Source organism: Taudactylus pleione, unplaced genomic scaffold (genome assembly GCF_031769625.1).
Source record: "Taudactylus pleione unplaced genomic scaffold, aTauple2 ptg000504l, whole genome shotgun sequence".
NCBI classification, from domain to species: domain Eukaryota; kingdom Metazoa; phylum Chordata; class Amphibia; order Anura; family Myobatrachidae; genus Taudactylus; species Taudactylus pleione.
The window spans coordinates 355229-418345 of NW_028284906.1; the positions used below are offsets into that span (position 1 = coordinate 355229).

General features: G+C 44.8%; 1 protein-coding gene across 1 annotated transcript; it reads left to right on the top strand.

Annotated features, from left to right (window-relative positions):
• The first annotated feature begins 45993 nt into the window (after nt 1-45993).
• Nucleotides 45994-60630, top strand: LOC148501724 (uncharacterized). The gene is made up of 4 exons (XM_088450046.1): nt 45994-46080; nt 49441-49482; nt 49663-50491; nt 59013-60630. The coding sequence occupies exons 3-4, from the start codon at nt 49729-49731 to the stop codon at nt 59921-59923; spliced, it is 1674 nt and encodes a 557-aa protein (XP_088306172.1). The 5' UTR covers nt 45994-46080; nt 49441-49482; nt 49663-49728; the 3' UTR covers nt 59924-60630.
• The last annotated feature ends 2487 nt before the right edge of the window (nt 60631-63117 follow it).

Below are 63117 nucleotides of genomic sequence, written 5' to 3' on the forward strand. Positions count from 1 at the left end.
TAGGCTGTGGGAGGGTTGGGTTAGGGTTGGGCTGCAGGACAGTTAGTGTTAGGCTGTGGGAGGGGTGGGTTAGGCTGCTGGATGGTTAGGGTTAGACTGCAGAAAGGGTGGGTTAGGCTGCGGGAAGGGTGTGTTAGACTACAGGACAGTTAAGGTTAGGCTGCGGGATGGTTAGTCTGATGGAGGGGTGGGTGGGCTGCAGCATGGTTAGGGTTCGGCTGTGGGAAGGCTGGGTAAGGGTTAGGCTGTGGAAGGGGTGGGTTAGGCTGTGGGAGGGTTAGAGTTAGGTTGCAGGGAGGTTAAGGTTAGGCTGCAAGAGGGGTGGGTTATGGTTAGGCAGCAGGATGGTTAGGGTTAGGCTGCTTGAGGGTTAGGCTGCAGAAGGGTTGGGTTATGGTTGGGCTGCAGGACAGTTAGTATTAGGTTGTGGGAGTGGTGGGTTAGGCTGCAGGATGGTTCGGGTTAAACTGCGAGAGGGCTGGGTTAGGCTATGGGAAGGGTGGGTTAGACTGCAGGACAGTTAAGGTTAGACTGCTGGAGGGTTAGGCTGCAGGAGGGGTGGACTGCAGGATGTTTAGGTTTAGGCTGTGGGAGGTGTAGGTTGGGCTTCAGGATGTTTGGATTTAGGCTTAGGGAGGGGTGGGTTAGGGTTAAGATTTGAGTTTGAATACTTACCAAAATCCAATGCGATTCTGACCATTGCCACTGTCAGTATACTGACCATCAGGATCTATTCCATCCAACTATTCCACATTGTCATGTACTGTATACCGGCTATGTAATGTGTGATGTTATTAGTCTATGTACATGGTCTCATTGCCCTCACTATCCAAGTTTCTGACCTTAGTTTCTTCTTATTCCCATATAGAAATGATGAGAATTAATAAGCTTTTACCATGATGCTTTGGGAGAGGACTATACCAAGACCCAGAGTTTGGGTGAGGAGGCAGATTTATCCTCACTGGGTGCATGTTAGAGACTAGGGGGGAACCTGCTGGGTAACCTATGATTATGGAATGAAAGCTGACACTGATGAATAATAAGCCATAGTTATTACACCCTACCCAGAGCTAAATATAGATTACAGTAACAGTGTGTCTGTGTATATATACCAAATTCATGTACACCACTCTTGATGATGTAGTATAACTCCTAAGGCTAAAGGTTGAACCTAATTATTAAATAACACACAGATGAATCCGTTCTCATTGGGAGAAGAACCCACTAAAGTACAATTTGTTTTCTTTATCCTTCTGCGACCAAACTGCCCCAACACCAACCGTGGAGACATCCACCAGCAAGAAAAAGAGCTGATCACAACTTGTTTGCCTCAGAATGGGTGCTGAAAGCAAGGCTGTAACTAGGGTAGCATGGCCGGTGTGCCCGCACAGTGCACATACCCTGTGGGCAGAACCGGCCGCCTCCTCCCGTGATCACCCCTCTATCTTGACTCTCTCTGATCTACTGCAGCTGCCCACTGCCATGTATAATAGTGGTGGTGGGGGGGAGAATCATTGCTGGACAGAGTGGGGGTCATGCCGGACTCGTCGCCCACTTGGATAGTGCCGCCGGGACAGAGCAGAGTACAGTGTCTGGTAACCCCACTGTGGACACCACTGCCCTTGATGTGAGGAACCCAGAGGTGGATGATTGCCCCTAGAGTTGCCCGCCGATGGTCCTGCTGCTGGTGGAAAAGAGCTGATATTCACGGGGAGATTCCACTGCACATTGCATCCAGCTGGCTATGAAGTCTGTCAACACTGTTCCTGCTCTGTACTCTCAGTGTGTTACTCATTATGCTAGCACTCAGGCTGTACACCAGCAGCCATGTTGGATTCAGTCACTTTGCTCTCCTCCACCACTCAGAGTGCTGATGCTTGACCAGCTGATCACAGCACCAATCCCTGGGTACCCACCCCTACAAATTCCATTTTCTGACTTACCTCCATTGCCAGAACAGCATATTCTTTCTCATAATTATTTCATATTCAATAGTCAATTTTACATACAGACTAAGGGCACAGCCATGGGGACCAGGTTCACCCCGAGCTTTGCGAACCTTTATATGGGCCTCTTGGAAAAGAGGCTCATTTGGGGTGGCGAGTTCAGGGCAGGCCTGGTCCTCTATGGATGTTATATAGATGACTTATTTTTCATATGGGATGGAGATGAGGAGTCGGCAGATAATTTTGTTCGTTATCTTAACAACAACCCATTCCAACTCACCTTCACCAGTAATTGTAGCAGGACATCTATAAATTTCTTGGATATACTGGTTTCCATTAAGGATGACCATATTTCTACCTGCACTTATCAAAAAGATACAGACATACATCATTTCATACCCTTTAGGAGCAACCATTACAAAAAATGGTTGCAAAATATTCCTTCTGGTCAGCTACGCTGTATCCATAGAAATTGTTCAGATTTTAATAAATTTTAACATTCACATGAATTGTTGGAAGCCTTCAGGAAGAAAGAGTATCCCGAAACATTACTACTGGATTCATACAATAAAATATCAGTGATGGATAGAAAAACACATTTTATCACCAAACAACCCTATAAGGAACAATCTCAGTCCAACTTTACTCAAGCAATCAAATTTATAACTAGATACAATTCAGCAGCAGGCAACATAAGAAAGATCATTAACACTAATCAAAAAGTTTTATTTACAGATCCCATACTAAAGAATGAGATAGGTGTAGGAACAAAGGTTATTTCTAAAAAAGCAAAACGCTTGGGTTGGCACCTACATTATGTAAGAGGAACCACACACATCAAACACAGAGGGGTGGGAATGGTAACAACACTAACTGGTTACCCACCAAGACCATAGGCTGTTATAAGTGTGGTTCCATGAAATGTATAACGTGAATTTATATAGCATAAAACACTCACTTTATGAAAATTACATTTCCAATTAATACATACATCAATTGCAACTCGACATACATAATATATCTCATCAACTGCACCTGTTGTATGCAGTACACAGGTCGCACTACATGTAGAATTAAAGATAGATTTCTGGAACATCGCAGAAATGTACCTAAGAAATCTACAGAACACTCACTTTCCAGACACTGTATAGAATCACACCAAGGAGATCACAAATGTATTAAAATTGTAGGTATAGAAACCATTACCCCAACTTCAAGAGGGGGAGATAGGTACTCTCCACTCTGCTTCCGAGAGACTTATTGGATACATCAAATGGGAACTATGCAACCTGAAGGTCGTAATGAAATTGCAGACACAGATTTTGACATATAGTATAAATAAGTACTTGAGTTCCCTCAGGCTAGCTTATTGTTAATATGTACCAACATGTTTGTCCAATAATGTTTGTCTGAATATAATATGAATACATCATATACTAAATCATTTTGGTTGATATGATGGGTTGTATTTAATGCATATGAATATCAAGACGTTATTATTTCTTCTTTAGAGATCTTTTGTTTTCAAACATTTATTTATTTTTCTTACATTGTGATTACATTTTTTATTATTAAATGATTATCACTGTCATTATTGTTATTCCACATTCGTTTGATACAGATGTACGAAGGGGATGTTTATCCACATCTGTGGGTAGATTTTATACACTAGATATTAACTATCTATTATAGTTACGCTATTTCCTGAGAAAGGATTTTGTTTATTATTCAGTATTTAGTATGTGGTTGTTTGATATGATAGAGGGTTCACTACATGAAGTTCGTTATTTAGGAACAACATCTGTAGGTAGAACTTGTAGAATATTGGAGTTACACATAGTTACATTATTGTTTATTATCATGCCAAGTTCATAATAATTGGGTATTGTATTTGTAAGTCTGTGTAGAACTGCTTCTATCAGTTCATGTGTATCCCTTTAATGGAAGGGTTAATCAAAACTGTGAAGTTTAAATCTCCTCTTAATCTGCTTGTTTGGACTATCCCACAATACCGGTCACACCAGACAGGGGTGTATCTATTGGTCCAAGCGCCCCTTGCCAGGCCAGTGGGTTGGAACTTGGTCCCACTCCCTCCCTCAGCACCTCATCACCGTCTTCAGCCCCTCATCACTGTCTTCATCTCATCATGCTCAGACCCTAATTTCCTCCCTCAGCCACTCATCACCTCCATCAGCCTCCAATCATCCCCAGCAGCCTCTCATCACCATCCTCAGTCTACATCACCTTCTTCAGCCCCATCACCTTCCTCAGACCACATCACCTACTTCAGTCAGCCCACAACCCCATCACATTCCTCAGCCAGCCGCTATCACCTTCCTCAGCCCACATCACCTACCTCAACCCCATCACCTACATCAGCCCACATTACCTCAGCCCACAACACCTTCCTCAACCCACATCACCTACCTTAGTCCACAGCCACATCACCTTCCTCAGCCAGCCCCCAGCCCCTATCACCTTCCTCATCCAGCCTCTATCACCTTCCTCAGCCAGCCCCATCACCTTCCTCATTCTGCTGTACACTTCTCCTGTCTGCCTGTTCGTTCTCACCCCCTCAGGTCCCGGCCACTAGAGTTAGCAGTGCAAAATGTGCCCTTACCGCTCCCTGGCCCCTGCTATGAAGGGCATCTAGATGCTACCATTAGGTGTGTGTCCTCTCTATCAAAGCACGCACTGTATGTGACATCACACATCACTAAGGGGTCACCTGGCCACCCAGCGCTGCCAGATTCAGACTGAGTATCAACTCTGTAGTGTTTGTGACAGACTCAATGTGTATGTGCATACTAAGCACTGGGAAATCACTGGGACGGGCAGCAGGGAATCGGTGAGCTCACAAAGGGATAGAACTGACTGCGTGGGGCACCACCGGTCAGCAATGGAACCCCCCTTCGGCCGGCGCCCCTGGTGAGTGTGCCATCCTGGCCAATTGGAAGATATGCCCCTGACACCAGAATCTGTGTACACAATGTCCAGAGGATATACCACAACTTGTCTCTTTTCAAGCCCTATTGCAAGTGAGCATACCATTGCAAACACCTTGTTATACTCACTGCACACAGGACTGTGGCTAACTGCTATTCAGCCGTCAGTGGCTGCCACCTGCAAACAAGCAGAGAGAAACAGCTATTACTGCTTCCATCCAGACCGCTTCATATCCACTGCGGTCACTGCTAACACATAATGGCAGCCCAGGACACTGTCCGTAATACGGAGCACAACAGGACCTACTGTGCAAACTGCACACATCCTCTGCACACGGACAGTTCGCATCCGACAGAGACGTGCAGACACCGTCCACAGACAGTATTAACAGAACTCCGGAGCAGGAGTTATTCACATTAACAGCACCGATTACATCAGCAGGGCTGGATATCCAGATTGACCTGTGGATCTATTTTGATACCAACGGCCCGGGATTTCTCTGGTTAATCAGAATGACCACCGATGATACCTACTGCTCTCACAGCAGATCACTACCCTCTGATGACGGTAAAAATTTCCATTCATACCAAAGTACTTATTGCAATTGTGACTGTGTCCATTTCTTCTAAAGCCTTCATAAGGCACCTTTTTATTTTCATTCATATGTTGCTATTTATAGTAAACACATAGCAACAATATTACTTATGCTGGGCATACACTACCAGATAAAATGTCTGTCAGACCGACAGACATTTTATCAGGCCGGCTGCCAGCCGCAGAAGTCGCCGGCATACACTGTGAGATTTCTCTCACAGTGTATTCGGCAGACATCTGCGCTCCGCCCCCGGGGGAGGAGACATTTCCCTGTTCCTTCCGTAGGAAGGAACGCAGGTAATGTCTGTCGGCTGCGCTGGGCATACACTGCCCGATGCGGCCGACAGTTTAACGGGAAATATCGCATCGGACGGGCATGCTGGACAATCCAGCATGCCTGACCGAGCAATATTTAACCCTCGGTCACCCCCCCACACCCTACAATTATCGCGGCGATCCACCGATATCGGGCGGATCGTCCTGATAATTGTAGCGTGTATGGCCAGCATTAGAAGCGGGATAACGTATTTTTTTTTTTTTTTTTTTTTCAAAAATGTTTTTATTGAAGTCAACAAATACACTCTGGTACACAAGTAAATATGACAAGAAACAATGACATAATTACAATTTATAGCATACAGTTCACTTGTGGTTTGAGGTAATAGACTTGCCACAATTTTCTCTTTTTACCGATCAATTGAAAATTAAACAGTAATATATTATAATGACTTCAACCATAATAGAAGAAATGAAGGGGGAAGAAAGTAGATGGGTGATGGAGGGGTGGGGGGGTGGATAAGTATAAGAAGAGAGAGACGGAAAAAAAAAAAAAACAGAAGAAGAGGAAATAAAGTGGGAAGGGGGTTATGAGCCATGCACTCCCAGGGTCAATCCCCTACTACTCTTCTTTTATTTATGTAGGTCCTTTCTTCTCTTTTTTTTTTTTTTCCCTCTCTTAAGCGTAAGTTATTGGGGGGTCTTGTAGTAGTATTCTAGTTTCATACCATTGTGTTGATTTGAAACACTGTTGTATTTATCTTTTAATCTCAGGATTTAAAGCCTCAATAAAGCTTTCCCAAATTAAGAAGAATTGTTCTGCTTTCTTTTCCTTGTTGATAGAAGAGTTGACCCAATCCATTTTGAAAATATAAAATAATTTCTCTTTGAACATGGTTAATGAAGGAGGGGTAGGAGCAATCCATTGTTGCAGGATACATTTTTTAGCTACAGCCGAAATAATTAATAATAATTTTTTACAACCCTTGGAAACTCTAGTTATTCCTGGAATATAACCCAATATTGCCCATTCTGGTGTTAATGGAAGATAATTGATTAGGTCAGCTAGCACATATTGTTTCACTTCCATCCAAAATTTTTTGATGACCCTACAGTCCCATAGGCAGTGGTATAAAGATGCCTCTAAATGGGCGCATTTTGGACACGCAGAGGAGGTTGCAATACCAATCAAGTGACAACGTTTGGGAGAAAGATAGCTCCTATAGAATAATCTGTAGAACATTTCTCTGTAGGTTGTAGCTGTCAATGTTTGGAGGGAATACTGTAGCGTGCGCAAAATATTAGTTTCTGTTAGATTTGGAAAGCAAGTCTGCCACTTAGTGATACCAGTGGAGAATGTTCCCGTAAAGTAAGGAATTCTTAGTAGGTGGTAAAACAGGGATATAGCCCTATATGGATAGCCAGCCGACAAGAAGGCAGTGTCTAACCTATTATCCCAATCCAAGGGAGATAAAAAAGATAATATTTTACTGGTGTAGTGTTGTGCCTGTAGGAAGGCCAAGTTACAAGAATGAAGAAAATCGTATTGTGTATGTGCCTGTTCAAACGTTAATGGGCGTTTAAGTGAAGAATTAGTGAAATGTCTAACTGTACGAAGGCCCAGTGAATCCCACCTTCGGAAAGGGTGTGTTGCTGACCCATTCTGAAAGTCATTGTTTCCCAGCAGAGGGAGATGTAGTGAGTAGGAAGCATGAATTTTAAATTTGTTACGTATCGAGTGCCATGTTGACCATGTTGACATCAGGAGTGGGTTATCAAGCAAGTGCGGTGGTATATCGTGTTTAGGCATATGTAAGAAGTAAACCAAGTCCAAACCAGATAGGAACTGTCTCTCTAATTCATAGTGGGCGAAATGATTTCTATGTAGAATCCAGTCATGAATGTATCTACATATTGCAGCTTGGTTATAAAGGAGAGTATGGGGAAAGTTAATTCCCCCCTCTTCCTTAGTGCGTTGAAGAATTTTCAAACAAAGTTTTGGTTTTTTGTTATTCCAGATAAATTTCCGAAAAGCGGCATCTATCTTTTTAATATCAGTTAAAGTGAGAAGTATCGGGAGGACTTGTAGAGGGTATAACAGTTTAGGGAAAATTATCATTTTTATTAGATTGGCCCTTCCTAGGTAAGAAAGCTGAAAATGTTGCCAGCTGTCCATTTCCGCACAAATTTTATTTATTATTGAGGTAACATTTAAAGAATATAGGTTGTTAATATTCTTGGGTAATTGTATACCCAGGTAAGGTATGCTGGAAGATGCCCATTTTAAGCCTCCTAAATTGTCTCTAGGTCTAAAAGGTCTATTACCCAAAGCTAGTGCCGTAGATTTAGTAAAGTTAATAGTAAATCCAGAAATGTGACCAAATCGTTCCAATTTTTCGAACAAGGGGGTCAAACTAACCTCTGGATTAGATATGAAAAGCATGAGATCATCCGCAAAAGCTATAAGCTTTAATTCGTAATCTCCAATGGAAGCACCGCGCAACAGCGACCAATCTTGAAGAGAACGGATTAGCGGGTCAAGTGCTAAATTGAATAAAAGGGGTGAGAGCGGACACCCCTGTCTCGTACCTCTAAACATATGTAATGTGTTGCCGAGAAGGCCATTGACAAGTAACTTAGTACATGGATTCAAATAAAGATATTTGATCATATTAATAAAAGACGTACCAAATTCCCTGGCATCGAGAACTAGGAACAAATATTCCCATAGAATTTTGTCAAAGGCCTTCTCAGCGTCCAAACTCAACAGAATAGTGGAAGATCTCTGATCCGCTGGGGAGGAGGCCAGAACTGCAACTGCCGAGCGAATGCCCAACACCGATTGGCGGCCTTTTGTGAATCCTAGTTGATGTGGGGTAAGGATTGTCGGCATCATATTATGTAATCTAATCGATAAGATCTTTGCCAAGATTTTATAATCCTGGTTAAGCAAAGTAATGGGTCTATATGAAGACAGCAAGGAGGTATCCCTATCTGGTTTGGGAATCAGGATTGTTGTTGCCTCGTTAAATGAGGGATATGCAATGTTATTCGAGTAGATTTGTTGCAGTAAATTGGTAAGTGTAGGTGTAATGTCGTCTTTTAGGATATTATAGTAATTTGCTGTAAAGCCGTCAGGGCCAGGTGATTTATTCAAGGGATAACGTATTTTTTATATTTTACACAGTGATTTTTGAATGAATTTTATGCATCACATGCTGTATTTTATATGCTAATTTTAATATGTAAAAATATATATATGAGGGTGACCTGGAAGTGCTGCAAATGTGATCAGGGAGAGCAGCCCAAGATTAGAGAAAGGTGTACCCACACCTGAAGAAATTGATAAAAAATACGTGTATCCAATCCTAAGCGCTATCCTTCATCAATATCTTCTTACTGCGACGGTATGACCCCATATACAATTGTAAAAGGTAACGAGTATAAATTTATTGATGTTCAAATGACTAAAATAGATAATTTGTAATCAACCACTGATTTTCATATAGCAGCAAATGGTTTCATAATGATATCAATGTATAAATAATCATAATAGCAGCTGATTATCCTTAGAAAAATAAATAGTCAGTTGGTTGCTTTACCAGATCCGAGAAGTAAGTGTGCGAGGTATGAAGATTAATCTGGAATCCTCCTCCACCTTCTGACGCGTTCCTCTGTTCTGGCTGCAGCTGTATAGCGCCTCCTCTCCATCCAACGCGTTTCGGAACCACCTATCTCTTTATGTTCATACCCCACGCACTTACGTCATGGATCTGGTAAAGCAGCCATCTGACTATTTATTTATGAAGGGTAGCGCTTAGGATTGGATAGACAAATTTTTTTAATTTTAATATGTGGCTAATCGTTATAATAAACATGTATTGAAAATACAACCATGTTGTGTTGGGCAATAATCTTAGGTTTGTGCAGCTCTCTTTGATAAACAGATATTTTTGAAGAATAGTACAGAATTTTCTTTGTGGGCAGCTGCAGCCAAATTATTTCCCAAACACAGATCACAGAGAGAGCGCCAGGGTCAGTTTAATCTTTATTTCCAGTACAGCGTTGTTTCTGCTAAAGTTACAGCTTTATGCTGAGCTCCCAGGTACTCTGTATCTGAACGGTTCCGGTCTGTGTGATTTCAGTTCCAAGTCTGGTTGCAAATCTCCATTCCATCTGCTCCAGACTGGGTTATCCACTTGTTCCTAACAACATCGGTCCCCAAATGATATCTCCAACCATCGGTCCCCAGCTGATATTTCCAACCATCGTTTCCCAGCCATTATCTCCAACCATTGGTCCAAAGCTGATATCTCCAACCATACTGTGTATGTATTATATAACACATAAGTAATACAAATACAGTGTATATATTATCACACATATAAAAAAAACAATATTGTGTACATATTATAACACATACAGAATAACAATACCGTGTATATATTATCACAGATATGTAATAACAATACAGTGTATATATTATCACACATATGTAATAACAATACCGTGTATATATTATCACACATATGTAATAACAGTACTGTGTATTTAATATCACACAATGTAATATTACCATGTATATGTTATCACACATGTAATCACAATACCCTGTATATATGTAATAACAGTACTGTGTATAGATGAACATGATGTGCTATTGTATGGTCAGTAGATAATAAAGTGATAAACTATAATTATCAAACAAGTAGATGTCCTGTATGTAGTAAGATTATAAAAAGGAAATGATGGGACAGCTGGTGCTAAGTGTGTGTGAGGGAATCTCATGTGCACGGTGCCAGCTGGTAATATATCATCTTATTTATTATTATTTATTTTACTATTTCCTATATTGTGTTGGGATGTAGTCAGGATGGCGATGGTCACAATCTTGATAGATTTTGATGGTGAGGATTAGGGTTAGGTACTAGGATTAGGTACTAGGAGAGGGTTAGGTACTAGGAGGAGGGTTAGATACTAGGAGAGGGTTAGGTACTAGGAGGAGGGTTAGATACTAGGAGAGGGTTAGGTACTAGGAGGGGGTTAGGTACTAGGAGAGGGTTAGTACTAGGAGAGGGATAGGTACTAGGAGGAGGGTTAGATACTAGGAGAGGGTTAGGTACTAGGAGGAGGGTTAGGTACTAGGAGAGGATTAGGTGCTAGGAGGAGGGTTAGATACTAGGAGAGGGTTAGGTACTAGGAGGAGGGTTAGATACTAGGAGAGGGTTAGGTACTAGGAGGAGGATTAGATACTAGGAGAGGGTTAGGTACTAGGAGGAGGGTTAGGTACTAGGAGGAGGGTTAGGTACTAGGAGGGTTAGGTACTAGGAGGAGGGTTAGATACTAGGAGAGGGTTAGGTACTAGGAGAGGGTTAGGTACTAGGAGGAGGGTTAGGTACTAGGAGAGGGTTAGGTACTAGGAGGAGGGTTAGATACTAGGAGAGGGTTAGGCACTAGGAGGAGGGTTAGATACTAGGAGAGGGTTAGGTACTAGGAGGAGGGTTAGGTACTAGGAGGAGGTTTAGGTACTAGGAGGGTTAGGTACTAGGAGAGGGTTAGGTACTAGGAGAGGGTGAGGTACTAGGAGAGGGTGAGGTACTAGGAGGGTGAGGTACTAGGAGAGGGTTAGGTACTAGAAGGAGGGTTAGGTACTAGGAGGAGGTTTAGGTACTAGGAGAGGGTTAGGTACTAGGAGAGGGTTAGGTTCTAGGAGGAGGGTTAGATACTAGGAGAGGTGAGAGGGTTAGGTACAAGGAGGAATGTTAGGTACAAGGAGGAATGTTAGGGACTAGGAGAGGGTTAGGTACTAGGAGGAGGGTTAGATACTAGGAGAGGGTTAGGTACTAGGAGGAGGGTTAGATACTAGAAGAGGGTTAGGTACTAGGAGGAGGGTTAGATACTAGGAGGAGGGTTAGATACTAAGAGAGGGTTAGGTACAAGGAGGAGGGTTAGATACTAGGAGAGGGTTAGGTACTAGGAGGAGGGTTAGATACTAAGAGAGGGTTAGGTACAAGGAGGAATGTTAGGGACTAGGAGAGGGTTAGGTACTAGGAGAAGGGTTAAGTACTAGGAGGAGGGTTAGGTACTAGGAGGAATGTTAGGTAGGAGGAGGGTTAGGTACAAGGAGGAGGGTTAGGTACTAGGAGGAGGGTTAGATACAAGGAGGAATGTTAGGTAGTAGGAGGATGGTTAGGTACTAGGAGGAGGGTTAAGTACTAGGAGGAAAGTTAGGTTATAGGAGGAGGGTTAAGTACTAGGAGGAGGGTTAGGTACTAGGAGCGTTAGGTACAAGGCGGAATGTTAGGTACTAGGAGGAGGGTTAGTGCTAGGTACTAGAAGGAGGGTTAGGTACTAGGAGGGTTAGTGATAGGTACTAGGAAGAGGAGGGTTAGTGTTAGGTACTAGGAGGAATGTTAGGTACTAGGAGGAGGGTTAAGTACTAGGAGGAATGTTAGGTAGAAAGGAGGAGGGTTAAGTACTAAGAGGAGGGTTAGGTACTAGGATTAGGGATAGGTACTAGGAGGAGGGTTGGTACTAGGATTAGTGTTAGGTACTAAGAGGAATGTTGGGTACTAGGAGGAGTGTTAGGTACTAGGATTAGGGTTAGGTACTAGGAGGAGAGTTAGATATTAGGGTTAGGTAATACGAGGAATGTTGGTTACTAGGAGGAATGTTAGGTACTAGGAGGAGGGTTAGGTACTGGGGGGAATGTTAGGTACTTGGAGGTGGGTTAGGTACTAGGAGGAGGGTTAGGAATTAGGGTTAGGTACTAGGAGAAGGGTTAGTGTTAGGTACTAGGAGGGTTAGGTACTAGGAGGAATGTTAGGTGCTAGGAGAGTTAGGTACTAGGAGGAATGTTAGGTAATAGGAGGGTTAAGTACTAGGAGGATGGTTAGGTTCTAGGATTAAGTACTAGGAGGAGGGTTAGATACTAGGAGAGGGTTAGGTACTAGGAGGAGGCTTAGATACTAGAAGAGGGTTAGGTACTAGGAGGAGGGTTAGATACTAGGAGAGGGTTAGGTACTAGGAGGAGGGTTAGATACTAAGAGAGGGTTAGGTACAAGGAGGAATGTTAGGGACTAGGAGAGGGTTAGGTACTAGGAGAAGGGTTAAGTACTAGGAGGAGGGTTAGGTACTAGGAGGAATGTTAGGTAGGAGGAGGGTTAGGTACAAGGAGGAGGGTTAGGTACTAGGAGGAGGGTTAGATACAAGGAGGAATGTTAGGTAGTAGGAGGAGGGTTAGGTACTTGGAGGAGGGTTAAGTACTAGGAGGAAAGTTAGGTTATAGGAGGAGGGTTAAGTACTAGGAGGAGGGTTAGGTACTAGGAGCGTTAGGTACAAGGCGGAATGTTAGGTACTAGGAGGAGGGTTAGTGCTAGGTACTAGAAGGAGGGTTAGGTACTAGAAGGGTTAGGTACTAGGATGGTTAGTGATAGGTACTAGGAAGAGGGTTAGTGTAAGGTACTAAGAGGAGGGTTAGTGTTAGGTACTAGGAGGAATGTTAGGTACTAGGAGGAGGGTTAAGTACTAGGAGGAATGTTAGGTAGAAAGGAGGAGGGTTAAGTACTAAGAGAAGGGTTAGGTACTAGGATTAGGGATAGGTACTAGGATGAGGGTTGGTACTAGGATTAGTGTTAGGTACTAAGAGGAATGTTGGGTACTAGGAGGAGAGTTAGGTACTAGGATTAGGGTTAGGTGCTAGGAGGAGAGTTAGATATTAGGGTTAGGTAATACGAGGAATGTTAGTTACTAGGAGGAATGTTAGGTACTAGGAGGAGGGTTAGGTACTGGGGGGAATGTTAGGTACTTGGAGGTGGGTTAGGTATTAGGAGGGTTAGGAATTAGGGTTAGGTACTAGGAGAAGGGTTAGTGTTAGGTACTAGGAGGGTTAGGTACTAGGAGGAATGTTAGGTGCTAGGAGAGTTAGGTACTAGGAGGAATGTTAGGTAATAAGAGGGTTAGGTACTAGGAGGGTTAAGTACTAGGAGGATGGTTAGGTTCTAGGATTAAGTACTAGGAGGAGGGTTAGTGTTAGGTACTAGGAGGAATGTTAAGTAATAGGATTAGGTACTAGGAGGAGGGTTAGGCTGTGAGGTGGGTTAGGCTTCAGGAAGGTTAGGGTCAGGCTGCGGGAGGGGTGGATTAGATTTAGGCTGCAGGAAGGTTAGGGTTAGCCTGCAGGAGCAGTGGATTAATGTTAGGATGCAGGACAGTTAGGGTTAGGCTGCATGAGGGTTAATCTGTGGATGGAGTGGGTTAGATTTGGGCTGCAGGATGGTTAGGTTTTGGCTGGGGGAGAGTTAGCCTGCAGCACGGGTGAGTTTGGGTTAGGCTGCAGGATGGTTAGGGTTAGGCTGTGGGAGGGCTGGGTGAGGGTTAAGCTGTGGGAAGGGTGGGTTAGACTGCAGGACAGTTAGGGTTAGACTGCGGGAGGGGTGGGTTAGGCTGCTGGAGGGCTGGGTAAGGCTGTGGGAGGGTTGGGTTAGGCTGCGGGAGTGCTGGGTAAGGATTCAGCTGCAGGAGGGCTGGGATACACTGCAGGACAGTTATGGTCAGGCTGTGGGATTGGAGGGTAAGATTTAGGCTGTGGGAGGGGTGGGTTACACTGCAGGACAGTTACTGTTAGGATGTGGGAGGGATGGGTTAGGGTTGAGCTGCAGGATGTTTAGGTTTAGGCTGTTGGAGAGGTGGGTTAGGATTAAGATTTCACTTAAAATACTTACCAAAATCCAATGTGATTCTGACCATTGCAACTGACCATCAGGATCCCGTACCCAACCCTTTGTGTTGTATGCTGGGATTCCATCCAACCATTCCACATTGTCATGTACTGTATAACGGCTATGTAATGTGTGACGTTATTAGTCTATGTACATGGTCTCATTGCCCTCACTATCCAAGTCTCTGACCTTACGGCCTGTTTCAAACGTGCTCGCAAGTGAGTCGATGGTGGAGTACTGCGCGCTCCAGGACTCACTACAAAAGGGGCGGCTGTCGATGTTGATCGACAGCTCGCCCTGTTTTGTAGGCGGGGCGGTGGCTACACAAATGGAGGCATTCTCGAAGGAACGCCTGCCATTTGTGGGAGGCACCACTGACATCACCAGAGATGTCAGTGGAGAGTCTCCTGCTCTGTTAGAGCAGGAAGCTCTCTGGGGCTTGCGATAGACGAAACCCTACCACAAGGGTCTGGTCGCAAGCCCCGATGGTCGTGGCGGTCGTGAACATCACCTGGCCGCCCACAAAAGCTGTGGGTGGTCACAAAAAAAAAAGCCCTGATTCAGAGCAAGCGCTCTTAAAGAGCGTCCGGCTCTGAATCAGGCCCTTAGTTTCTTCTTATTCCCATATAGAAATGATAATAGTAAATGAGCATTTACCATGATGCTCTGGATTGGGTGAGGAGGCAGATTTAGCCTCACTGGGTGCGTGTTACAGACTAGGGGGGAACCTGCTGGATAATCTGTGATTATGGAATGAAAGATGACTCGGATGAGCAATAAGCCATAGCTATTACACCCTAGACAGAGCGAAATATAGATTACAGTAACAGTGCGTCTGTGTATGGATATATACCAAATTCCCGTACACCGCTCAGGATGATGTAGTATAACTCCTAAGGCTAAAGGTTGAAAATAATTATTAAATAACACACAGATGAATCCATTCTCATTGGGATCCCATCTCAACAAGATGGACCTAACAATGGTGACATATTTATATATTAGTTAATTAAAAACAAGATTGGAAACTAGCAGATGCAATGACACCGCTCATCATGGGCGGATTTAGATGTTTCTTTTAGGTGGGGTGGTTTAAGAATTTTTGCTGACTCCTCCCCTTTCTACTCATTACTCCTACCCACCAAATTTGCTATTTGTAGAGTTTTGATATCTTTCGAATTCCGTCCCAGTAGTGGATAGTTCCCTTTCAGTAGATGTAGGGTCATTCCGCATCCTTTAACAGTAGTGGAAAGTTTCCTTTTCCGTAGATGGAGGGTCATTCCGCATCCTGTCCTAGTAGTGGATAGTTGCTTCAGTAGATTGAGGGTCATTCCGCATCCCGTTCCAGTAGTGGATAGTTCCCCTTCAGTAGATGTAGGGTCATTTTGAATCCCGTCCCAGTAGTGGATAGTTCCCTTTAAGTAGATGTAGGGTCATTCCGCATCCCGTCCCAGTAGTGGATAGTTTCCTTTCAGTAGATGTAGGGTCATTCCGCATCCATCCCAGTAGTGGATAGTTCCCTTTAAGTAGATGTAGGGTCATTCCGCATCCCGTCCCAGTAGTGGAAAGTTCCCCTTCAATAGATGTAGGGTCATTCCGCATCACGTCCCAGTAGTGGATAGTTCCCAGTAGATGTAGGGTCATTTTGCATCCTGTCCCAGTAGTGGATAATTCCCCTTCAGTAGATGTAAGGTCCTTCCGCATCCCGTCCCAGTAGTGGATAGTTCCCCTTCAGTAGATGTAGGGTCAGTCCGCATCTCCTCCCAGTAGTGGATAGTTCCCGTTCAGTAGATGTGGGGTCATTCCGCATCCCGTCCCAGTAGTGGATAGTTCCCTTTCAGTAGATGGAGGGTCATTCCGCATCCTATCCTAGTAGTGGATAGTTCCTTCAGTAGATGGAGGGTCATTCCACATCTCGTTCCAGTAGTGGATAGTTCCCCTTCAGTAGATGTAGGGTCATTTTGCATCCCGTCCCAGTAGTGGATAGTTCCCCTTCAGTAGATGTAGGGTCATTCCGCATCCCATCCCAGTAGTGGATATTTTTTCCCGTCAGTAGATGTAGGGTCATTCCGCATCCCATCCCAGTAGTGGATAGTTCCCTTTCAGTAGATGGAGGGTCATTCCGCATCCGTCCCAGTAGTGGATAGTTCCCCTTTATTAGATGTAGGGTCATTCTGTATCCCATCCCAGTAGTGAATAATTCCCCTTCAGTAGATGTAGGGTCATTCCGCATCCCGTCCCAGTAGTGGATAGTTCCCCTTCAGTATATGTAGGGTCATTTCGCATCCTGTACCAGTAGTGGATAGTTCCCCTTCAGTAGATGTAGGGTCATTCCGCATCACCTCCCAGTAGTGGATAGTTCCCTTTCAGTAGATGTGGGGTCATTCCGCATCCCGTCCCAGTAGTGGATAGTTCCCTTTCAGTAGATGTGGGGTCATTCCGCATCCCGTCCCAGTAGTGGACAGTTCCCTTTCAGTAGATGTAGGGTCATTCCGCATCCCGTCCCAATAGTGTATAGTTCCCTTTCAGTAGATGTGGGGTCATTCCACATCCCGTCCCAGTAGTGGATAGTTCCCTTTCAGTAGATGTAGGGTCATTCCGCATCCCGTCCCAGTAGTGGATAGTTCCCTTTCTGTCCCAATAGTGGATAGTTCCCTTTCAGTAGATGTAGGGTTATTCCACATCCCGTCCCAGTAGTGGATAGTTCCCTTTCTGTCCCAGTAGTGGATAGTTCCCTTTCAGTAGATGTAGGGTCATTCTGCATCCCGTCCCAGTAGTGGATAGTTCCCTTTCAGTAGATGTAGGGTCATTCTGCATCCCGTCCCAGTAGTGGATAGTTCCCTTTCAGTAGATGTAGGGTCATTCAGCATCCCGTCCCAGTAGTGGATAGTTCCCTTTCAGTAGATGTAGGGTCATTCTACATCTTGTCCCAGTAGTGGATAGTTCCCTTTCAGTAGATGTTGGGTCATTCCGCATTTTGTCCCAGTAGTGGATAGTTCCCATTCAGTAGATGTAGTGTCATTCCGCATCCCTTCCCAGTAGTGGATAGTTCCCTTTCAGTAGATGTAGGGTTATTCCGCATCCCGTCCCAGTAGTGGATAGTTCCCTTTCTGTCCCAGTAGTGGATAGTTCCCTTTCAGTAGATGTAGGGTCATTCTGCATCCCGTCCCAGTAGTGGATAGTTCCCTTTCAGTAGATGTAGGGTCATTCTGCATCCTGTCCCAGTAGTGGATAGTTCCCTTTCAGTAGATGTAGGGTCATTCAGCATCCCGTCCCAGTAGTGGATAGTTCCCTTTCAGTAGATGTAGGGTCTTTCTGCATCTTGTCCCAGTAGTGGATAGTTCCCTTTCAGTAGATGTCGGGTCATTCCACATTTTGTCCCAGTAGTGGATAGTTCCCTTTCAGTAGATGTCGGGTCATTCCGTATCTTGTCCCAGTAGCGGATAGTTCCCTTTCAGTAGATGTCGAGTCATTCCGCATCCCGTCCCAGTAGTGGATAGTTCCATTTCAGTAGATGTAGGGTCATTCCGCATCCTGTCCCAGTAGTGGATAGTTCCCTTTCAGTAGATGTGGGTTCATTCTGCATCCCGTCCCAGTAGTGGATAGTTCCCTTTCAGTAGATGTAGGGTCATTCCGCATCCCATCCCAGTAGTGGATAGTTCCCTTTTAGCAGATGTAGTCATTCTGCATCCCGTCCCAGTAGTGGCTAGTTCCATTCAGTAGATGTACGGTCATTCTGCATCCCATTAGTGAATACTTTCCTTTTAAGTAGATGTAGGGTCATTATGTATCCCATCCCAGTAGTGGATAATTCCCCTTCAGTAGATGTAGGGTCATTCTGCATCCTGTCCCAGTAGTGGATAGTTCCCTTTCAGTAGATGTAGGGTCATTCAGCATCCCGTCCCAGTAGTGGATAGTTCCCTTTCAGTAGATGTAGGGTCTTTCTGCATCTTGTCCCAGTAGTGGATAGTTCCCTTTCAGTAGATGTCGGGTCATTCCACATTTTGTCCCAGTAGTGGATAGTTCCCTTTCAGTAGATGTCGGGTCATTCCGTATCTTGTCCCAGTAGCGGATAGTTCCCTTTCAGTAGATGTCGAGTCATTCCGCATCCCGTCCCAGTAGTGGATAGTTCCATTTCAGTAGATGTAGGGTCTTTCCGCATCCTGTCCCAGTAGTGGATAGTTCCCTTTCAGTAGATGTGGGGTCATTCTGCATCCCGTCCCAGTAGTGGATAGTTCCCTTTCAGTAGATGTAGGGTCATTCCGCATCCCATCCCAGTAGTGGATAGTTCCCTTTTAGCAGATGTAGTCATTCTGCATCCCGTCCCAGTAGTGGCTAGTTCCATTCAGTAGATGTACGGTCATTCTGCATCCCATTAGTGAATACTTTCCTTTTAAGTAGATGTAGGGTCATTCAGTATCCCATCCCAGTAGTGGATAATTCCCCTTCAGTAGATGTAGGGTCATTCCGCATCCTGTCCCAGTAGTGGATAGTTCCCCTTCAGTAGATGTAGGGTCATTCTGCATCCCGTCCCAGTAGTGGATAGTTCCCCTTCAGTAGATGTAGGCTCATTCCGCATCAAATCAACACAATTTACAAAAAAATTCTAAGTTTCATTCTCTAGCTTCAAAAAAATTTGGTGTTATAAATCCTGCCATAGGTGTAGAAAATTCACCCAAATCTTAGGCTGATATGTACACTGGTTTTGAAGTTATATGCCTTTATATCTGCAAGTTATTTATGTAAAAGCCAACTCTCAAAAATTGTTCATACTGTTAATAGATCTCCAAAGTTTTATATTGGGATCATGATGGGATCACTTGCTATAAGAGCCTTCATTTTTGAGTGATTCATGAAAATTGTATATATTGAGGAACTATGCCTCCGGAGTGAGATGAACGGGTCTTCCTGCAAGACCCTGCCCTTTTATGTTAGACCATGCCCTTTTCAGGCAAGGGGGATGTACAGTGCGCACTGGATGTCACCAGACCCGGTGACGCCTCTGGCATTAGTGCTATCAAATGTCTTTGATCCAGGTGGTCACTTTCTTTTGACTCCAGAGTTGGTAGACAGACATGGTATAACTCGTGCAACACCGCTCATCAGGGGCAGATCTAGGTGTTTCTTTTAGGTGGGGCATTTAAGACTTATTGCTGACCCCTCCCCTTTCTACTCATTACTCCTCCCACTTCCAGTCCTAACTCCTTCTATTGAAACCCAACCGCCAAATTTGCTATTTGTAGAATTCTGACATCTTTCGCATCCCAACCCAGTAGTGGATAGTTCTCCTTCAGTAGATGTAGGGTCATTCCGCTTCCCGTCCCAATTTGAAGTAGACCCATAATATCCCTTCTTCATTTAGTTTCCATTGTTTCTTATAAGATTACGTTTTTGTGCTGGGATTTAGCGTCCACTATTCCTCTCTTACTGAATTGACCCCAAATACTGTGAGTTAAATACTTATTAGGTATTAGGTAAATCCCCCCTAATACGGAAATCTCTACATTTGGCACAATTGCAACAAATTCACATAGAATGACGTCACAGGGCTTACATCTCTCAAGGCCAGGTAAAGCATATGGCCATTGCCCAAAATGTAGGGACCCTAATGTATTGTTCTTTCACAATTTCTGGCAATGCCTGTAAAATTCTAAAATGTTGGTATCAAACTCTCTGGTTTATCAATACTACGTTTGGTTTACACTGATCCATAGACCCCAGGGCACTGATAGTTTTGAATTTCTCTTCTTGGGGTCTGCACTCTCTACATAAACACCTTACCTCATTTCTTTATGTCCTCACGCTGGCTAATAATGTGATTCTATCTAAGTAGATGAAACGCTCTAACCCTAGGCCCAAACAAGTTCATGTTCTGCTTCTACATATGCTACACTTAGAGCATCAGTCCACTCTTCCTGATGTGCAGAGAAATGTAACCTGATGTTATGATATATGGGGTACTTATATTGTATCATTAGGCCACTCCCAGCAAGAACATATCTTACACCTCCTTGGATCTACCAACTGGAATTATATTGCCAATTGTTTTCTTATTAACGTGACTTCTTTCTGATTTATCATATTTACATTGATGGATAGAAATAACTGTGACTGATTTAAATTATTGCCCTTATTTATGTGTGAGGGGATATGTCCCACCCTTATCCTCCCCTTTCTTTTGTTTCCTATGTTCTACTACTTTTCTTTTTTTATGGCTGTTTTTATGTACGACTTTTGGTCCTTTATGCACAGTCATGTAATCTGTATGGTTCCTGATTATGTTCATATTTCTATTTGTCGTGTTGTCTTTGTTGCCATCATAGTGTTTTTTTTTTTTTTTTTTAAACTCAATAAATACATTATCAAAAAAAATGTTTTTAATACATTATCCGCATTGCATACAAATACACCTAATGCTTATATATAGTGCACGTCCATCAGGTCTATGTACATACACTGGTATGCCTTGGTGGGGACTGGTCTTACATCCCAAAAGGTATGATTACATAGGGAAGTATACATTTTCTTGTTGTCATCTTTTATGTATGAGAAATAATGCTCATGTCCATCTATAAATAAGCTCCTTAGTGTATAAACACAATATGGTCAAAAAAGAAGACACTTTTCTGTAGAGAACATTTCTCATCTGGAAAATTGTTACAACTCTATTTTAGGTCTCCCAGTTCACGGACATTGCATTTCTGATGTGCATTTTCTGATGTTTAACAAGAGATGATTTGTGTGTAAAACGTTTCCCACACTCGGAGCATGGAAATGGTTTCTCACCTGTGTGAAGTCTCTGATGTGTAACAAGATCTGATTTCTGTGTAAAACATTTCCCACACTCAGAGCATGGAAATGGTTTCTCACCTGTGTGAAGTCTCTGATGCTTAAGAAGATGTGATTTCTCTGTAAAACATTTCCCACACTCAGAGCATGGAAATGGTTTATCACCTGTGTGACTTTTCTGATGTGTAACAAGATGTGATTTCTTTATAAAACATTTCCCACACTCAGAACATGGAAATGGTTTCTCACCTGTGTGATTTCTCTGATGTGTAACAAGATCTGATTTCTGTGTAAAACATTTCCCACACTCAGAGCATGGAAATGGTTTCTCACCTGTGTGAAGTCTCTGATGCTTAAGAAGATGTGATTTCTCTGTAAACCATTTCCCACACTCAGAGCATGTAAATGGTTTCTCACCTGTGTGACTTCTCTGATGTGAAACAAGCTGTGCTTTCCGTGTAAAACATTTCCCACACTCAGAGCATGTAAATGGTTTTTCACCTGTGTGATTTCTCTCATGTGTAACAAGAGATGATTTGTGTGTAAAACATTTCCCACACTCAGAGCATGGAAATGGTTTCACACCTGTGTGATTTCTCTGATGTGTAACAAGATCTGATTTATGTGCAAAACATTTCCCACACTCAGAGCATGGAAATGGCCTCTCACCTGTGTGACTTCTCTGATGTCTAACAAGATCTGATCTGTATGTATACCATTTCCCACACTCAGAACATGGAAATGGTTTCTCACCAGTGTGACTTCTCTGATGTGTAACAAGATCTGATTTCTGTGTAAAACATTTCCCACACTCAGAGCATGTAAATGGCTTCTCACCTGTGTGAAGTCTCTGATGCTTAAGAAGACGTGATTTCTCTGTAAACCATTTCCCACACTCAGAGCATGGAAATGGTTTCTCACCTGTGTGACTTCTCTGATGTCTAACAAGATATGATTTGTATGTAAACCATTTCCCACACTCAGAGCATGGAAATGACATCTCTCCTGCCTTAGCTTTCCCTGTGGAAGAGAGAAATATTTTATCTGTACTAGAAGTTTCAATATCAGAGTTATGAGAACATTCCCCATGAGTAGAGGGATTAGATGACACATCTGCACGGTGAAGTACTGGGTGTATAATGGGGTTTTCTCGTGGGGAATATCCTGTGATGTCGTTGCCTTCTATCTCACAATCTGGATAGAGCATGGGAAATTCCTCTGACACATTCCTGCCGTTACATCCATGTGCTGGAAATAAAATACATGGTAATATGAATGTTTTCCCTATGACAAGTTTACTTTGCCCAATAAAGATTATAGTTAAAAGACCCAGAATTATCACCAAATTGATACATTGAATATGCTGCAAGGTACAAGGTATAACACATTACTGACAGTGTAAAGTTGCCCTATGCATATAGCAGGGTTTATAAAAAAACATCAAACTGCACTCAATTAAAAAGAGGTGGGAACTGGGCAGGTAATTAATCAATATTAATATTCTCTAACAATAGGATATTACATATAAAATGCACCAACAAACACTTTTTGAGCCAGTCCTGGTTTAGGAAATATTGGGGAAAAACCAGCTTGAGAGTCCCCCATATTTCAATGAATCAGCATCTGTCTTCTGTGCCAATCCAGTTTAGCAAATACAGTGAAAACAGTACATAGGGGTCTCCTATATTGCCATCAACCAGCTCTAACTAGCTGGGGGTTAATGTCACAGCAAGGGGAAACGATTCACAGGGTCCCCTTGCCAAAGCATTAACTCCCCTAACTAGTCAGCTTAGTACTGGGATTCCATGGGAAGTAGGCCCACCCCTAAAAAGGGGTTCCCCTTCCCGAGTATACCCCAGGCTGATAGTCCGGGGTTATTCCCCACACCCCTAGTACCCTTGGTGTAGGGTTAATTGTGTAAAAATAGAATAAATATAGTCCATTACAGTGGGACTACTGGCAATTAGAGATTCGCAAGTGCCGACATTCTGGCACTTCTAGTCTAACTATAAAGGATATATTGAACAAACATGACACACACACACAGCGAATGTGGTATTAGTGTTATCACACAATAACTCGAACTCACACTCCTCCATGGTGGCAGTCGGTCCTCTTCTCCATGTAGGCATTCCAGGACTTGGCAAAATAAAAATAAAAAATTACCCATGCCCACGGACAATAGCACTGTACTCTAAGTACCGTACTTGCCATATGATGGCGGAGTTGTGGTGTTTCCCATAGAAATACAGGGGAACCCACATACCATTTTCCCCTGTAGTTCCTGAACTATGAGTGGCTCAAAAAACCTGGTGCTGGTTATGCTTTGGGAGACCGCCTTTTTTACGTGCGGCTCACAGGGCAGTGTGTTTTGACTAGAGATGAGCGGATCCGGTTCACCGAGAACCAAACCCACCCGAACTTCATGTGACGGATCAGAAAACGAGGCAAAACGCGCCATCCTCCCACTGTCGGATTCTCACGGGTTTTGGATTATATAAAGGTCCTCGTGATCTGCGCCATTTTCACTCCAGCTGTGGAGAGAAGCTAACAGATGTGTAGTACTAGTCAGTCACTCAGTGTGTGTGCCAAGTCGGGGTCTTGGGCTGAAGACTGCTGCTGTGTTGTCCATAACGGGGCTTAGGTTGCAGTATATAAAGGGGGGCTTTCTTCAGTGGGTGCTGCAGCTGTTGTGCCACTTGTCCTGTCAATTAACTGTGGCTGCTGCTATGTTGTTCATCGAGGGGCTGCTGCCTCATTCAGGGGGTGCTCTTCAGCAGTGTAAAAAAAATAAAAGTGCATTTCTTGTGTGAGCGTTAGTAACTTAGCTGCGCTATTATTGTTTGGCGACACTGCCGGCCAGACTGCGGTTTATCGTCCACGTATTGTGACACTATAAGTTGTAGCGCAGTGTTAATCTTATTCATAAAAAAATCCTGTGACACTGCAAGTGTAGCACAGTGTGTTATTCTTATTTATGAAAAATCTTGGGACACTGTAGGTCATTGATACCGCAGTGTAATATTTAAAATTAGTACAAATTGACGTATGTGCTGTACCCCCACTTCATTTGTGTTTGTTGATATGGAGAACGATTATTGAAACAAGATACACACAACCTGTCTTGCTCGCCAAACGTGTTCAACTTCGAATGTATGCGATAAATTTGTCTTCAATGTTAGAACCGTTCTCATATGTGAATGAAAAAGACAAAAAAAAAACCCCACAATAGTGTAATACTGTAAATAAATCAAGAGTTCCGTCTTATAGCCGTGCTGGGAGTAGAAATAGGTACTTTAAAAGATCTTCTCCACAAACGTGACACCTCAGAAAAGACTTCACAACAGATCCTCAAATCCCAGTCAGGACACCAGATAAGTGGACGGTAAATACGTAACTAAATTCGTACATGCATGCTTACTTCAACTAAGCTGATGACAAGCACATAGCAGTTTCTTTAATCCTTATATGTCCATCATAATAGGAAAAAGATCATTTCCAAAAATATCTCAAAAAAATCAGAGAAGAAAAACACTTTGTAGTGTAAACTGAAGATTGATTTATTAAAAAGACATAATATAATAATCATAGGTTTATAGACAGCTTTACCATAAAGATGGAAGTACACTGAAGATGGTACCCGGGTAACAAACATGTATTTTATGTATTTTTAAGTTAGGATACTTAGTACATGTTTGGCCAAAGAGGTTTGCCCACCTACCACGTCATGGTGAACCTAAAAAGGCGTGCCCCTAACATCCCTAATACTGACACATTAATACATTTATCTAGGACTTACCTGTAATCAAGCCCATTAACTGTGTGTACTGCAACGTAAAGGACCCATACCAATTAAAATCACCTGGGGCAGGTGGGAGGAGTGCTAGGCCAAGAGAAGGGGTATCTCCATATGTACCTTATATACACAGAAACACAGAGGAAAAAAGGTGGTCTGGGCTGCACAAGGCCAAAAGTATTTTAGGGGCAGCGATTGTCCAAAAATTTTGTAATATGACATTGTAAACCCATCGGGGCCAAGGCGTTTGCCAGTGGCAGAAGACTTCAGGGAATCCACCAGCTCCTGTATGTAAGGACTGCGGGTTCTGGACTTCCCAGGAGAGACTTAGATACTTGGTCACTGATAGCTCGGGAGGTTTGGAGTAGGGAAGGACATATGTAGCTCTTCCTCATAGATGAAAGATGTATATGATGTTATGCAGCAGGAGAGAACAAGGAGAAAGGTGCACTGGAAATAAACACTGGAACTGGAATGTAGCACCAACTTGACCCGGATTGGGACCAGACTATAGCACAAACTGGAGCCAGATTGGGACTGGAACGTAGCACAGGCTAGAGCCGGATTGGGACCAAACAATAGCAAACACTGGAGCCGTATTGGGACCACAGCAGGAATCAGCAGGTGTACTGCAGACAGCTAGCCAGGGAGCTGGAGCCTTGGACATCTAGTAGCTACGAAACTCAGGCACAAAATGCTGTCAGAGAAAGAGATTTATACCCTGGGTTACACAGTGATTGGCCGGTGTGGTCAGGTGGACATTAGCCCGGCAGCAATTGGAGAATAGCGCTCAGCTGACCGGGACCAACATGGCGCCGCACAGTGTCCTGATCTGGCGGGAAATCACTGGAGCACCAGGCCCCTGAGACCACCACCACGCTGGGGGCCCGCCCACAGCGCACTCTCCTGAGTCCCCATTTGACCATTAGTTTGGGGATGATATGCTGAAGAGAATTTTAATTAGACTTGAATTGCAGAACACAATGCTCTCCAGAAAATGGCCACAAACTGTACACCCGTGTCTGAGACAATTTCCTTCGGGAGATCATGGAGACAAAAAATCTGGAATATAAGGATGGGTGCTAACTGGGGTGCTGATGGAAGACCGGACAAAGGAATAAAATGGGCAATTTTAGAAAAATGATCCACCACCACCCAGGCAGTATTACTTCCTTTTGAGAAAGGCAGCAGTAATAAAGACCAACTTCTTTTTCATTATAGTTTTTATGCTGGGTGCATTTGATACATGAGGCGTTAAACTCTTGAACATCTCGTTTCATGAAAGACCACCAATAGGAGTGTGAAAGAAATATAAACGTTTTTCGGATACCAGCATGACCAGCGAATAAGGATCCATGAGCCCATGTTGACAATTTTTGTTAGCGTTCTGGATGTAGGAACATCCTTCCAGGTGGTGGTATAGGGGCTACCTGGGTGTTGGCGAATGAAAGCGGATTGGGAATAGGACAAGATTCCTGATGGATAGTAGACACATGTTAGAGCGTCTGCCTTACAATTTTGGACTCCAGGTTGGAAGGTGATTTTGTAGTAGAACCTTGAGAACAATAAGGCCCAGGAAGACTGCCAAGGGTTGAGACACTGGGCTGACTTTAGCTACAACAGGTTCTTATGAACCAAGAAAATAGTTATGGGATGTTTAGCATCCTCTAAAAAGGTATCACCACTCCCCTAAGGCTAATTTGATGGCTAAGAGCTCTTGATCACAAATTGAATAATTTTTCTCAGCAGGAGAAAATCTTTGGGAGAAAAACCCGCATGGATGAAGCTTCCGGGCTTCCATGTTCTGTGATAAGACATCAAAGCATTGACTTCAAGGAAGAACGGGTTTTCCAAATCAGGCTATCAGAGGAATGGTGCAGAGGTAAAAGCTTTTTTTAAAACATGAAAAGCAGAGATGGCTTCAGGAGACCAGTGCAAAGGATTGACTCTCTTCTTTGTTAAGGCTGTTATCGGGGTTACCACAGAAGAATTTTTTTATCTACTTGCGATAATAGTGACCGCCTTCAAGGTGGAGGGCTGTGGCCAGTCTTGAATGGCACTTGACTTTTTCAGGATCCATTTGAAGATTATTTCCGGAAATAATGTAGCAAAATGGAATTTTGGGTACTTCAAAGATACACTGGGACAGTTTACCATAGAGATGATTGATACGAAGACGCTGCAGAACTTTTTTCACATACTACTGATGGAACTCCATCTCTCTGGAGAATATAAGAATGTCGTCTTAAGTAAACAACTACATAGAGATACAAGATGTCTCTGAAAATCTTGTTTACAAAGTGCTGGAATACAGCAGGGACATTGCAAAGATCAAATGGCATGATTAAATATTTGTAATGACCATCTTGTGTATCAAAGAAGGCCAGACTGGATTAAACGTAGAGGAATCACACGAGACCAGCAAGACTGGAAACAAGAGGCACCACATGACTTAAGCTGTGTTGTAGGCCAATCAAACTGAGGATTATGAAGTTGTAGCCATGGAAGACAGAGAACAAGACGATGAGTAGCTTTGGGAATAACTAGCAGCTCTAGTAGTGGAATGAGTAAAGAGACCTCATTGAATGCGGCTCCCGTCCACCGCTGTGAGAAAGACAGGATTAGGCAGAGCCTTGATGGGAATGGAAGTTTCCCGAACCAATGATAATGATAAAAACCTTCCCAGCAGCTATGGAGTCAAACAGGGTGTCAAAAGATTTGGACCCTTAAGGGGTGGTCAAGTCACATTCAACAAATCTTTATCTTTAAAGTCTAACTCGTTACCGTTATTACCACACAACACACCACTCAGTCACATTAATTCCAGAAGGGGAGCGACAGCTAAAATAACTTTTTCTTATTGCACTGGAAATAAACACTGAGACTGGAATGTAGCACCAAATGGGACTGGATTGTAGCACAAACTGGAGCCGGGTGGGACCGGACTGTAGCACAAACTGGAGCTAAATTGGGACCGGGCTGTAACACAAACTGGAGCCAGATTGGGACTGGACTGTAGCACAAACTGGAGCTGAGTTGGGATCGGACTGTAGCACAAACTGGAGGTGGATTGGGACCGGGCTATAACAGAAACTGAAACCAGATTGGGACCGGACTATAGAACAAAATGGAGTCAGATTGGGACCAGACTATAGCACACCCTGGAGCCGGATTGGAACCACAGCAAGATTCATCAGGTGAACTGCAGACAGCTAGCCAGGGAGCTGGAGCCTTGGACGTCTAGAAGCAACGAAGCTCAGGCACAAAATGTTATCAAAGAAGGATAGTTATACCCTGGGTCAACGCGGTAATTGGCTAGTGCAGTCAGGTGGACATTAGCCTGGCTGACACTGGGAAATAGCGGTAAGCTGACCAGGTCCAACATGGCGGCGCCCAGTGTCCGGAGCCGGCGGGAATGCCGCCTGAGCTTCAGGCCCTTGTGATGACCCCCATGCTGAGTGCCCACCAACAGCGCATTCTCCTGAGTCCTTCCATGATGTGAGGAGGAGAAAGTGTGGAAGTGACTGCACAGATATCTGGGCTGGTAACACACAGTGACATGATGTGAGGGGGAGAGCAGGAGTCTGATGGCTCCCCCACTGGGCGGATACATTTCCCTCATTAGTTTGTACTGACAGAGGAGGGTGTAGAATAAGAGATTGTTGTAGAAACTGAGAAAGTAGAATATGTGACTCTTTTCTGTAATAAGTGTTCATTACTCACCTGAGCTGATATCTGTATGGATTGTCTCCTCCTTACACTGCTGATCACCCAACATATACATCTCTTCTTCTCCCTCTATATCTTCTGCCTTCATATCAGTCACATACGTCTCTTCTTCTTCCTCTATATCTTCTGCCTTCATATCAGTCACATACGTCTCTTCTTCTTCCTCTATATCTTCTGCCTTTATATCAGTCACATACGCCTCTTCTTCTCCCTCTATATCTTCTGCCTTTATATCAGTCACATACGTCTCTTCTTCTCCCTCTATATCTTCTGCCTTTATATCAGTCACATACGTCTCTTCTTCTCCCTCTATATCATCTGCCTTTATATCAGTCACATACATCTCTTCTTCTCCCTCTATATCTTCTGCCTTCATATCAGTCACATACGTCTCTTCTTCTCCCTCTGTATATTCTGCCTTCATATTAGTCAAATACATCTCTTCTTCTCCCTCTATATCTTCAACTTTAAAATCAGCAAAATCTTCACTCTAAATGACCACAAAAAAAAAAAATGTCTGATTTCATTTAGGCCACAGGTTCTCAAACTCGGTCCTCAGGACCCCAAGCTGTGCATGGTTTCCAGGTCTCCTCAAATAATGACAAAATAATTATCTCCACCTGTGGATCTCTTAAAATGTGTCAGTGACTAATGAATATACCTGTGCACCTGCTGGGTGATCTGGAAAATGTGAGCTGTATGGGGTCCTGAGGACAGAGTTTGAGAACCACTGATTTAGACTAAACAGTATATTATCTGTGTATAAGGCACACACAGTTGCTCTACAGACTATATAGAGAAAGTCACTGTGGTATATTGGTGAGACCCTAAATCCCATCTACCTGATGCTCCTGTGGGATCCTGTGATTCTCCTCTGTACAATCCTGTGAATACAGAGGACGATAACATCTCTCTGGGGTATTTCTGTTACTGGGTCCATCTGTAGGAGACACACAGTGACTGAGTACATTGTATATATGTGATTATCAGATGGTGTGTGTATATAGGGGGTCCCCATACCTGCTCTCCCCTACATGACAGTCTCCCCTTACCCAGTGATGTGAGGGGCCGGTGATTCTCCATCATCACGTCCTTGTACAGACCCTTGTGTTCCTCTATATACTCCCCCTCCTGCATGGAGACATAGACAGTGACATCCTGACCCCTTATAGGAACCTGACACACACAATGATACAGTCATCACCCAGACACATCCCCTGGTGTTACTGTATAATGTCCCATTCCCAGCAGTCACCTCTCCAGTCATCACCCAGACACATCCCCTGGTGTTACTGTATAATGTCCCATTCCCAGCAGTCACCTCTCCAGTCAGCAGCTGAATGATCTTGTTGGTGAGTTCCAGGATCTTCTGGTCATTGTCTCTCATATGTATCAGTGAGTGAGGTGGAGGCACCGTGATGGGGCGTTGGGTCCTGCTCAGTCCTCCTGACTCATGGGGAAAGCTGCTGGGTGTCTCACAGCCATCGGATGTCTTCTTCACTACTGTGTAATCCTGTGTATTAGGGGAGACACCAAATATCACTGCATACACTCCCATATATCACTGTAACAGTCCCAGATCCCCTCACCTCCCCAGTCATGTCCCTGTATTATTACTATAGATATAAGTGATGTCATTGTGACACTCCCAGATCTACTCACCTCCCCAGTCAAGTCCCTGTGTTATTACTATAGAATATAAGTGATGTCACTGTGACACTCCCCAGACCCTCTCACCTCCCCAGTCATGTCCCTGTATTATTACTATAGATATAAGTGATGTCACTGTGACACTCCCCAGACCCTCTCACCTCCCCAGTCATGTCCCTGTATTATTACTATAGATATAAGTGATGTCACTGTGACACTCCCCAGACCCTCTCACCTCCCCAGTCATGTCCCTGTATTATTACTATAGATATAAGTGATGTCACTGTGACACTCCCCAGACCCTCTCACCTCCCCAGTCATGTCCCTGTATTATTACTATAGATATAAGTGATGTCACTGTGGCATTCCCAGATCCCCTCACCTCCCCAGTCATGTCCCTGTATTATTACTATAGGTATAAGTGATGTCACTGTGACACTCCCAGACCCTCTCACCTCCCCAGTCAGCAGGTAGATGATCTCCAGGGTGAGATTTAGTATCCTCTCAGTCATGTGACTCCTGTCCGTGTCCATTCTCAGTGATCAGTGATTTATACAGGACACGTCTCACCCTCACGTGACCTCTAGTAACAAGGATCTGACTCCTCAGTAAACAGATATCTAGGAATAAATATATTAATTAGAAGCTATTTCTTACCAGTTATTTATGTAGTGAGCACACATCACACAGCACTTTACAGGGAATTTTTAGTCACATCTGTTTATGCCCCAAGGGAGCTTACAATCTACATTTCCTACCACACGGACACACACACTAGGGGTACTTTTAAAAGAAACCAACTAACCTACCAGTATGCTCATGGAGGACACCAATGCAAACACAATAAGAACATGTTGCCTATATAAATGTAAGAATACATTGAGTGACCACTAAGTCCCCTCATTCCCAGAGACAGAGTCTTGTTCAGTGTTTCTCAGAAGTTCATCTGACCCTGCTTCATAGTGCTGCTCAGTGACCACCACACGACATTGCTGGAGGTTACACCAATGGTCCTCTCATGGCCAAGAGTCCTGGACCTCCAAGACACATACTTTATGCAATTTGCCTGAGGAAGCGGACCTGATCCATGTATTGGGCATTATACCGACACTCCCCGGTGCCCTCCTCTATTAGTGATTGGGTAACCACGGTTGGCCTGAGCCTTCCTGGGTGATGGGGTTAATAGCTCTCTCCCCAGATATGATGATGTTGCCCCCAGTGTTCCATTATTGGGGGCAGAGTAATGGATGATTTGTTACTGTGGACCCCTTGTATAGGAATACAAGTTGTCTAGTCGCACCAGATCCACATTGTACCCCTCAATAAGGGACAATGGTAACCCCCGATATCAATTATAATCTGTTGGGGGGTGCTACCACAGGCAATAAATATAAGGTCACAAAGTTGAAAGAGAAGGGAAAAATGAAATGCCTAAGGTGGTGCACACGTTAATTAAAATATAACCTTTATTGATTCATTAATTTAATACTGTCTAATGGGACAGGTAGAGCAGCGAAAAATTTAAAATGGTTAAACAGTGAAAAAAAAGTGATGAAAATAGTGATTTAAAATATGTATGCAACGATCCTGTGTTACCACATATACATGTATTAAAGCCACTTTGTTAAATGTGTTGTGTATTCCACTTATTTTGTGTTCAACATATCACATATATACTGTCTATTATTTGCTGTTTACCAGCATGCCATCATATATCCTTGTTATTTTGTAATAAATGGCAGTATACACCAATCATAAAAAATTGTTGTAGTTGCTGTTACACCATCTGAATTTATTTTTAACAGACGGGTGTATCTACAAATTTGGGAAGTAATGTTGAGTAATTGCTTATATGCTTATAGTGAGGATCACTTTCTATTAAATAAACAGTTATGCATCTCTCCTGAGTTATTCCATATTAATCAACATATAAATCTCCAGCTGGTCACTTTCAATATAATATAGGTTTTAATTAGGGGTGAGCGGGTTCGGATTTCTGAAATCCGAACCGCCCCGATCCGAGGCAGATCCGAGTCAGGCTCGTCTTTTCCCGCCTCACTCGGATCTGAAATCAAGACAAGACGTCATCATCCCGCCTTCCGGGTCTCGCGGGTTTTGGATTCTATATAAGGTGCCCGCGTCGGCGCCATTTTCTCACTCGGCTGTGGACAGTGAAGAGGGAGGGTGGGAGTTAGGGCTGGCTGGGCAGTGTAGTGTAGTGTTGTGCTGCTGTTGTCCATAGGGGCTGTGTCCACTCCTCCAAATTCCATAGGGGCTGGCTGTGTTGTGCTGTGCTGCTGTTGTCCATAGGGGCTGTGTCCACTCCTCCAAAGTCCATAGGGGCTGGCTGTGTTGTGCTGTGCTGCTGTTGTCCATAGGGGCTGTTTCCACTCCTCCAAAGTCCATAGGGGCTGGCTGGACTGTGTTGTGCAGTCAGTTGTCCATAGGGGCTGTGTCCACTCCAAAGTCCTGTGCAGTGTCCCAGTCCTAAAGGGGTGCTGTAGTGTTGTCCAGGGGGTGCTCTGTCCATCAGGGGTGCTCCCCCCCAAGTGCAAAAAAAATAAATATATTTTCTGTGTTTGTGAATTGTGTGCACTGTGGCTGCACGTGCATCAACAAAGGAGCAGCACCAAGCGTGCGCCTGTGTCCCATAAGGGCCGGCTGGCTTGTCCGTTAAAGGGTGGTGTAACCCTCAAAGTGCACTCCAACAAAAATAAAACATTTTCTTCTGTGTTTGTGAATTGTCTGCACTGTACGTGCATCCTCAAAGCAGCAGCGCCAAGCGTGCGTCTGTCTGTTAAAGGGTGGTGTAACCCTCAAAGTGCGCTCCACAAAGAATAAAAAATATTATTTTTTTCTGTCTTTGTGAATTGTGTGGGCTGTAGCTGCACCTGCATCCTCAAAGCAGCAGCGACAAGCGTGCGTCTGTCTGTTAAAGGGTGGTGTAACCCTCAAAGTGCGCTCCACAAAGAATAAAAAAATTTTTTTCTGTCTTTGTGAATTGTGTGCACAGTAGCCGCACGTGCATCAACAATGTAGCGCCAAGCGTGCGCCTATGTCATAAGTAAAGGGCCGGCTGGCTTGACCGTTAAAGGGTGCTGTAACTCCCAAAGTGCACTCCAAACCAAATAAAAAAATATTTTCTGTGTTTGTGAATTGTGTGCACTGTGGCTGCACGTGCATCAACAAAGGAGCAGCGCCAAGCGCGCGCCTGTGTCCCATAAGTAAAGGGCCGGCTGGCTTGTCCGTTAAAGGGTGGTGTAACCCTCAAAGTGCGCTCCACAAAAAATTTAAAATTATCCTTTTTTTTTCCCGCTTTGTGAATTGTGTGGGCTGTAGCTGCACGTGCATCAACAAAGGAGCAGCGCCAAGCGTGCGCCTGTGTCCCATAAGTAAAGAGCCGGCTGGCTCATTTCTTAAAGGGTGGTGTAACCCACAAAGTGCACTAGTCTCCAACAAAAATAAAAAATTATTTTCTATGTTTGTGTGCGCCTTAGCCGCACGTACATATCAATATAACATAAATGGAGGACCAAACTTTCTCCGATAAAAATAAAATAGGGAAAGATCAAGAACCACTTCCTCCTAGTGCTGAAGCTGCTGCCACTAGTCATGACATAGATGATAACATGCCATCAACGGCGTCTGCCAAGGCCGATGCCCAATGTCATAGTAGAGGGCACATACAATCCTAAATGACAAAGTTCAGGAAAATGACCTTAAAAAAAACATTTAAATCATCTGAAGAGAAACGTAAACTTGCCAATATGCCATTTACGACACGGAGTGGCAAGGAACGGCTAAGGTCTTTCCCTATGTTCATGACTAGTGGTTCAACTTCACATGACGATGGAAGCCCTCCTCCCGCTAAAAAAATCAAACTAGTTAAGCTGGCAAAAGCACAGCGACGAACTGTGCGTTCTAAGAAGATATCACAAATCCCCAAGGAGAGTCCAAGTGTGGTGGCGGTTGCGATGCCTGACCTTCCCAGCACTGGACGGAAAGACGTGGCTCTTTCCACCATTTGCACGCCCCCTGCAAGTGCTGAAAGGAGCACCCACAGTCCACTTGCTGATATGCAAATTAAAGATGTCACTGTTGAAGTACAACAGGATGAGGATACTGGTGTAGTTGGCGCTGAGGAGGAAGTTGGCGAGGAGGATTCTGATGGTGATGTGGTTTGTTTAAATCAGGCTCCGGGGGAGACAGTTGTTGTCCGTGGGCTGAAAAAGCCCATCACGGTCATGCCTGGGCAGATGACCAAACATTCCACCTCTTTGGTCTGGCAATATTTCTATCCAAATCCGGACAACAACTGTCTTGCCATATGTACCATATGTAAAGGTGTAATAAGTAGGGGTAGGGACGTTAACCACCTAGGAGCATCCTCCCTTATACGGCACCTGCAGCGCGTTCATAAAAAGTTACTGTCAAGTTCAGAAACTTTGGCTAAGACCGTAAGCAGTCCAGGGACACCTAAATCCCATTGTCCTGTTGTATCCAAGCGCCTGCAAACCACACCGTCAACTCCCTCCTCGTCAATTTCCTCCTTAGTCAGGATCGGAAGTAGTCCTGCATGTCACTGGCATGACTGACTCTCCTATCCGGGATTCCTCCGGAGGATCCTGCATTGCTACGTCTACTGCTGCTGCTGCTGGGAGTCGTTCATCATCCCAGAGAAGAAGTAGGAACACCACTACTTTTACTAAACAACTGACCCTCCAACAGTCCTTAGCGAGGAGGATGAAGTACGACAGCAGTCATCCTGAAGCAAAACGTATAACTGAGGCCTTGACTGCTATGTTGGTGTTAGACGTGCGTCCGGTATCCGCCATTAGTGCAGTGGGATTTAGACAATTGATGGAGGTAGTGTGTCCCCGGTTCCAAATCCCGTCTAGATTCCACTTCACTAGGCAGGCGATACCGAGACTGTACAGAAACGGCAGAAAAAGTGTCCTCAAAAATACAGTTGTACCCAATGTCCACTTAACCACGGACATGTGGACAAGTGGAACAGGGCAGACTAAGGACTATATGACTGTGACAGCCCACTGGGTAGATGTATCACCTTATGCAGCAACAACAGCAGTGTCACCAGTAGCAGCATCTCAGAAACGCCAGCTCGTTCCAAGGCAGGCTACGCTGTGTATCACCGGTTTCAGTAAGAGGCACACTGCCGACAACCTCTTAGAGAAACTGAGGGAAATCATCGCCCAGTGGCTTATCACAAATCCCCAGGAGAGTCTAAGTGGGGTATCTGACAACACCACCAATATTGTGCGGGCAATACATCTGGGCAAATTCCAGCACGTCCCATGTTTTGCTCACACAATAAATTTGGAGGTGCAGAATTTTCTGAAAAGAGACGGGCATGTAGGAGACGCTTTGGGTGGCCCGAAAAATTACTGGCCACTTTCGCCATTCAGCGACTGCGTGCCAAAGACTGGAGCACCAGCAAACACTCTTGAACCTGCCCCGCCATCACCTGAAGCAAGAGGTTGTGATGCGGTGGAACTCAACCCTCTATATGCTTCAGAGGATGGAGGAGCAGCAAAAGGCCATTCAAGCCTATACATCCACCTATGACATAGGCAAAGGAGGGGGTATGCACCTGACTCAAGCACAGTGGAGAATGATTTCCGTGTTGTGCAAGGTTCTCCAGCCCTTCGAACTTGCCACACGTGAAGTCAGTTCAGACACTGCCAGCTTGAGTCAGGTCATTTCCCCTCATCAGGCTTTTGCAGAAGCAGCTGGAGAAAGTGAAGGAGGAGCTAAGATGGAGCGATTCCGCTCGGCATGTGGGACATGTGGATGAAGTCCTTCATTCGCTTTGCCAGGATTCCAGGGTGGTCAAACTGTTGAAATCAGACCACTACATTTTGGCCACCGTGCTTGATCCTAGGTTTAAAGCCTATGTGGTGTCTCTCTTTCCGGCTGACACAAGCCTGCAGAGGTGCAAAGACCTGCTGGTGAAAACACTGTCAGCTGAAGCGGAACGTGACACATCAACAGCTCATTCTTCATTTTCTCCCGCAACTGGGGCTGCCAGGAAAAAACTTAGGTATCCTAAGCAACACGCTGGTGGTGATGCAGGACAGGCAGGACCAAGTTTGGACATCTGGTCCGGACTAAAGGACCTGGCAACAATTTCTGACATGTCTACTGTCACTGCATATGATACTGTCACCATTGACAGAATGGTGGAGGATTACATCGGTGACAGCATCCAAGTAGGCATGTCAGACAGTCCGTACCTGTACTGGCAGGAAAAAGAGGCAATTTGGAGGCCCCTGTACAAACTGGCTCTGTTTTACCTGAGTTGCCCCCCCGCCAGTGTTTACTCCGAAAGAGTGTTTGGTGCGGCCGGGAACCTTGTCAGCGAAAGGCGTAGGAGGTTGCTTCCACAAAATGTGGAGAAGATTATGGTCCTCATTCAGAGCCACTCGCTAGCGGCAGTACGCTCGTTCCGAGCGATGTTCGCACATCTGCGCATGCGTACGGATCATTATACGCATGCGCGAACCAGTCAGTGTGGCTGAAATTCATGTGCTCGCAATATAGCGAATGCCTGCTATATTGAGTGACAGAATGAGGCATATGTGGGTGGTAACAGGGGAAGGTGCTTGAAAATGGGGAGTGGAGATCCGAATGCAGGCGTGCTTAAAGGTCAAAACGGGCGTTTTAAGGGAGTGCATAATTAATCCAGCAGCGTCATTGACCACGTCACTTGGTTTTTTTTAACTCAGAACTGCTCGCAAAATAGTGGTTGAAAAAACCAACCACAAGAATAGAGAGCAGTTCATACGCTGGTCGATGTACTCGATTAATCTAATAAATAGCGGACATGACATATGGTGCGAGCGGCCAGGGGGCGTTTTTAACAAATAAACGAGCGTATGTTTTGCTCGCTCGTTCAGACTTAGAGGTGTGAACAGACTGCAATTTGCGAACGGATCATTTGAATAGCCACCCCTTGTTTTTGAACGAACGACCGCAAATAGCGAACGTTTCTGAATCAGGCCCTATGTTTATAAAAATTAATTATCAACTCTTCCAAGGAGACCAGCCTCCAGAACGTACAGAGGGACCTGTGGTGGTGGATTCCAGCGGGGACAAATTAATACTCTGTGAGGATGAGGATGTACACAACACTGAAGAGGGTGAGGAATCGGTGGATGAGGAGGATGAGGAAGACATCTTGCCTCCGTAGAGCCAGTTTGTGCAGGGACAGATTAATTGCCAGCTTGTTTTGTGGGGGCCCAAACGAACCAATCATTTCAGCCACAGACCCTGGCGCTGAAATGATTGGTTTGTTAAAGTGTGCATGTCCTGTTTATACAACATAATGCCAAGGACAATTCCATCTTGCACCTCTTTTTTTTTTTTTCTTTGCATTATGTACTGTTTGGGGCCTAGTTTTTCAAACTGCCATCCTGTCTGCCACTGCAGTGTCACTCCTAGATGGGCCACGTGTTTGTGCCGCCCACTCGTGTCGCTTAGCATAGTCATCCAGCTACCTCGGTGCAACCTTTTGGACATAAAAACACTATTGTGAGGTGTGAGGTGTTCAGAATAGACTGGAAATGAGTGGAAATGAAGGTTATTGAGGTTAATAATAGCATAGGAGCAGAAAAAGCCACAAATTCTGTGATTTTAGCTGTTTTTATAAAAAATAAAAAATACAGATCCAAAACACAAAACCCAGAACCCAAAACACGAAAAGTGGCCGGTGCACACCCCTAGTTTTAATATATATTCTATTCTTATCTTCAACTTCCAGAAGAGTAGTATGGGAAATATATATGCAATTTTTTACAGTATAATTTCTGGGCTATCTGCTTCCCACGGGAACATGAGTCAGCTCTCTCAGATATTAGGTCACAGGAGGATAATAGCTTCCAATGTGCAACTGCAAATCAATTCTAAAATATGCATTATTGTAATCTCCATATCAGCCTTTATGTTTATTGACAAACCCTCTCGAGTTTTTACAGAAAGCATTAGAGATATTGGCTTTTAGGTCAGTTAGTGGTCTCCGGATATGTCGTTGTCAAGGTAAGCCGAGCTGCTTAGTGGAACTGCCTTAAATACCCGCATATGTGTAATTTGAGAATCGGGATGTCAATCAATCCCGTATCGCCTATCATGTTTAGCCGCGTGTGGCACACCGCCCCTTCTGGCTCCAAACGACGTCAGGGTCAGTGACCTGGTATACTAAGGATTCTCAATCGCTCACAGATCTATTCAACAGCTATCAAGCTAAAGTAATCGATCTCAGAGAGCGATATTCCTATTATTCTTAATACAGGAAAACAATTACTCAGCAAACATTCCTAATAGTTGCAGTTTCTATTAGGTTACCAAGTTCATATTAGTGGTAAGATTATCTATTAAATATGTACCTATCCATGATGTTCAATACAGGTCACGTGATTGTCCTATAATGTTAGCTAATATATTCTATTCAGGTCTATCCAATCGATAAATGTTTATAAAATTCCTGATATCCTTGATCTATCATCTCTGGAATAAATTTATCTCTCATATTATTGATTTAAAAATAAGGAATTAATTGAGTTACTAATCATCCTTATATGAATTAATTATGACATATTACTCTCACAAATATTAAATTACCCTATTTGGAATAAGCCATCATAGAATGTATAATTATTAATAACAATATTTATGTGCATCTGTGAATAGTATCCATGTGACAATAAGTGCAATAAACATATATAATTGTGTAAAATATATCTCATAAAAGCTATATATATTAATGTGATCACCCAGTATCGTTGTATATTAACTGAAAAACCTGCTAGTTATAATTGAAATTTAACCCCTTGTATGCAGATGCATACACTCTGGGTGTGAGTGTTTTACAGGGAATCCTTCAAAATGTTGCTGCGGGGCCACAAAGCTCTAGTTACACCCATGGTACTGAGACACCTATTCCAGGAGCTGGACGAGATGGAATTAGTAACTCAACACCTGTTCTGGTAACTCAAGCATATAGGACAACTGCTCCAACACCTATTCCAGCAGCTGGAAAGAATGGCTCGGGTACTTAGAGCCCCATTCCGGCACCCAGAATGGATGGTAAGATACTCGGACACCAATGAGGCAGCTGGATGGGATGGACAATATTCCCATATACCTATTCCGGCACGCAGAACTGCTGGCTAACTTATCCAAAGCTCCATTCTGGCACCTGGAGCAGATGGCTAAGGCACATTGTGCTCCATCCCGGCACCTGGACCTGCTGGCTAACGTACTCAGGGCTGCGCACTTGGGGGAATTCAGTGCGAAGGATGCGATGAGCCGTTCCGGAGCCCATCTGCACTGTGAGGTTTTCCTTTGCAGAGGTTCAATGTCAGCCCTACTGTACATGGCAGATCTGTGCACAGTCCGGCATCACCTTCTAGCAATCCCACCTGGCAAATGTAAATCTATATTCACATGTGATAGATAGAACTGAATTGCGTCATGTATTTGCCCTTACACGGCTTCTATTGCAGGAAATCTATTTAAAAATATGCAGTTTCCAGAATTCAGGGGTCTCAATGTCCCTCAGCCTCCACCCACCACATAACCAGCTAAGCCCCACCAATGGCACACCTACACCCTGCCTCGTATGTGTATATATATTTATATTCTAGTAATAAAACAGGAGCACACGATGTAATACAATTGTACATTTTATATAGATGAAGCCTTTGTGAATGAAATGCATCTGGCAGCGCCTGGGATGGTGATTCATGTGGTTACTCTGTGACGGACCTCACAGCGAGGTGTGGCTCTCACGCGCTGACGGCTGTATCGGAACTCCCCGCCGGCTCTTTGTAACGCTTCATCTGCTGTCTCAGAGCGTCATGGACACAGCGTCAGTGTTTGGAGATACAGATTCCTCAGTCTCACCAGGCTTGTGATGAGATGTTTTGTTTTACCTTAAATGTTCATGTTTATGGTACTTTCATCTATATAAATGTACAATTGTATTACATCGTGCGCTCCTGGTTTTTCTTTTCCTAGAGTATCCATTATCCAGGTCTGAGGTGATAAACCCTTAAGGGAAGCTGAATTGTGTAAAGAAAAGGAGAAATCTCTGTTTGGATATCTGGCCAAATCCAGGGGACAATTATATTTATACATTATAGTAACATGCGCACGGCACCTATTTACCGGCAGTGATTGCTGTACCGCTATTTTACGCACCGGGGCCCACAGGGGGGGACGGCACCCGGCATGTTGTTTTTTCGGGGTGCCGCCAAAAGGGCCGGAAGCATTCTGCCTTTTTTAAATCGGACAGGATGTGGCGCTCCGCTAAAGTCTGCGCCACCTGTATTATAGTAACAACGGAGTCTGCGCCACCTGTTTTATAGCAATAACCAAGTCTGTGCCACCTGTATTATAGTAACAACGGGGTCTGCACCATCTGTATTATAGTAACAACTAAGTCTGCACCACCTGTATTATAGTAACATCTGAGTCTGCACCACCTGTATTATAGTAACAACTAAGTCTGTGCCACCTGTATTATAGTAACAACTAAGTCTGCGTCACCTGTATTATAGTAACAACAAAGTCTGCCCACCTGTATTATAGTACCAACAAAGTCCGCGCCACCTGTATTATAGTAACAACGGGGTCTGCGCCACCTGTTTTATAGTAACAACTAAGTCTGCACCACCTGTATTATAGTAACAACTGAGTCTGCACCATCTGTATTATAGTAACAACGGAGTCTGCGCCACCTGTATTATAGTAACAACGGGATCTGCGTCACCTGAATTATAGTAACAACTGAGTCTGCGCCACCTGTATTATAGTAACAACGGCGTCTGCGTCTCCTGTATTATAGTAACAACAGAGTCTGCGCCACCTGTATTATAGTAACAACGGAGTCTGCGCCATCTGTATTATAGTAACAACGGAGTCTGCGCCACCTGTTTTATAGTAACAACGGAGTCTGCACCACCTGTATTATAGTAACAACGGGATCTGCACCATCTGTATTATAGTAACAACTAAGTCTGCACCACCTGTATTATAGTAACAATTGAGTCTGCGCCACCTGTATTATAGTAACAACAGAGTCTGCGCCACCTGCATTATAGTAACAACGGAGTCTGCGCCACCTGCATTATAGTAACAACGGAGTCTGCGCCACCTGTATTATAGTAATAACTAAGTCTGTGCCACCTGTATTATAGTAACAACGGGGTCTGCACCATCTGTATTATGGTAACAACGGAGTCTGCGCCACCTGCATTATAGTAACAACGGAGTCTGCGCCACCTGTATTATAGTAATAACTAAGTCTGTGCCACCTGTATTATAGTAACAACGGGGTCTGCACCATCTGTATTATGGTAACAACTAAGTCTGTGCCACCTGTATTATAGTAACAACGGAGTCTGCGCCACCTGTTTTATAGTAATAAAGTCTGTGCCACCTGTATTATAGTAACAACGGGGTCTGCACCATCTGTATTATAGTAACAACTAAGTCTGCACCACCTGTATTATAGCAACAACTGAGGTTGCACCACCTGTATTATAGTAACAACTGATGGGCCCCATACATCAGAAATGGATTGCCGCGATCCCGCGATGCTGCAACCTGGCATCGCAGGATCGCAGAAATCCAACAAGTTGGATTTCGGCGATTTGACTATCGCGATCAAAAAAGGATAGCAATCGTCAAATCAGGGACATTTAAAATGTCAAATGTCCGCAATCCGGCGACGGATCGCAAAACATCGATGGGCGATGGGCAATATCCGATGGCGATCAGAATTTCAGATCGCAGCCCTGCATCACGGCGATCCGTCGCAGATATATGGGCACCTTGAGTATGTGCCACCTGTATTATAGTAATAACGGAGTCTGCGTCACCTTTATTATAGTAATAACGGGATCAGAACCCTCTGTATTATAAAAATAGGGCTACATAGTGCATCCCATCCGCTCAATGATAACCCAGAACCACAGTCACTGTTGCCAACATTAAAATTAAAAACAAGGAACTGATGAGTGACAAAGAAGCCCAGACCAATCCAAAATAGCCCAACGTAATGTGGGGGCACGTGGGTGGGGGTGATTTAATGAAAACCACAAATGTTTTTTGTTCATTTCATTAAAATACATATAAAGATTTATACATCTACCTTTAATTTCTTTCCCCTCCGCTCCTCCGTCCTCCCGCTCAGCATTATGGGACAGAGACGTCATAGCGCCTCTCCCTCCACCCACTGCGGGAACCGGAAGGCGGAGCTGATGAGTGACATCCAGCCCTGGTCCCCTCCGTGGATGCAGCAGCCAATGAGAGTCTGTCTGACCCTGGCTGCTAAAACAAACACACCGCCGTGTACGAGCGCACTACCCGGCGCCGGCGGTGAGATCTGTCACTGTGTTGTGTGGTCCGCACTGCACATAGGGACAGAGGTGACCTGGACCGCGGCCAACTGATCAGACGAGGCTACGCCACTGATTGGTGGGCGGGAGGGGGGGGTCTCTGAGTGCTCAGAACCCCCCCTGCGTGCACACATGCCCCCTCTATGTGATTATACCTGCAGGGAGGAAGACTGTTATCACCACCTAATAATACAGATTAGCACCAGGACTGTCACCATCCTACCTGCCCTCCCCTGCAGCAGTCTCCCCGGTGTCTCTCTGCTCCTATTGTGCCCCCTCTCCCCGGCAGCAGCAGCAGCAGCAGAGGATGAGACAATGACTGAGTGACTCTGTGTCTACAGCGCTGCCCGGAGGAGATCACGTGATAAATAGGGGGCAGGGCTCAGACCAGGAGAAAATGGCCGCCGCTCCCATAGTAACTGCCGGACCTGGTATACAAGAAAATGGCCGCCCACCTCCTGCACTAGGGACATGTGTGGTCAGAATCATTACAGAGGGGATCACATGATACCACAGATTCCGACGTGGGGGAGGAGTAGTGACAGCCAATCGTTCGGCCAGGCTGTAATGAGGCGGCTCCGCCCACCCGCCGTCTCTATGGCTGCAGCCGTCACCTCCTCCCTGATAATGTGTTGACGGACGTAGCGAAGAGCCAATCAGATTGTACAAAATACACAGCAGGGAGAGTGAGAGTGACACGTGACGGTGCCGAGAGGGCGGGGCTACATAGCGAGAAATTCCAAATACCTCAGCCGCCATTTTATCCATCCGGCAACATCTCTGGTGATTATGTCATGTGACTTCTTATATGATATCTGTGATATTATCATTATTATATAGGGGGAGGGGACTGTACAGTGATATATGAGGGGGAATAACACAGCTCCCAGCACACACTGATATGTGGTATTATTATTATATAGGGGGAGAGGGGACTGTACCGTGATATATGAGGGGGAATAACACAGCTCCCGGCACACACTGATATGTGGTATTATTATTATATAGGGGGAGGGGACTGTACAGTGATATATGAGGGGGAATAACACAGCTCCCAGCACACACTGATATGTGGTATTATTATATAGGGGGAGAGGGGACTGTACCGTGATATATGAGGGGGAATAACACAGCTCCCGGCACACACTGATATGTGGTATTATTATTATATAGGGGGAGGGGACTGTACAGTGATATATGAGGGGGAATAACACAGCTCCCAGCACACACTGATATGTGGTATTATTATATAGGGGGGAGGGGACTGTACAGTGATATATGAGGGGGAATAACACAGCTCCCAGCACACACTGATATGTGGTATTATTATTATATAGGGGGAGGGGACCGTACAGTGATATATGAGGAGGAATAACACAGCTCCCAGCACACACTGATATGTGGTATTATTATTATATAGGGGAGAGGGGACTGTACAGTGATATATGAGGGGGAATAACACAGCTCCCAGCTCACACTGATATGTGGCATTATTATATAGGGGGGGAAATAACACAGCTCCCAGCACACAGTGATATGTGGTATTATTATTATATAGGGGGAGGGGACTGTACAGTGATATATGAGGGGGAATAACAGCTCCCAGCAAACACTGATATGTGATATTATTATTATTATTATTATAAAGGGGAGAGTCCAGGATTGCGCATTGGTATGTAAGTGTGGCCGTTATCAGCCAAACTTGGGCAGAAGTCAGGGATTCTACTGTGTATTTGTGTTTTTTTCAAAATAGCAAAACAGGTTTGTAGTGACATAATGTTTATTTGGCTATTTATGATTTGTCAGTGTCTGTGAGGGCCATGAACAAATATCTGCTTCCCCTTGTACTGTTCCATAGTAAACTTATAGTGGTGTCTGTCAGACTTCTCTTGTAGCACGCACAAAGTACCACATTTATTACTAGCTGGGATACCCGACATTACCTTGGTTGAAGAATGGACCTTGAAGAACTGCAGCCTTCCTCTTTTACATTGTCCTCACCTATAACCCCATTCCATTGATCCTGAGAAGGATTCTTACTGTGTACTAACATGCTTTAGCCCTGAAAAGGACCTATCGATCCATTTATATAGAGTATGTAGACACAGTTACCTCAATACTGAGGAGTGATTCTCTCTCCAGTGGCTGCTTTTCTTTTTTGCTGAGCTGCCAAGCGTGCTTGTACTTCCTCTGAGGTCTCCTCACCTCTTGCCTCTCTCTAACTTCTAGCAGCTGAGGAGCTGCAAACCAGACTGGATGGTTATTTTGGTGGCATGGCTTTTCTGAAACTTAGTGTTTGGTTGTGCTTTAAGAGTGAATAGTCCTGAATAGGTCCACACTTTTAAAGGTTGAGATGTGAAAAGAACTAAATATAGATTTAATGTGTTATACTAAAGGGAGAAAGCTTTGACAAGCAACACATAAGTCATTCACCCCTGGATAACAATGCAATTTAGGAGTAAATGGCAGTGGAGGCAGTCATATTCTGACTGTTTGGAATGTGGTATATTAGGAGCAGAGTGACTTACAGGACAGAAATCGGCTTCCCAAATCACTGCAAATACAGAAATCATTGCCAAGCAGAAATCTCTAGAGACCAATGGAAATGTGCTGGGAGGAAATCAGTAACTGTCAGTGCAGGTGCAGTGTGACAGTTGATCCTCTGACTCACTGCTTTCCCGTTGGAGCTCTGCCTGCCCCCCACTGGTACATATCAGTCTGTGCCTTGAGATCAGTGCTGTTTTAGGCACTGGAAGACATCCTGAGCGAACTTGCTTAAACTAAAATTTCAAATCAGAGATTCCACGGCCTGCTTGGTAGGCACCATGTTAGGTCTCCTTGGCCCTGATGACCTTCAGACTTATCCAGAAACCTAATCCTGTTCAAACTACACCACAATGCTGAATTTAGTGGAGCTAGGTACAAAACTCTGGCCATGTATAAAGGACAAACAGACAGACACACACTTTCTCGCGTATTATATAGATATGGTTTTTAGAGCAGCTGTAGTTAGTCTTCCACACTGATATTCTTCTGTTTTACTTATGTCTTTTATCATTTATTGGTATTTGTGTTATTTTATTGTTGTGCGTGTGTTTTATAAGGTAAAGAAATGACTGATCTAAAGGCAGAAGAGATAGAGGGAGAAGAGGAAGCATATATGATGGGTAGTCAGCAGTTTAAAGAGGAGGAAATCACTACATATATCAATACAGGTAAGTAACAAACACTTATTACTGAAGAGTCCCATTTTCTCCTTGTGCAGTACCTACAGTAATCTTTTATCCTACATTGTCCTCTGTTAGTACAAACTAATGAGGGAAATGTATTTGCCCAGTTGGGAAGTCAGGAGCCATCAGCCCCTATAATACTCCTGCCCTCCCCCTCACATCATGTCACTGTGTGTTACCAGCCCAGAGATCTGACCAGTCTCCTCCCCACACTCTCTGGTGTATCTCATACATCAGGAGCCATCAGCCCCTATTATACTCCTGCTCTCCCCCTCACATCATGTCACTGCGTGTTACCAGCCCAGATATCTGACCAGTCTCCTCCCCACACTCTCTGGTGTATCTCATACATCAGGAGCCATCAGCCCCTATTATACTCCTGCTCTCCCCCTCACATCATGTCACTGTGTGTTACCAGCCCAGAGATCTGACCAGTCTTCTCCCCACACTGTCTGGTGTATCTCATATTTTAGGAGCCATCCCAGTACCTCAGTGTGAAGGGGGATTAAGTCTGGTGGCTGCAGTGATGCAGGGAGTGTTACTGTGTTCGGGTATCTAGTCCCAGATGCAGGGATTTGAGCTATAGACTGGGAGACTCGCTCACAATACTCCACCAGTGAAAGAGTTATACTTCAGCACTAGCCCCTGAGGTTTGTTTGGTATTAAAGTCTGATACAAGTGTAATATTTAAAAGTATTCATTGCACTTACCTCTTCCCTGGTGGTCTAGGGAGGATTTGGGTCCCTTTTTCTTATGCTGGTCTTCCCCCTCCCAGGGAATGAGAATGGCCTCCCATGCAGCCACCTGCAGTGACATGACGAGATTCAGGGAGAGAGAGCCAGCACAGTCAGCTCATTGTTTTCTTGGAGCAGCAAGGAGATGACACTCGGTGGCCAGGAGACTGCTGTCTGGGGATCTTTTCTCCCTGCCTCTGGGCCCAAATTCAGACAGAGAACGTGGATAGTTTCCATGCAGAATTCTGGAAGTAAATTTTTAGTCGTCACCCCCAGACTTGCTGGCATTATGGTGTTTACTTATAGTTTTTTTGGTGTTTCTCCAGGATGCTCTTTTTGTATTTTTCTCCAAAATCTGGATGTGAGTACCCTAGACATAATGTCACAGATCTGCCCTGTCACACTGCTGGGTATGTGAGGACCCTAGACGTAGTGTCACAGATCTGCCCTGTCACACTGCTGGGGATGTGAGGACCCTATACATAATGTCATAGATCTGCCCCGTCACACTGCTGGGGATGTGAGGACCCTAGATGTAGTGTCACAGATCTGCCCTGTCACACTGCTGGGGATGTGAGGACCCTAGACGTAGTGTCACAGATCTGTCCTGTCACACTGCTGGGGATGTGAGGACCCTAGACATAGTGTCACAGATCTGTCCTGTCACACTGCTGGGGATGTGGGGACCCTAGACATAATGTCACAGATCTGCCCTGTCACACTGCTGGGGATGTGGGGACCCTAGACGTAGTGTCACAGAACTGCCCTGTCACACTGCTGGGGATGTGAGTACCCTAGACATAATGTCACAGATCTGCCCTGTCACACTGCTGGGGATGTGAGGATCCTAGACATAATGTCACAGATCTGCCCTGTCACACTGCTGGGGATGTGGGGACCCTAGACATAGTGTCACAGATCTGCCCTGTCACACTGCTGGGGATGTGGGGACCCTAGTCATAGTGTCACATATCTGTCCTGTCACACTCCTGGGGATGTGAGGACCCTAGACATAGTGTCACAGATCTGCCCTGTCACACTGCTGGGGATGTGAGGACCCTAGACATAATGTCACAGATCTGCCCTGTCACACTGCTGGGGATGTGAGGACCCTAGTCATAGTGTCACAGATCTGCCCTGTCACACTGCTGGGGATGTGGGGACCCTAGACGTAGTGTCACCGATCTGCCCTGTCACACTGCTGGGATGTGGGGACCCTAGACATAATGTCACAGATCTGCCCTGTCACACTGCTGGGGATGTGAGGACCCTAGACATAATGTCACAGATCTGCCCTGTCACACTGCTGGGGATGTAGGAACCCTAGATGTAGTGTCACAGATCTGCCCTGTCACACTGCTAGGGATGTGAGGACCCTAGACATAGTGTCACAGGTCTGCGCTGTCACACTGCTGGGGATGTGAGGACCCTAGACATAGTGTCACAGGTCTGCCCTGTCACACTGCTGGGGATGTGAGGACCCTAGACATAATGTCACAGATCTGCCCTGTCACACTGCTGGGGATGTGAGGACCCTAGCCATAATGTCACAGATCTGCCCTTTCACACTGCTTCTGCCCTTTCACACTGCTGGGGATGTGAGGACCCTACACATAATTTCACAGATCTGCCCTGTCACACTGCTGGGGATGTGGGGACCCTAGATGTAGTGTCACAGATCTGCCCTGTCACACTGCTGGGGATGTGGAGGACTCTTTGAGATACATTGTACCGTATTTTTTGGGAATATTTTAAAATGAACACTAATGATAGAGATTTATTCCCTGATATTTCCCAATGTTCCAACCTGTTAATTGCAACATTTTTGAGATGCCTCATTGTATACTTGGTAAATGCTGCATAGGGAGTCACACCTAGAGAGCTTTCCCCATCCAGTATATATGGTTAGGTTACTGTACACACATCATCTGATAATCACATATATACAATGTACTCAGTCACTGTGTGTCTCCTACAGCTGGAGCCAGTAACAGTAATACCCCAGAGAGATGTCCCCGTCCTCTGTATTCCCAGCACTGTACAGAGGAGAATCACATATATACATGTACTCAGTCACTGTGTGTCTCCTACAGATGGGCCCAGTAACAGTAATACCCCAGAGAGATGTCCCCATCCTCTGTATTCCCAGCACTGTACTGAGGAGAATCACATATATACAGTGTACTCAGTCACTGTGTGTCTCCTACAGATGGGCCCAGTAACAGTAATACCCCAGAGAGATATCCCCGTCCTCTGTATTCCCAGCACTGTACAGAGGAGAATCACATATATACATGTACTCAGTCACTGTGTGTCTCCTACAGATGGGCCCAGTAACAGTAATACCCCAGAGAGATGTCCCCGTCCTCTGTATTCCCAGCACTGTACAGAGGAGAATCACATATATACACTGTACTCAGTCACTGTGTGTCTCCTACAGATGGGCCCAGTAACAGTAATACCCCAGAGAGATGTCCCCGTCCTCTGTATTCCCAGCACTGTACAGAGGAGAATCACATATATACATGTACTCAGTCACTGTGTGTCTCCTACAGATGGGCCCAGTAACAGAAATAACCCAGAGAGATGTCTCCGTCCTCTTTATTCACAGGATTGTACAGAGGAGAATCACAGGATCCCACAGGAGGATCAGGTAATATAGGCTCTTTTCAAAGATTGAAATACCAAAGTGACTTTTTATTAATTCACCTGCGTTAAATAATTAATCTGCATCTATCTGATTGTCTTACATGCTGATATTATACTATTATAATATTTATTCTGATATAATTTACTCAGACATTATTAAAGTGTTATTTTGCTGGTAATTTAGAATGAAGACCTGATTGATATTAAGGCACAAGTCATACAGGAAAAAGAAGAGACGTATGTGACTGATATGAAGGCAGAAGATATAGAGGGAGAAGGAGAGACGTATGTGACTGATATGAAGGCAGAAGATATAGAGGGAGAAGAAGAGACATATGTGACTGATATGAAGGCAGAAGATATAGAGGGAGAAGGAGAGACGTATGTCACTGATATGAAGGCAGAAGATATAGAGGGAGAAGAAGAGATGTATGTGACTGATATGAAGGCAGAAGATATAGAGGGAGAAGGAGAGACGTATGTGACTGATATGAAGGCAGAAGATATAGAGGGAGAAGGAGAGACGTATGTGACTGATATGAAGGCAGAAGATATAGAGGGAGAAGAAGAGACATATGTGACTGATATGAAGGCAGAAGATATAGAGGGAGAAGGAGAGACGTATGTCACTGATATGAAGGCAGAAGATATAGAGGGAGAAGAAGAGATGTATGTGACTAATATAAAGGCAGAAGATACAGAGGGAGAAGAAGAGACATATGTGACTGATATGAAGGCAGAAAATATAGAGGGAGAAGAGACGTATGTGACTGATATGAAGGCAGAAGATATAGAGGGAGAAGAAGAGACGTATGTGACTAATATAAAGGCAGAAGATACAGAGGGAGAAGAAGAGACGTATGTGACTGATCTGAAGGCAGAAGATATAGAGGGAAGAAAAAAGATGTATGTGACTGATAATAAGGCAGAATATATAGAGGGAGAAGAAGAGATGTATGTAAGGGGTGATCCGCAGTGTAAGGAGGAGGAAATCCCTACAAGTATCAGCAGAGGTGAGTAATAAACACGTATTACAGGAAAGAATCATATATTCTCATTTCTCAGTCATTACAACAATCTCTTATCCTACACCAGGCATGTCAAACTCAAAATACCAACCGGGCCGAATTTCAAGGTCTACGAGTGAGTGGGCTGCAACAAAAAAAAAAGTCTTATATGCAATTTTGAAAGGTTTATTATTAATAAAAAACAATGTAGTGCCCCATATCCAATTCTACTCTATATTACAGCCCCTTTTGCAATGCCCCCTGAATTTGTGCCAGTTATGCAGTGCCTAAGTAGTGGCCAGTATGCAGTGCCCCAGTAATGCCCCTTATGTTGTGCCCTCAGTAATGTCCTTAGTAGTGCCCCTTATGTTGCTGTGCCCCCAGTAATGCCCCTTATGATGTGCCCCCAGTAATGCCCCTTTTGCAGAGCCCCCAGTAATGCCCTTTTATGCAGTGCCCCCAGTAATGCCTCTTTTGCAGAGCCCCAAGTAATGCCCCTTAAGTTGTGCCCCCAGTAATGCCCCTTTATGCAGAGCCCCTAGTAATTCCCTTAGTAGTTCCCCCAGTAATGCCCCTTTATGCAGAGCCCCAGTAATGCCCCTTATTTTGTGCCCCCAGTAATGCCACTTATGCTGTGCCCCCTCCCAGTATAGAACAGATCCCACTTACCTCTATCTTACCTCTCTTCACGCTGGCCGCTGGGCACTGCTCCCCCGTAGACGCCTGTCGCTCACTGGATCTAACTACATCCAGCAGGGCAGGCCGCTCAGATAGCGGGTGACGTCATGACGTCACCCGCGCACTCGCGAACTGTATCTCTGGGAACGATTGCCTCTGAAGCGATCAGAGGCTTCTCTGATCGCTTCAGAGACCAGCGTTCCAACACAAATATTATGTGGCCCAGTGACTCCTGCCGCGAACGGAGCTGAGCTCCGATAGTGGCAGGGGTGACTGGGCCGGGTAATATATGTATTTGGGCCCACATGGTTGGGCCACATAAATAGCTTCTTTGGACCACATGTGGCCCGCGGGCCGCGAGTTTGACATCTCTGTCCTACACCCTCCTTTGTTAGTGAGCAGTTTGTTAATTTTTCTAATTAGAGGTGGTTACTGCAGGTCCATCTAATTTATACGAGACATGGAAAGTGCAATCAGACCGTGATTGAATGTAGTTTGTCTTCAATGGATGTAATATATTACTCCACACAGACTCCACCCACTGCGATGAATCAGTGCCCTGTGATAAGTCAGTAGATGAGTGGATGATCTAACTCGCTAGATGTTTCATACTGACGTATTTAGTAGTTATCGTGCAGTTTCATCTGAGGAATAGCTTGTCAGGGTATATTATTACATTTAAATGTCCTCATTAACCAATTAATGCTTGAGTGTATATATAGAAAGAGAGAGTAACAGGACAAGAATGTGTGTATAGAGTTATAAATAAAACACCAATTGATGGTAGTAAAAAAGGTATTGTGGTACTTAGATAAGCATATCCATATTTTCTTAATGAGTATGGTTCCTCTCAGGGGTGATGGAAATCAATATAAAGTCCTCTCCTAGGACACCTTTTCAACCACTTTTAATGGTCTCCATATCTGGAATACAGCCCAGCACCAACAAACAGAGATGACTCGTGGTAGTAATTTAGAATTTTCTGTATGATCCCTGAGGAAGTTTGTTTTCACATGAAACGCGTTGGTGGTTCCTGTTCATCTTCCAAAGGCTCCCTCAGCCAGGGATGACCACTGCCACCGGGAGCTTCTACTTACTCAAGTCCTGTCTGCAGCGGTTGTAGCACCATTTCTGTAGGATTTGGGTGAATTATATTGATACGCTGTTTGTATAGCTTTATATTGTACGTGGTTTGAATCCTATATATTCTTATATAATATTCCAAATTACTACACACAGAGTCTTCTCTGTGTGCTTGGTGCTGGGCTTTATTCCAGATTTATAGATCATTAAAAGTGGTTACAAAAGTGTCCAACGGGATGACTTTATCCTGATTCCCATTACCCTTGAGTGGAACCATACTCATAAGCATATCCATACAATACCTATTTCTTCAGGGTCCATAGGCTCCAGACAGGGAGATCTTGGGGTATAACTGGATCTAGGTCCCCGGCACCACGCAGATAAAAGCTTTGCTCCTAGGATGCACTGGAACCATCCTCCTCTATACCCCGAGCCAGAGGCACTTCAGTTATATTTGGTGCCCTGCCGGAGCCAGGTCACTGTTTTACGCAGGGGGGGCTGATTAGCAGCCCAAAAGCTGTTTTTTATTTTTTTATTAGTTTTTCTTCAGAGCGGGCAGCGGTAGACTGTCCATAGGACGTCTGCGCTGCCGCTCCGTCACCCCGCTGGCGCCGCGTCGCCAGTACATATCTGTGGATCTCGGCCGGACCCCAGGGTCTGTGCTAGCTGAGCCCCTTGGGACTCTCAGGACTGCTGCCGGACATACGGGGACAAGTAAGAGTAGATCACCAATTGCGGTGATCCGCGTGTTAGCAGTCCGGAAGTGCTGGTGGTGGAGGCAGGCACACTATACCCTGCGCTTCCACTAGACCACCAGGGACTTGAAGTTGGTGCGGGAACCAGCATCCCAGGGGTTAATTGCCGGCCAGGGGAGGCAGCCTTCCCTGTTTACCGGCTCCTCAGCTCAGCGAGCCTTTTCTGCTAAGGGCTGGCTTTGCTGAGCTGCTATCTTCATACGGCCACGCCCCCTCTGAGGTCTACGGTGGCGATTTTCTCTTGGTGCATCGCAGATCTCTCCGAACAGCGTGAGGACCAGTCCCCCTGTATACCTTTCCCCTGGGATTAGTGTATATAGCACTATAGCCTTCCCAGGCACTGAATCTGGGCAGTTGATTGTAGTGCCAATTTACAGTATGTGATATTTAGAGTGGACTGTATGTGACTTATGCTAGCGCTGTCTGTCTGTGTCTTTTTTCTGATCTGTCAGTCTATATCTATCCCTTTCCTCTTACTACCAGCCCTAACAGGTGTAATTAGATTTGGTTTTATGACCTCACATATATAGATTCAAGTATTTATGAGGTCTGCCACATACGGCTGTGTGCTGCACGGTGCCATATTGTTGGCTCAGTAATTTGCATACATTGTGAGTGCCCAGTATAGCGCTTCCTGATTTTCCAATATATATCTATATATAATATTGTCAGACATGTCTGACAAGGAGGTCGAGCGCACTGCTGCACCCACGCTGCACTCCTGCAGGCTCTGTGCTGCAGGGGTGAATAAGAAGGATTTAACTCAGGATGGGTTATGTGTGAGGTGCTATCAGATGTCTGGTCCCTCAAACCCCTCAACAACAGGTACTGGCCTCCATTGCCGGTTGGCTTTTATACCCCAAATGGGGTTACCCCACCAAGCCATCCTTGCAGTCTACTCCTGTGCCACAGACTGCCCCCCCCCTACCAGGGATTACCACAGTACATACAATCCCCTCCGGTACCACAATAGTCTGTCATTCCTTTTCAGGGACTACCACAAGCTGTGCAGCCACCCTGGGTGTATGTTTTCTCAAATTCAGTTCAGAGTTTGGCAGCTTCATCTATGGTTTTTCAGACCATGTTGCGGACCGAAAGGCCTAAGAAGGCATCTAAACGCCCTGTGTTGTCGTCCCAGTCTACACAACTCTCAGACACAGATGTGTCATCAGATGATGGGGAGGTGGATGATGCGTCTGATTCCGATTCCCCTCCACAGGAGGTGGTACCTAAATTAAGTATTGATGTTCCTGCTTTGGTGCGAGCGGTCAGTTCCATTCTAGTTATAGAGGATGAGGAACCTGCCCCTAAATCCAAAAACCCCCAGTTTAAACAGATAAAGGTGACTTCGGCAGTTTTCCCCCTCTCTGACCAGACTATATAACTGCGTCCTTGCAATCGCCAGGTAAGAGGTATCAACCACAAAAGCATTTAGCCTCATGTTATCCGTTTCCTGAGGGTCACTGCAAGAAGTGGGAATCACCACCTGCAGTAGATTCTTATGTCACTCGCCTGATAAAAAGTGCTATGCTACTAATACCTTCCATTTCTTCCCTTAAGGATTCTACAGATAGGAAGGTGGAGACGTGCCTGAAGTCAGTTTACGCTCTCTGAGGAACTGTTGCCCGTCGGTCCATGGCTATATCATGGGTGGCCAAGGCCATAGAGAGCTGGGCAAGTGTTCTGGCGTACACCTTCCCTGAGGAGGCTCCTGAGGCTCAACACTCTTTGGTGGGCCACATGAGAGATGCAGCTTATTATATTGGTGAGGCTGCTTTGGATGCCAGTCTGCTGACCTCCAGAGTCTCTGCAGTGGCCGTGTCTGCTCACTGCTCCCTGTGGTTACGCTCCTGGAGAGCGAATGCTGATTCCAAAAAGGGCCTGGAGGCCTTGCCTTTAATGGGGAGATATTGTTTGGCCCAGACCTGGACAAAATTGTAGACACACTGACAAAATCGGTCAGCTTATCTGCCATCAGCGGCTGCGCCTTCAAAGGCTAGAACCTCTTCCTACCTTGGAGCACCAGACGCCCTATTTCCAAGTCAGAGGATAAACCCTCAGCCCGAAGGGACCGACCTCCCTCTGGGGGATCCCAGGGTGGGAGGCCATCTTCGTCAGTTTGCCCAGTACTGGTCTTCCACCACCAAGTATGCTTGGGTAAAAGAATGTCTCTCAGGGGTACGCCCTCTCATTTCGACAAAGACCTCCCCACCAGTTTTTCTGCACAATGGACAAGAACAAGGCCTTGCAGATTAAGGAGGCCATAGAGTCCTTTCTGAAAGCAGGGGTAATTGTGCCAGTTCCACTATCTCAGTGCGGGACTGGTTATTATTGTACTCTGTTTCTGGGTCAAAAGCCGAATGGGTCTCACCGGCCTATCCTCAACCTAAAATCCCTGAACAAGTTTCTTAGGGTGCCCAGGTTCAGGCTGGAAACTATACGATTTATCATACTGGCTATGGAACCTGGCGATTACATGGTATCACTGGACATTCAGGATGCATACTTACATGTCCCCATAACGCCTTCCCACCAGCGTTATCTGCGGTTTGCTATACTGTCTGTACACTCGGCGATGCAGGTTCTAGGATCCATGGTGTCCACATTCGACATGGTGGAATATGCCCAGTTCCATTCCAGGCCCCTGCAGGAGCTGATACTATCCAAGTTGAACGGGTTACCCCACAGGACCCAGATGCTGGTGCTATCTCTGGAGGTGCGCCTATCTCTGTCTTGGTGGCTACAAACAACTCATCTGACCAAGGGTTGCCCCTTTTGGATCCCGGACTGGGTACTTCTGACAACGGACGCCTATGTCTCTGGGGTTGGGGCGCGGTGACCGCCCCATACTCATTTCGGGGCCGTTGGACAGCAATCCTTCCAATCAACATATTGGAACTTCGGGCTGTATACAGGGCCCTCAGGATGACGAGACACGTTCTTCACGGAAAAGCCGTGAAGGTTCAGTCACACAATGCCACCATGGTAGCTGACATCTACCATCAAGGAGGCACTCTAAGTCGGGCAGCAATGACAGAAGTGTCACACTTCCTGACTTGGGCAGAGAGTCACCTCCCTGCCATCTCGGCAGTGTTCATTCCGGGAGTCCTCAATTTGGAAGCGGACTTCCTCAGCCATCACGACGTGCATCCAGGGGAATGGTCTATTCACCAAGAGGTGTTTCAACTCTTAGTGGACAAATGGGGCCTCCCAGAACTGGACCTCATGGCCTCCTGTCACATGTTGCCAATGTATTGATCCAGAACAAGAGATGCTGAAGCAAGCTTAGTGGATGCTCTGTCAGTGAAGTGGACCTTCTAGTTTGCGTATCTATTTCCTCCGGTATCCCTGCTTCCTCAGGTTCTTCGGAAGTTCAAGCAAGACGGATGCACGGTCCTGCTGGTGGCTCCAGCTTGGCCCAGATCTTTGGAGTCTCTTTATTGACACTCCGTTCCTCTTGCCCCAAAGTCCAGACCTGTTGTCTCAGGGTCCCTTGCCTTTACCCGGACCTGGTTCGTCTGTCTTTGACGGCGTGGCTCTTCCATCTTAAAGTCCAGGTGATTCTCTAGCTCGGTCATCAACACAATGCTTCCAGCGTGTAAACCTGTGTCAGCCAGGATCTATCACAGAGTGTTGCATACTTATTTCCAGTGGTGTCGCACAAGGGATTACGACTCTCAGCTGTTTCGTATTTCCAGAATACTAGCATTCCTTCAAGCTGGTTAGATTATCTCTGCACTCAGTGTGGTTCCAACGAAGGATAGCTCCGCTCCTGAGTATCCACACCTTTTTTCCAGGGTGTTATCCGGATTCAACCTCCCTTTGTCCCACCTGTGGCTCCTTGAGATTTGGCGGTAGTTCTTCGGGCCCTCCAGGGTCCTCCATTTGAACCACTAGATTAGGTGGACATCACGTGGTTAACGGCTGAGACTATTTTTCTTCTTACAGTTGCATCTTCCAGGAGGGTGTCAGAATTGGGGGTGTTCTCATGTCGTGCTCCCTTTGATATTTCACCAGTACAGGGCTGTGCTTCGCAGTCACCCTGAGTTTCTACCTAAAGTGGCTTCTAATTTCTGCATTAATCAGGAAATTATAGTACTGGCCTTTGAGTCACCTGACCTCTCGGCAGGTGAGGCCTCCTTGGATGTGGTCCGTGCTCTCAGAATTTGTGTGGACCGGACCAGTCCCCTTCAGAAATCAGACTCCTTATTTGTTCTCTATGGATGTCACAAGTAAGGATGGCCAGCCAACAAACAAACTTTGGCTAGATGGCTTCGTATGACTATATCAGTGGCTTACACACAGGCAGGCCTGCCTGTTCTGGCTTTTGTTAAGGCTCATTCTACTCGGTCTGTGGGGCCCTCGTGGGCAACTCACCGTGGCGCCTCGGCTGTTCAGCTTTGTAGGGCGGCCACATGGTCTTCTATCCAGACCTTTCTAAAGTTCTATGCATTTGATACCTTTGCCTCTCAGGATGCTTCCTTTGGGCACCTGATTCTCCTCTCAGTGCAGGAGCATCCCCACCCTTAAAAGGACTGCTTTGTGACATCCCCAAGGTCTCCCTGTGGAGCCTATGGACCCTGATGAAAAAATGAGTTATGGTAAGAACTTACCTTTTGTTAACTCTTTCTTTGAAACCTAGATCTAGTCCTTGGGGGGGGGGCTCCAGGAATGCTGGGAACAGGAAGGAAGGAGCTGTAGGAGGTGGTAGAGATAAGGAGGGGGGAGGGGAAGCAGATGGAGACAGTAGAAGGAGGAGGAAGATGGAGTCAGCTGCAGAAGAGGGGGGTACTGCTGGGAGGAGGCAGAGCCAAGAGCCAGCAACCTGCTGCTGAAGAGCCCAGCTTCTCTGCTGTTGGCCGCTGCAGACTCAGCCCCTGCTACATCCTGCCTCACTGGTACCACCTCCCACTAGCTGCTGCCTGAGGTCCCCGGATGACAGAGTACAGAGGCTGTAGCCTGAAGGGGTGGCTGTACTGATCTGGAGGCAGTTGGAAATATACAAGCAGAGTGTAAATAAAACACCCAGTGACGGACATAGGGACAGGACAGCTCTTGGTTCCCGGACAGCTCCGGAGGTCGCACACCAGTCTGTGGAGCCCAGCCCTCCTGTCTCTCCCTGTGTCCAGGGGCCTCCAGCTATTGAGGGGCGACGAACTTTTTGCACCCAAGGAAGCTAGTGTTGGGTTTTCTGAGTGTACCCTCCCCTAGGGACAGCTTCTGAATGTCCCATGGTCCAGTGTCCCCCAGATTGGATGAAAGAATAAACAGTTGGCGCTGATTAACACTACTATTAATAATAATAAACCTTTCGGACTGGTTAAGCAGCTGTTCAAAAAAAGAAACTCTGCAGTTTCATAAATATGAACCAAAGAAAAACATCACATGAACTGCGCTATACCAGTCTGTGTGATAAATATAATTCCCAGGTGCAGTTCAAAAGAATATATAATTTATTAAAAGCTGTCTAGTAAAAAGTTCTATAATATTACATGGGTCCCAGCATAATACAGTTGTTTTACAATCATAAATCGATAATATATATGCATCAATATACATCAAAACAACATCCAAGTAGGACTAACCGCTTCCTCTCACAATTATATAGAGTAATCCCAATTCTGTGAATAATAAAAAATGGATTGGTAGTATAATCCTCTTAAAAATCACTGTCCAGATTCTCAGCTTGCTGATAAGATAAGTGTTACTGTAAATACACCATAGTTATGGGGGACCGGGTTATGTCAGTCAGGTGCCAGCACTAACCCTGATAGTATGCAGAGAGGTTTATGTTATCACTACATGTTGCAGAGTAAATCCCAGGACATATGATTACAATAAAGCTGTAATCCCTGCTCTATACATAACAGCGTAACATGTCAGGTGATGAGTTTTACATTGTACCTTAGAGCATTTGTGACTTTATCCATTTGATAGTGATTTAAGGATCTTTGATAAGTCTTTATGGAAAATTACATTTACGGGGCTTTATATATTTATTTTATTCCCAGCAGATGGATGTAACAGCAGGAATATCTCGAAAAAGAATCCAGTTTTATCTCCAGATTGTGAAATAGAAGAAAATTACATTAAACAAGATTCTCCAGGAGAAAACCCCATTACCCCAATAATACATCCAGTACCTCACAGTGCAGATGTATCACCTGATCCTGCTTATACTGAGGAATGTTTTCCTGGTACCTCTATAACAGCTCTTAGGGTAGATAAAGTATTTCCCTTTTCTATAGATGCCAAATGTCTTACACAGAACACAAAGCGTATTACCCATCAGCCAGCTAAGGCAGGTGAGAGGTCATTTCCATGTTCTGAGTGTGGGAAATGTTTTACATACAAATCACAGCTTGTTATCCATCAGACACGTCACACAGGTGAGAAACCATTTCCATGCTCTGAGTGTGGGAAATGTTTTACACATAAGTCAAATCTATTTAAACATCAGAGAAGTCACACAGGTGAGAAACCATTTCCATGCTCTGAGTGTGGAAAATGCTTTACATTGAAATCAGATCTTGTTACACATCAAAGACGTCACACAGGTGAGAAACCATTTCCATGCTCTGAGTGTGGAAAATGCTTTACACAGAAATCACATCTTGTTATACATCAGAGAAGTCACACAGGTGAGAAACCATTTCCATGCTCTGAGTGTGGGAAATGTTTTACACATAAGTCAAATCTATTTAAACATCAGAGAAGTCACACAGGTGAGAAACCATTTCCATGCTCTGAGTGTGGAAAATGCTTTACATTGAAATCAAGTCTTGTTACACATCAAAGACGTCACACAGGTGAGAAACCATTTCCATGTCCTGAATGTGGGAAATGTTTTGCACAGAAAGCAAATCTTGTTACACATCAGAGAAGTCACACAGGTGAGAAACCATTAATAATATCTTATTAAACAGTATTTCTCCTGACCTGGGCCCTTCACTGACCCCTGACATTTCAGTTTCGTGAATGGTCATAGTTTATATTACTGTCCTCATTGTATTCTGCTGTTACTTTTCTTGCTTTTATCTATTTTGAAAGGAAAGTGACTGCAGTGTTATAGTAGTTTTTGGAATTGGATCACCCAAATGGTATAAAGGGGGTAGGAATACACGAGGAACAGTGACAAAGGCAGTAACACAGTCCTGTCATCTAATAATAGAAGATAAGGTCTGACACCTGACAGTTAAGTTTCTGCCACCAGCCCCCCTCTATTATATGTTAAAAGGTGGCCAGAGCAATGGGAGGATATAAACAGTTAATATCATTATTTGTCACAAATTATCAGGGCACAACAGTGAGGAGTAAGGACTGTCCTATATGTGGGTATCCCTGGTGCTCCGGGTGGTGTCCCCAGTATGTGTATATATCTGTATGTATATATACTATTCTCTCTCTACTCCTTCCCGAGCTTAGAGAATGAGGCTATAAAGATCTATCTATGTAACGTAATATTGTGCTGTATGTACTAATAATTGTATACATGCTACATTGTAATATTGTGTAGTTTTATTTCTCTGGTTTTCCATGTACAGGATGCACCCAGACATCTTCATGTATTGGGATTCGAGGGACTGAATGTTTGTCATGTGTTAATTAACTAAACAAAGTATCATTAAAAACTGCTATTTTTTTATTCTTAACCAGTTTCACGAATACAATTTTTTCTTATTTATATTGTTTTATACATCATGTACTTTTATAAATAACACAAAGTAAAAGATCCCCTAACATCTGTGGGCTAATGTCATGTAGCAATTGGATCACTCCCACTACAAAGCTGTCACAGACCAGCAATGACTCTGATAAAGCTCTGTTGGAGGTGAAATTAGTCAGTTATTGCTGTTTAGTACATTTGATGTAACAAATGGCTTATACTGTCTCCCTGATGGATCCATGGATATTGTGGTATATTGCTCACATATATACAGACATTAACACTAACATTAACATACAGTAACACATATATACAGACATTAACACAAATATATACACAATAACATACATAGACAGTAACATATATACTAAAACAGTATACAGCATTAACATACTAACACTTGATACAGCAGATGTTGCAGGTACAGAACAGGTTGCTACTGGGGGCAGGCACCTCGATTCATTAGGACCTACCCCATAACCCCGCAAATTATGGCAAGATGCCGTGAAAGGACGGGGCTTGGTGTATTGGCTCCGCCTCCATTGTGGCCAGTGTAGGGTGGAATCGGTGTGTCAGGGGGGGTTTCTAGGTACTCAGAAACCCCCCAGTATTCGCTAGTGCCTCTGACAAACATTCTTGCCCACTCTATCATATACTTCTGTCTGACCGCCCACTGGACCAGGAATAAAGGTCACCATAGGATGTACATAGCTGGGTTGGCTCATTAGCCAGGACAATGTGACTGTAGGGCATTACCCCTTTGTACATTGGAACATAATCTAATGGCTCAACTGTGGAGGGAGATGGCTCAGCTGCTAATTTAAAATTACCCTGACAAGTCATAATGCAATTTGGAACACACTTGACGCATAGATACGACTAATGCTATTACACTAATAATATTTTATTGTAAAATTATTGCTATTAGTCCAGATCTTTTTTCTTAAAAACTTAAATTGATCCCAGCCTGCCCCCCATCTGCCCTATTTCCCCACTAAGGCCCGTATTCAATTTGAGGCGAAAAGCAGTTTTTAGCGGAAACTTTTTGCCGATGATGTCATTTTCGCCTAGGCGGAAAGTCAATGCATTGTAATAGGCGGTAAAGTATCGCCTATGAATGGGAGGCAGAAAAAAGTGCAGAATTGGGTTTTGGGGTGCAACGTTGCGGGAAGCCCCCTGCAGCCTTCAGCCAGCCCCCCAAAGGTAAACTGTGTATTTAAAAAAAAAAAAAACACTTAAGAACACCTCAAAAAATGACTTTGAATTTGAGGGCGTAAAAGAAAAAATGTTGGGGGGACACAGTTAAAAACGAGCAAACTTGAGTCCCCAAGTATGACCCAGGTGTTTTTTTCATTGCATGGTCTTGCGCCAGGTGGGTTTTTCACGATTTTTTCCACTTAACTTTAGCAACTTTTAAATATGCTGACCCCCATTTTCAAGTACCCCAAATTTGCTGGGATAACCCGTTTAAAAACACCAAATACCTTCAGCAAGCCAAATCGGAGGGTACCATAGGGAACCTCCATGTCAGAGCATCTTTTGCGGGGTGTCAGACTGATTTCCCCAAATCTGACAGTACTTTCCGCCAGTTCAAGTTTCGCCGGGTCCCGTTTTCGCATACTTTCAAATTGAATACGGGGTAAAATGAGCACAAGTGCGATACTTTTCTGCCTAGAAAACAGGCGAAGTAGGCTGACTCCTGATCTAAAGCAGACCTGTAGGGCTACCTTGCATACCTGAGCTAGTGATTCATTCTTATCCCTTATATGGCATGGCTGGTTTCTTTCACCATTGTGTCCATATACTGAGTTTAGGCTTCTCCTTAGGACTATTGCTAGTGGAGGTGATTTTATGCTTCCCTGTAGACTAATTATATCACTTTTAGTAGTCACTGACCAATGTTTCCAATCCTATCTCATGGCTTCTTCCCAAGTTACAGAAGCTGGCACTAAGGATATACTGGATTCAGATGTCAGTGGCGAGCGAGTCCACATTCAGCAGTCAGTCTTACTGTTGGCTTCATGTATGGCCAGGATGGAGGTCTTTCCTTTCACTTCATGGTCTACAATGTGTGGAATCGGCATAACTGGTGTAGACAAAGCAAAGTCTAATTAACTCTTTTCTACTTCAGGGTCCATAGGGTATCCACAGGATACCTTGGGGTATAGGTGTGACGTCAGTCGCAGGGCACCAAAGAGTTAAGCTTTCAGCCTCCCAGGATGCACTAGGTCCCCCTCCTATACCCCGCCCCCGGGCCAAGGCACCTCAGTTTAGTTTGGTGCCCGGCCGGAGTCGGGTGCACCTGTTGGAGTGGGGGCTAGAAGAGCCCCTGAAGCTTATTCTTCATGCAGCTGTGGCTGCACATCTGGATGAACAGCATGGACAGTCAGTCCTGACGTCCATGCTGTCTTCCCTACACCCCGCCGGTACCAGAACGCCGGTACTGATCC

Excerpts from the sequence above, each read along its gene's own strand:
- LOC148501724 (XM_088450046.1), top strand. The coding sequence starts at position 49,729 with ATGAAGGCAGAAGATATAGAGGGAGAAGGAGAGACGTATGTGACTGAT. Across the intron at positions 50,492-59,012 it reads CCCTACAAGTATCAGCAGAG|CAGATGGATGTAACAGCAGG; the intron begins GTGAGTAATAAA and ends TTTTATTCCCAG.